General features: G+C 52.5%; 4 protein-coding genes across 4 annotated transcripts; 3 read left to right on the top strand and 1 right to left on the bottom strand.

Moving 5' to 3' along the window:
- Window positions 1-8,004: 8,004 nt before the first annotated feature.
- Window positions 8,005-9,621, top strand: IUM83_10627 (uncharacterized protein; the record flags this gene model as incomplete). The annotated part of the gene is made up of 3 exons (XM_067935140.1): window positions 8,005-8,231; window positions 8,509-9,111; window positions 9,183-9,621. The coding sequence occupies 3 exons, from the start codon at window positions 8,005-8,007 to the stop codon at window positions 9,619-9,621; spliced, it is 1,269 nt and encodes a 422-aa protein (XP_067791503.1).
- A 239-nt stretch (window positions 9,622-9,860) lies between these two features.
- On the top strand, window positions 9,861-18,827 carry IUM83_10626 (uncharacterized protein; the record flags this gene model as incomplete). The annotated part of the gene is made up of 3 exons (XM_067935139.1): window positions 9,861-10,220; window positions 10,272-11,066; window positions 18,591-18,827. The coding sequence occupies 3 exons, from the start codon at window positions 9,861-9,863 to the stop codon at window positions 18,825-18,827; spliced, it is 1,392 nt and encodes a 463-aa protein (XP_067791534.1).
- Window positions 18,828-19,064: 237 nt separating this feature from the next.
- IUM83_10625 (reverse transcriptase) lies at window positions 19,065-19,808 on the bottom strand (the record flags this gene model as incomplete). Its single annotated transcript, XM_067935138.1, has 1 exon — window positions 19,065-19,808. The coding sequence occupies one exon, from the start codon at window positions 19,806-19,808 to the stop codon at window positions 19,065-19,067; it is 744 nt and encodes a 247-aa protein (XP_067791535.1).
- A 37,760-nt stretch (window positions 19,809-57,568) lies between these two features.
- IUM83_10624 (CCR4-NOT transcription complex subunit 1) lies at window positions 57,569-58,804 on the top strand (the record flags this gene model as incomplete). Its single annotated transcript, XM_067935137.1, has 1 exon — window positions 57,569-58,804. One exon carries the CDS (start codon window positions 57,569-57,571, stop codon window positions 58,802-58,804), a length of 1,236 nt encoding a protein of 411 aa, XP_067791595.1.
- Window positions 58,805-60,948: the final 2,144 nt, after the last annotated feature.

Raw genomic sequence — 60,948 nt, 5'->3', positions numbered from 1 at the left:
CCATATCGACCTCGATCAGTTCTGTTTGTCGCACCGTTGCTGAGCCACGGGCGACAGGGGCTTGGCGTGCGCACAGCCGTCGACCGCATGAGTCGGATGATAGCGTCTTCCAGTGTCTTGGGGATCACCTCTCCCGAGGTCGTCGGAGGAACGGCACGCGCTGGCGCGGCGGCGTGCTGCATGAAGCGCGGCGGTCGGTTCATGGGCATGCGCTTAGGCGACTCAAGGCTGTTGTCGGAGTGCACGCTCGACTGGTATCGAGGTGGGGTTGACGGCGTCGTCGCCGGCGCCGGCGCCGGGTCCGTCACGGACGGTGTGCCTTCGCGTTCGACAGATCTCGCTAGAAGGGTCAAGGGTTCCAGCACGTCACGGATCGTGCGCGTCCATGCCTCAAAATTCCAGTCGTACGCCTTCTCCATCTCAAACGCGCCTAGTACGAAGCCGGATTCGCGTAACATCTCGAAAAGCGTCGGCGCTGCACGCATGACACTCGTGGGGCTGTCGAAGTCTGGCACCAGGAATGGGCCCGTGAACTCGCTCGTCAGCTTAGGCTTAATAAAGCTCAGGATCCGGACTCACGCCAGCGGCCGAAACGGTCCTGTGCGGGCCAACACGTGGCGCATCTCCGCGGCGGTGTACTGGCGTCCCCCGTCCTTGCCTTGCGGCTTGGACAGCGATTCGTCTTCCGAGTCCGGCGCACAAAACTTCTTCTTCTTCTTGGGCGACTTGCGTTTGGCGACGGCCTTGTGGGTGGGGGTTGTAGGTCTTCAGCCTTCTAGGCTTCGGACCGGTAGGACCACGACTTGCGTCGTGGCCCTTGGTGGCCCCCTCATGGGGAGCCACATCGGGAACGGCAAACAGTTCTTCGTAGCCCTCTTGATTGTCGCTGGCCCCTTGGCCTGTCGTGAAGGTTCCCTCCGAGCTCCACGACGCGTCCGGTCTCTCTTTGTGCTCACTTGCTGTCAGCGACCTTCCAACCGACGGAGCACCTGCCTCAGATGCCTGCTTGATCGTTACCCCGTCATTCGAAGTAGTACTCCCGGGTCGCGGCACCATTGTGGAGTAGTGCCCTCATAGAAAACCGTAATTTACTGTAAGTTCGTCCTCGCACAAACACCCAGCACGTCCTATCTAGGGCGTGTCGGGCTATTTCCCGGGCCTTTGAGTTGCGTATCTTCGGGGGGGGGGGGGGGGGGGGTATTGAGTGACGGGATCCGAATGACGGTGTTGTACATAGCCGGGTGCCGAATCCGGCGCCAGATCAGCCCTGATACCGCGGAAGGATCAGACTCAGGCGTCATGTCGCACCCCCGCTCCGTGTACCTTCTCGTCGGAGCCACCCGCGTCACACTCCATCCATCGTGTCGTCTTGCCTCATCGGCGGCAACTTCCGCGTTTCCCCGGGGCACTCTTCCACAATATCGCGCCTAATGGACGTTCACGTTTTTTGTTTGTTGATGGCGATGCCCGGCATCGCCACGACGGCCACTACTGTAGCACACAGGAGCCGCGCATCCCCTGGCAATGTGACCGATCCTTCCGCAACGGGAACATCGCACATTACTTCCGTGCTGCGGGTGACCAGCAGCCGTTGCGTTCGAGAGGTCCATTGGTTCCGGACCTCCCGTCCTCGCCACCTGGCGCGGTTGAGGCCTCGGCGCATTTGCATGCAGTTTAGCCTGCCGCAGGCTAAACGCTTCTTGCATTGCGAGAGTAATCGCAGCTTCGAGAGTACTCGGGTACTCTCGGAAGAGATAGATCTTCACAGGCCCATCGCTAAGTCCCTTCATGAACGTCACGACCTTAGCCGCCTCGTCAATTGGATTAGTCACGATATTTGAGACCAAGTATCGTGCGCGCTGCGCGTAAGCATGGACGTCATGCTTACCCTGCTGAAGGTCGAGGAACGCCGCCCTCGACCGGAACTCGTTTTGCGGGGGCTCAAACGCTTGTTTGAGCTCCTATTTGAACACTTCGTACGTGCTGAAGCACGTAGGATCGGAGAGTCGGCGTCCATACGCCCAACTCCTTGCGTGTCCGCCAAGGCAGGACATGGCGAACGCAACCTATTACAACGGGTCGACAATGCGTCGAGCCGCTATGGCTGTGTCGAGCTCGACAAGCCATCGGAGGAGAGGCTCGCCCTCTCTTCCTACATAATTGCTTACGCTCAAGTTTAATGATCGAGCACGCGGTGTCGCCCCTGACGACGCCGTCACTGAGGAAGCAGCATCACGCTGCTCCTTCATGATGAACCCCAGCGCAACACCATGTTTCTCTGTCGGCGATAGCGTACGCAGCATCGTAGCTATCGCAGTCTATCCAATGACTGTTGACAGTCGTTGAAGGATGTCCCACTCTGGGTCAGACATGTGGGGGCAGTCAGCACGTTCAGCATGCGTTGCAGGCGTATTGGAGCTCTCGATGGGCACCTCCGTGCTCATGTGGTTCTCGGCTCCGCGATCGTACACCTCGTACGAACGTCAAGCAGTCGGTCGTTGGACGGACTACTACCAGGTGTATTGGGTCTAACTTGACTCGCTACTTTAGCTTACACGTTGCGCAACGTGTATGAGGAAGCGTAAGTACTTAGTAATTACTCGAGTTAATTATACTTGAATACACAAGTATAATATAAATCAAATAAAGACTCCAAGTGACTTAGATTAGGTAAAATGAGAACTGTATTGTTTGTAAATTGATCTTCCTCCTAAATCTGCTAAAACTGTTTTATCATAGATGAAAGGGGTTGGCAGCGGCTGGCTGTCAGAGCCCCGCCAATATGCACGTCTCTAATTGGTAGAAAGATGCTGCTTTCTACCAATAGGATCTTTGGGTATGTGTGGACCACTCATTGTGGTGGCCCACTTCAATGTATCCATTGGTGTGACTTACACCAAGGTGAGGAAGTATCTAAAACTTTTAACAGATATTTTATCTGTTAAAATCACAAGTGGGTACAAGCCACTTGTGCGTGTAACCCCGTTACAAAACGTGTCCTCTTTGAAGGTGACGTCTCGGCTGTATATATTTGGGTTTTCTGTCGTGTTGAGAATACGGTAGACCTTTTTGTTTTGAGGTTGGCCAACTAACATGCATAGTTTTGCACGAGCCTCGACCTTGTTGCGTTGAGGTTCCGGTATGAGTGCGAAAGACGCACACCCAAAAACTCTGATGTATTGGAGAGAAGGCTTTTTGCCGTGCCAGAGTTCGTAGGCCCTGACGCCAGACGGAAGGACGCTACTAGTCGTTACATTGATCAGATGCGTGACGTACTGGCAGCACTCCCCCCAGAGTTGGCGAGGGAAGTCGCCGTCAATTAGGAGAGATCGGACGCATTCGAGGATAGTGCGCATTCGACGTTCCGCGACACCATTTTGCTAGGGCGCATATGCGTGCGTGAATTGAGCATGTGTACCGTAGCGATCAAAGATGAGCTGACCCAGTTTCTCATATATTTTTTTCCATTGTCACTCCGAAGTCGTGCAACGTCAGGATCATGCATGTTGAGCTGTGTTTCCAATGTACCAACCTCGGTGTTGAAGCGGTTCGTTGTTGCCTTGCGGAACTTCTCGTAGCACTCATTCAAATCGGACTTCCGCCGTACTACGCAGAGGCGCATAAAGTGCGAGTAGTCATCAATTAAAGTAATGAAGCACTGGGTGTCACTAAGACTAGGGTACGGCAAGGGTCCATTGATGTCAGCATGAACCTTTTCAAGAGGAGCTTTACAGCAATCAACGTTGGTATTGAAAGGAACCCTATGGGCTTTAGCAAAGATGCACGATGGGCAGATATGTTTGGGGATCGCAGATGCTTCGGAGAACGCCAGTTCTGGGGCCGCTAGGGTCCTAGACATGGTCTGCATCACACGAAAGTTAGGGTGACCGAGCCGTTTGTGCCATAATAAGACAGTAGGATCTATATCTGATTGAGATACAAGGACATTGGCGGGTTTATCTTCCGCAGAGGCCGGTGCCACTAGCGCGCTGGGAGGTAGCTGCTGTGGTATTTTGGCCTGGAGTTGAAACAGGTCCATGTTGGCGGCGAGCTCGAAGTGAAGCTTGAAGTCGTTGTTCACGAAGAACGTGCACCTCGTGCGACTGAAAACCAGTCGAATGCCAGTTTTCAACACCGGAGCGATGGAGATTAGATTGAACTTCATATCAGGCACAAAGAGCACATCGCGGAACTCGAGATGATGAAGAGTGCCAGTGGTGTCCTTAACCGCAAGGATGACGTCGCCAATGCCGCGAATGGCCAGCTGCTGCTTGCCTCCCACCATGATAGCTCCAGCATACAGCCTAATTTTGCTTGAACCAGGGCTCTTGACAAGCAGCATGGCGCGTGCAACCAGAGTCGACGGTCCGGGTAGGATCATGCGGGTCAGTGCTTGCATCAGAGAGGCCGATGTCGGGCTTGAAGATAGTCGCATAGGCAATGAGCCCCACTTCGTGTCCTCTCGAGTTGAATTTGCACTGGAGGTCTCGAAAGTGGTTTGGGTTGCCAAAACGATCGCAGATGTCCGGGCCCTTAAACCCATTATTGTTGCGGGCGGGTGGGCGCTGACGATCATCGGAGCGTTGAGTACGCTGTTGCTTGGCCGGAAAGGGATTGTGGTCACCCCTAAGCTTGAAGTCGATGATGGCGAAGTTCGCCGGCAGCACCGTGCCTTCTTTGACCGTCCCAGTTCACCGATGCTTGTGCAGTACACGGCAGTCGCGGATGGCATGGTTGGCACGCTGACAGTAGGTGCAGCCTTGAGCACGTCGAAGCGGGTCGTCACTTCCATGGGGCGCGTTCGCGATGCCCTAGAGGGCCATTTCGCCCGGCTGTTGAAGTGCTCTCGGGAGTGCCTTTCTCAATCACGTATTTACGCTTGGCGTAGTCGTCCAGCACCTTACGCTCAATGTTGGTCTTGAGGTCATTGTAAGGGATGAACTTCTTGCTGCCTATCCCGATGGCGAGGTCAGGCTTCCACGACCTGGGCATTGCATAGTAGAGATAGAACGATCTTTGCTCGTCGGTCGTCACGATGCCAGTCGCTTCAGCAGCTGCCTTCAGCGCATGCTCAAAGGTCAGGAAGAACTTTGCGCAGGCTTGAAGAGGGACAACCGGGGAAGACGTCGAGAGGAGGAAGGATGAAAAGTGAGTTTAGTTAAAGAAGAAAGAGAGCTGAACGGGGGCTTTGGAGATCGATGCCCCTGGACGCGTGGCAGCTCTAGGAGCCACCAATTGCAATGTATGTATTCCTAGATTTTTGTACCCACATTCGTAAAAAGTCGATTCGCAGTTCGATGAACAGTCGCTTGGAGCTGTTTTTCGGATGTCATCTAGTAACATTGGTGCAACATTCTCCTACTCCAGGGATGTCATCCAGTAACATAGGTGCAACACCAGCCATCTCTGGAATACAGGGCGGTTAAACATCAACAACGCATAGAGTCGTCCAGAGATCTACGACTACTTCAGCATTCGACAACTCCTGGCCCATGAGGGACGTGCTATTCTCGTCGCTGCAGCGAGAGTGCGCCAATGAGGTCGCAATTGATGCAGATTCAGATCCCGCCATTTCCCCACTTTACTACGACGCACAGGCGTACTCTAATTTGAATTTGAATATTTGCGGTTATGTCGGCCGCCAACACCCAGTCCCGCGCACAGCTGCAGCACTGCATACGAGATCACCTCTCCGGTGATCCCGCGGCGGCGGCCCTAATAAATGAATGTTCACTACACTCGTGCCCTACTCCCTGCTCCTATTTCTTAACCGTTTGTGAGTGTTTACATCCGTCGTCGCATCCGTCAGGCTAGTATGTGTTCCTTAGTCATCGTGGTATTGCCCCATGGGTCTGTTAGCGGTCTGACACCAGTATCTCTTGTGTTTCACCATCTGCACACCATATCTAGAGGCCCCAGGCGTACTCTAAGACTTCTATCGTTCTCTCCAAGTCTGTCACCGGTGAGAAAATATCGCTATGTGGTGTGGCCGGTGAAACCTGAATCGCCCAGGTGTACGGTGGCCAGCCCGGAGAAGTGGGTAAATGCTCTTCTCAGGAAGGTAAACCCTTGAACACCCTTAAGCCTTAAACGCAGGTTACGGGGGGCCGCGGACGAGGGTGGCGTGTCACCTTGTGAGTTCCCAGTCGGTGTCGTGTATCTTCGGGGAGCCTGGATAGGTCACCGGGTGACTTGTTCGATGGTTTGGAGGCCTTGACCAGTCAGGCGTAACGTTCACTGACTTGAACGCACTATCCAAATGGTCGGTAGGTCGAAGCAGTGGAGGAACCAGGGTTGCTACCACAAGTTAGAACCCCAGATATACACCCTTCCAGATAACCAATACAAATACAGAGTTATACACACAAAAATAGCCGCCACTTATTCTTAGACCCTCGGGCGGTGGGTCGTACGCCAGTCAACTATCAACGTTCAAGGCACTGGTCAGCCTAAAACGCTTCTTCCTTCACGCGCACCACGCTCCGAAGAGAGATATACACACAAATCAAATGCACTTCGTTCCTTGTACGCAGTCGATCAACTATTCCCGGGGGTGACTGCTAACTAGCCACCCGAGATAACCTTGTGAGCATAAAATGGGTAACCACTCTTACCTACACGCAGTGGGCCCAACTGGGATATGGAATACGCGGATCACTTCAGCGCCGGAGCACCAGCTCCCCACGTAATTGGACTTGAGTATGTGGGGAGCTCCGCGCTGACCTTGTCCTTGGTGATCAGTGGACCCGATTCCTGGCTGGCACTTGCTTCCACTTGCGCAGTAGGGGGTAAAACGAACTCTCGGTTTGTTTTCCGCTAGACTATCGCTAGGGGTATGTAAAGGTATCTTTCTTTGGTGTTCTTCTATGTTCATCGTCGTGCGTCTGGCGAAAAGCTTGATTTGGTTATACTTGGGGTAGCTCGTCTTGACTTGAATATACCAGCCGTTTTTGCCTTGACTTCATTATATCCGTCTTGGCTTGATTATACTGGCCAGCTGTTGACGTCGACACTTCCGGGCTGGATTTTGCACAGCTTCAAAGTACGTATCATTGTCTGTGACTGGCTTCTCGGGGGCTTCGTACACCACTGTGGGCAAGGTTTCACGAGTCCGCGCATACTTGATACTGAGCTTCATAGTCAGTCATCCTTCAACCCAAGTGTATCCGAAATCTGCGTTCAGGGATAGCCTGCACTCAGGGGCTTTGCCTCGCCTGAGGCTCTGCGGTCAAAGGTAGGATGACTCCACTCGGTAGCGTGACGCTTGTCTGGGCTTGTCTCGGGTGGCCAGCGGTCTGGGCACTGTGCACTTGTCTTCACGGGAATCTCTGGGCTCCGGGTGCACGAAATCTGTGTGCGTTCAAAACCTAGGCGAGGCGGGACACCATACACGATGCGTTCGTGCAGGCGTTTTTGACGTTCCTCTTTGTGTCAACCCGCTTAAGGACGGGGGCGGCTTGGACGGAGATCCGTGCTCAGGGTTTCTCGTCTCAACGCGGTCTCCCAAGCCTAAAGGGCCCATCCTAGGCTTCTTCGCATTTCGTTCCGCGGTACACAGCTGAATTCCGGCTCAGAGCTTGTCGCACGGTGCACAGCCGGGTCTGAGGACAATCCCAGCCAATCAGAATGGCGGCTTTAGCTACGTCACCGACCAGGTCAGTAAGCAATTGGTGGCATTCGGGAAAAATCCTTTTCAGCCTCGTGTCAACCTCCCTTCCAGTCATAGTATGTCATAGAGAAATTTCCCTTCGAACTGGCACATCATGGCTGGACCCAAGACCAACGGGGCTGACCTTGGACGCGGTTCGGTTGAACGTGAACTTCCACACTCGCATAAGCTTCTCTGTCTTTTCGCAGCTGGTCAACAGCTGTCAACCAAGCCATGCTCCAGCTGCAAATCAAGTTTTCAAGTTCCATATCATAGCGAAATCTTCTTCAAACACGCGACACCGGCGCTCAGGCACCACCAAAGCAGTATCTCGGCTACTCAAGCGGCGTGACACCATGGCACCAGCGGAAAAGGGCGCGCGCAAGGCGCAAAAACAATCGGATGACGCGCAGGTGCGCGACGATCAGTCACGGGGCGCGAAAGACGCGTCCGGGTCGCGCATCGCGACGGAGGAGGGGCCTGCCTCGGATGACGAGCACCTGGAGAGCAAGCACGGGGGCGACGACGAAGAGAAGGGTCGCGGCAGTGGTAGTGGCGGTGGCGCGGGCGACGGCGGGTTCAGGTATTGGCGCCGAATCGAAAGGCGATAGCAGAAGCTCCGGCGAGCATCTCGAAGAGACCAAAGGCCTGAGCGCGGACGCCCCGGCCTCAGGTGTAGGCAGCAAGGGACTTGACTCGCATTCGCTAATTCATCCAGGGTGGCGAGAGCGTGGCCTGGTGTCCAACGCGGAGTACGCTGGGATCTCCGCGTCAAGGCTCGTCCCTGCGTCCAGTTTCTCATTTGTTGATGGATGTCAGCGGCCAGCGAATTGGCTCGTGCCGCCGTGTTAAGCTGACAGCGATCCGCTCCAGCTTGTCGGCGTCCCCGCGTCGGAAATGGCGTGCCGCAATGGGGCTCACCTGCGTGACGGCTATGGTGGCTTGGATGCGTTGCAGATTCTCGAACGCTTCTCGGACCAAGACTTGAATGAACTTGAGTCCATCCTCGGTGCAGGCGTGTGCTCAAGTATTCCCCAGCCCGTTGATCAGCCGCCGGGCGACAGTAACCTTGCGCTCGTGTTGGGATCACTCACGATGCAACGACGATTCGCGTTGGTCCTAACTGCATTCGCGCCCTGGCACCTCGCGGAAAACGCGATGAACACGCTCTCCGTTTTAAAGCGGATGCTCGTCCAGTATCGACACCTCAAGGCTATTATCGAGTCCAGCGCGACTACTTCCGTCCGGGATGTGTTAAACCTGCGAACAGACAACGATGCGCTGCGCCGGGAATGGGCTGCGATGGAGGCCTTCTGGCAGTCTGAGGTCGGGCGCGTCGAGAGCGAGGAGCAGAGCGCGGAACTTCGGGCCAAGCGGAATCTGGTTGCGCAGGAAGAATACCACCAGCATCGACTGAACGCGCATGCGGACGAGATAGCTGATCTGAAGGAGCAACTTGCAACGTCTGAGGATCTCTGCGAAGTTTTGCGGCGGGAGTTGCGCGAGAAGACTTGGGATGTTTGGTCCTTCTCAGATTTCTTGGATCGGGAGTCCAGCATTATCGTCTCTGGGAACAGGAAGCGCCTACAAGAGCTGTTCGCACACTTCACGGCCGGCGGTCGACCTCTCCTGTGGCATGGATTACGAACATCCACATGCTGGCAGCCGACCAGCCGCAATGTGTTCGCGGCGATCACCAGGCTGAGCGAAAGAAGGCCAATGATGGCGACTCCGCATCCAAGCCCAAGTATCCACCCAAAGTCTGTGACCTCACTGGGGAGTCTAAAGAGGCCAAGAAGAGCAAGCCAAGTTCATCGCGATCCAAAACCAAGAAAAAGCCGGCGTATAAGAACAGCAAACGCGCAATCGAGAACATGTCTTGGGAGGAGTTCAGGGCCAGTCTGCAGTTACGGGCAAGCACGAACACTCCTAACGCTCAGTTGGCTCGACCTGCGTCGAGCGGAGTTGTCTGAAGATGCAGCACGCGCGGCTCTGCATGGGCCACAAGTCTGGAAGAAGCTTCGGGAAGCTGGTTTCAAGTACGAAGACGCGTCGGAGCTCGTGCGAGGTGATCACTTGGTTCACCCTCTCATTCCTCGTGAACCTTTGATCGAGATGCTGGTCAGTATGATCCGCAGCGACGAATTGGACACCGTGGACCAGCCGCGTTCCTTAAATGTACTACCTCTGCGCTGAGATTCTGCTTGAGAGCATGTTCGATCGGGAGGAGGACTTCGAACCGTGGCTTCCGCTAGAGGAGGACTCCACCCAAGACGAGACTGAGCTCATGTCCTCCAGTAGTAGTAGCAGCAGCGGAGACTCGGCGTTCGAGCCTGAAGTTGCAAGCGCCACGTCCGAACTTCCTGCTTCCAAGAGTGCGTCAAAGAACGCATCCAAGAGCATTTCGGCCGGGGTCAAGCGCAAGCTGGAACTGCTTGAGTCCGAGTCTGAGAGAAAGGGCACATCTTCCACGCTTCGACGCTCACCTCGAACCAAGAGAGCTAAGACGGCCAAGGCAAAGTCCGAGTCCAAGCCCGCTCCGGCAGCCAAGGAATCCAGCACGGCGTCCAAGGTCCTTGGGCAACTGATTGAGTCACCGCGGACGTCCACGCCGTTGGCTTAGATCGCGTTCGAAGATCTGACGTTGGCGCAACTGAGCGTGATTGAAGATCCGGACCCGGCGCTGACTTCGTCGCACCGTTACTTCGGGATCAAGATGTGCTTCTACCCCCGGAAGAGTAAACCGCAGACCGTGGGGTTGCCAAACTACGCGCCGCAGAAGAGCGAGACTCAATTCCTGAACCTCCGCTGGAGCGCAGAGTTGTACACGGCGATTTTCCCACTGAACAAGTACAGCACGATCGTCAAGGCCAAGCTCCCGTGGAACCGCATGTTCGCTGAGCGCACCAAGGTCTTCTATTTCCACTCTGCATCCAAGCTCAGCGCAGCGGTAATGGCTGGCCTCTCGCGTTACGTGGATCTCATGGAGGCGAACTGCCAGGCTTGGTGGGACTTGCTGCACTGGATCATGATCGACGTCGAACAAGATGGCGAGTCCAAGGATCTCTACGATAAGCGTCGAGTCCGGACGGACTCCCTGATCCGCAAGTACGAGACCGAGGTCAAGCGCCTTCGACGCATCCCCAAGTTTCCTGAGAGTCTGTTCCAAGAACCGGGATTTTGGCCGCAGCCTCAGCGTGCCTGTTACTGGATCTGGGAAGATCCTCGCGTCGTCGACTGCAAGGGTCGCCCCAAGCTGCTGACCAAGCAACTGGAAGGGCTGGACGAGCGTGAGCCTGCCCGCACCATGTGGACAACTGCCGCCAACGAGGTCGAGCGTACCATGCATGTTCCTGACGAGCTTCGCAAGAAGTCCATTCCGCTCCCCAAGCGCGCGCGCAACTGGTTGTCCCGAACCGTGCGGACAACTCGACCGAAGTCGACGAAGACGAAGACGCCGATGACGATGAGGAGAGCGAGGAGGAGGTCGAAGAAAAGGGAGAAGGTGAGGAAGAGGAGAGTGACGAGGAACTGGCCGCGTGAGCTGTTGGACACACTCACACGTCGCCAATTTTGGACGCAGCTTCAACATTCCTTTTCTGCACGTAGCGTAATGAAGCATTTTTGAATCACTTGCATCCAATCTCTTTCTCCAACGCTCAGTCTTTATTTCTTTAGTGCACTCAGTCCTCATCCTTGGTTCACATTCTCCATTCGACAGTCATTTCTGAGTCTTGCCGTCGAAGTCATAATTATGCAAAGCACGCTGAGCTCTCCGTTGACGTCTCCATGTCACAACTCAACTTCATCATTTCCACAACAATCTCAGACTCCACTCACAATCTCCATTCTCATTCGTACTGAAGCACCTCCAGAACTTAATCTGCGGTCAGCGACCACTCGCCTTGTTTCAGGGTTTCATTAGTGGCAGGGGTATTTTCAGGCATTTTGACATAGTCCTCGATCTGCAGTCAGGTGTGCGCGTTCAACGAACGCTACACACTTGGATGGTCATCGCTTGCTTGTATGGCCTGGAAGCGAGCTCGCGCTCTAGTTCCCTGGTTAAACGCATACAGGAGAGCACCGCAGTTCAATTGCGTGACTGGTAGCCATTCCAACTCTTCGTATCCTTTCCACTTGACGAGGTATTCAAGAATGCGTCGAGAGGTTCGGGTGCGTTTGACCCAGCGCAAGTCCAAGATCTTCACCACTTCGTATTCTCCACTCACAGTGCCACGCTCTCAGCTGTCCTCGGGGAGCAGAGCGGTATCGAAGTCATCATCTTCCGCAACCTCAACTTCTCCCGATTCGGAGACTTGCTTGTCAGCAGACAGCGAGCAACCCCGACCTATCGCCCTCAAGCTAATCGCCAACAGGAGCGCTCAGCCCAGACTGTCATTCGCAGTGTCAGGGCGTAGGTCGCCGAATCGGACCAGAGCGACTGGGATGAACACGCCGAACGCTTGATGTTCGCGCTCAACACGGCTTTCGACGCAACTCGGCTCGACACGACATTTTTCCTGGTTCATGGCTGGGATGCCTAACGGACGCTGTTCGCGATGCTCGGACGCAAGCCAACTAGTGTACCGGAACGCAGCGCGTATGAGTGGCGTCGCAAGATGCAGCGAGACTACAGCTACGCTCAAGCCTGCCCAGAGGACTTGCAGAAGAAAGCGAAACGGCTACGTTCGAAAGCTCAAACCCAGAAATGGCAGGATCTGTCTGAACCCATCAAGGCCGGGTTCGAAGTTGGCAACGCTGTATGGCTCTACATACCCAAGGTTCAACCTGGTTTGAGTCGGAAGTTGGCTCACCAGGGGTATGGCCCATTCAGAATCGAGGAAGTACATGACGGGTTCAGAGTCAAGTTGAAGATCAAGGACACTGGCTATCGCGTGGACCCTTGGGTGCACGTGGGCCACTTGAAACCTCGAGCGGTGTTTCCTGAACGCCCGACTGAGAATACTTCACTCATGAACCTGGGGTCCTGGTCGTGGCGCAACATTGAACTTTCACCAAATTGCCTGAACACTCGCTCCTCCTATGCTTCGGCCACGCCTTGAGCGGTTGTTGAACTCATGGGCTTTGCACATTACAAATCCTGAAAACATATCCTGAAATAATAGCAAGAAGGTATTTCCACGTTCAGACTTCGGGAGATGCGTGACAAAGTCCATGGACACCACCTCAAACGGACGGCTCGGCTCGATATTCCCAGGTGAGGGGCCTGCATTCAGAGGCCGTCCCTTGGCCGACGCGCAATCAGTGCACTCCTTCACGAAGATTTCCTTCTTCTCTTGAACGTGCTCGCGTTATCACAGTCAGAACCGTGGCAGCTGGGGTCAACGGTGCCGAGTCGAAATCTGAAGGCACTCCATCTCAATCGGCATTCAGAGTCGGAGCAGCGGGCTTGACTGTGGGTTCGCAACTGGCAGGTTTCATCACCTTTTCAGGGATCTTGGACACCAACTGCAGATGCAGTCGTTCAACAGCATCCTCAACCTGCCAGGTCTTGCCAAGCGCCAATGTCTTCGTGGTGAGATAATCGGTAGCCTGATTGAACAAGCACTTCACATGCACCAGTTGCACAGTCTTGAACTTGGTCCTGAGCACTTCATACTCGGCGAGCCGGCGTTGCAGGTTTGGCTGATTGCAGTTTATCAGGCCTTGGGCCTGCTGTATCACAATCCTTCAGTCACCAACTGCAACCAAATCCTGGACTCCACGTTCTCAAGCCATTTTCAGGCCGTTAGGTAGGACATGGTACTCAGCGTCATTCACAGTCACATCCTCGAGGATGAAACCTCGCGCGTCCAAGACCTCCCCTCCTGGTAGTTGCCATAAAACACAACCGCAACTTCCGACGCGGGTCGAAGTCTTGGCCGCACCGTCAAAGCTGAGGACCAGTCCTTGGTAGTCTCACTCGAGCATCTCGATGCTGAACGCTGGTGGCTTCTTGACGCGTCCCTTGGCTGGGATCAGCTCTCGACGACTGCGTCTAGGTGCTCGCGGGAAGTAATACCCGCTCCCAATATGGCAGCGAGGCCATCTTCGTCGTGGTGAACCCGACGAATCTCCAGCGACCACCTTGACAACTCCAGTACCTACTTCAAGCTTCGTCCTTCAGTGGAGCTCGAATTCAACAACCACTTCAAGACCGAGTAGCGAGTATAAATCACCACCGGGAACTCTGAACGTAACTCAATGGTCTATGGTCTGAACAACTCAAAGACTCTCAGGATCGCCAGAAATTCCTTCTCCGCAATGTGATAGCGTAGCTCAAACTCGTTCAGAATGTGGCTGGTGAATCGCACATGCTGAATCACACCGTCATACATTTTGCCAAGGACTGCACACGCGGCCCAAGGATTGACATGAGGTATAGTGATGAACTGCCTTCCGCGATCAGGATGGCGCAGCATGGGAATTGAGACGGTCTTGAGCTTCAGGATCTCGAACGCTTCTTTCGCTCGCTCAAAGTCTCGTCCTGCATGCACTTGATCCTCGGTCAGCTCATAGAGTGATGCGGCCACCACTGGGGGGTCTTCGATGAACTTGTTGTAGTAGTTCAAGCTCCCCAGGAAACCCTGAACTCCTTTGATCGTGGACGGGAACGGCAGGTCTTGAACGGACTTGGCAATCTTGGGCATGGATCGGATCCCTTCTGCGCTGATCTCATGCGAAAGGTACGGAATGGTCAACTTGCCAAACTCGCTCTTCGGGAGACTCACAGAGATGTTCAAATATCTCAACCGAAACAAGCGTGTATTCAAGTCTTCGCAGAGTTGGCCCCACGTCGGCGCCCCAAGCGTGATGCCGTCAATGTACGAGTTGCGTCCGAGTACCGGGCCCATCTGAGGATGTGCAGGGATGTTACGCTTGAACACGGTCATCTCGTCAGTCAATGCTTGAACTGCAGCTGAGCGCTCCACCTCGTCCCCATGACTTTGGCCTTGATCGTCGGAATCATGCAGGCCTTGCCCACCAGTGCGATCGGGCTTGGGGGTGTCCAGCTATAAGAATTCCAACACGTCACGATCAACAAGAACTTCCTCTTGAGGCGGCAAGCGCAAAAATCCCCACAAGTAGTTATTGATCACTGCCTGGTAGACGAGCGGTGCATTCGTGAGTCCGAAAGGCATTCGGATCCATTGGAAGTGCCCAAACGGACAAATGAACGCTGAAATCAGTTTGGCGCGTTCAACCATCAACACCGCTCAAAAGCCACTGGACATGTCCAAGGTCATATACCACATCGCCGACTCGAACCCAATTAGGAGATCATCAATCAGGGGAAGCGGGTATCGCGATAGCGTGATAAACTCGTTAACTACTCGGTAGTCGATGCACATCCTGATATCAATTCCATTTTTCTTGAGCACGACAACGATCGGTGAAGCCCACTCTGACTCAGAGTGCCCAATCAGGCTCGTTTCCAGGAGTTTCTTGAGTAACTCGTAAACCTTGACCAACAAATGTGGGCAATCTGCCTGGCGCGCGGAGCCACTGGTAGCACCTTTCTGACACCCAAGTCACAAACGACTCCACGAGCAGGGGCGGGAGCTGCATTTCCATCTCCCAAGAAAATCCGTCGGTGGTACTTTAAGATCTTCTTCAACTGAGCCTCCATTTCTGGGGTCGTGACACCTGGCTCGCCGTCATCTGCTTCTTCAATCTTACACTCAAGGCTCAAGTCTTGAATCTCCGGCAACATTGTGAGTTGATCGCGCCATCGAGCTATCAACCCGCTGCCTTCTCGGATGTATACATGCGGTTCCAGGTCCAACTCCTCCACTGAGACTCGCATGACTCGTCCGTACTCTGCCTCCAATTGCTGCACCGGCGTGTTCGGGAAACCTTGGGCAGGCGAGCTTGAAAGTGCATTAGTATCCCCAGTCGCGCTCAAAGTTTATTCATCTTCAGCGACTGCAGGGGCTACATGAGCACTCCCCACAGTGACTACACTTTGAGCGCGGATCACTTCCATGACCGGATCAGTCTGCACTTCTGCGTCCCTAGTCCTTGGACCAGGATCGGCAGGTGCCCACACCTCTGGTACCACCTCGCTAAACGTGACCTTCAGCCCCTTCGGCATCTTGTTCACTTGCACCGTTCGAACCTGAGCAGTGCCGGGAGTTGGTCGTAGCATGATCTTGGATGGCCACGTATAACTCGGCGTCTGCACGCAGGGCGGCCCTTGGTCATACAACAATTGAACCAGCCGGTCGGCTCGCATCTGGGCTCGGGCAGACAGTGTATTCTCATAAATGAGTTGTTGCCACTCTTGAGACTGCCTTTTGCCTGGACGCACGAAACGGCCAGCACGTGGAAAGAAGCCGTACTCCACAATCCGAGCGACAACGGCACGTGTGTCAATCCAAACCAGCTTATCGGAAATATTCACCACTTTGACTGCGGTCGGCCAAGATCTGGCCGAGTAGATGATCGTGGTCACCCACCGATCGCCACGTCTTGCCCAGATCACTTCACGCTGGGGATTGGACTGCCCATAGTCGATGCAAATGATCGCACTCTGCCCTGGTCGCAAGTAAAGACTCTCGTTTGGCCTCACAGGCAGATCCAAGCCCACACGGGTGCGGTCAGGTCCACCATACATCAAGATCGTTTCCTCATCCGGAAGCTGACCTAAACCTTCTCGAATCGAAAGTCGCACTCCAGCACTGAACATAAAGTTCATCCCAAGCAACACATCCACTCCTTCACCAATATTCGCAACCCAGAGCCTGAAAACGTAGACCACTATTGGACCAAGCGTGATCTTGACCTCGGCATGTGCTGATATATATGTCGGAACACCTCCCAGTCCTGAAACCTTCATCTTTTTGTGCGTCTGTAATTTGAGCTTCAACTTACGCGCAACGTCAAAACTCAGCATACTAATAGATGCGCCAGAGTCTACAAGGATCTTGGTCCGACAGTCATTCACAGCACCATGCACTACGGCAACCTCATGCGCTTCATCTGGTTCATGATCTTCCCACCATCCATAACGTTCGCCTGGGTGTAGGCGAAACTCCACCCGGGAGTCCGCGCCAGAGGTATCCTGCTGCACATTGTCTGAATGCACAGGGTTTGAGCGCAAGTTGGTTGAATCAGGGGATGATTCTTGAAACACATTCATGCATTGTTGGTTGTGTTGGTCTTTTCTTCTTCTTCTCGGCCCTGGGCCGACGCACACTAAGGCACATAACTCTGGGGTCTTCTTCAGCCCGACGCGTGCTGGAACCCCTTCCAGCGGGCTTAGTAGTTTAACGACTTCTCCCCAGAGTCACCTTCACCTGTCTGGACGGCGTCCAGGGTCTGGTCCTTGAGTGCACCATGGCGTGTGAGCTTCTTCATGGCTTGAAACGCCCTCCAATCTTCACACGAAATCCCACGATGAAACTATCTGCAACCTGGACACGGGTTCGCCGGGTAAGCTTCAGTCGGATGTCCTTGGTGATGGCATTGATCGCAGATCAGATCCGCCCAGCAATTTGTCCAGTTCTCGCATGTCCTTTGCCATGGCGCGTTACCTGAACGCGGTGACATGGGCGTTGATCTCGGGCTGGGTCTGGACGTGGGTCAACTTTCTGAGTTGGGGGACGCCATCCGTCAGCTTCCAGGACGCGGTAGACTTCCTTGACTACATCTTCAGTCTTGAACACAGGTTGCTGTTCAGCACGCGGAGCCTTGGTTGCGCGATTCTCACGTCCCTGGGCCAACGCAACCTGAGCAGCGGGGGTCACTGGTCTTCCTTCATCATCAAGTTCTTCAAACCGGACGTGTCGCTCAGTTTCCAAGTCTGAATCAGGCTCCGCTTCTTGAACGACTAACGCACGGCCAGATCTGCGAGGCTTGAAGCGTCCTTGAGGGTCATTATCAGCGCGGAAGTCGCAGCTCCTCGGCGGAGGCGTATCGTAACCTTCTTCGCGCCAGATGTCCTCAAGTCGCCTGAGTGCATGCTCAACTTCGCTGATGCTCTTGAACTTCTGGTCTTGCAGCGCGGTCTTCAGCTGAGTGTCCTTCAGCTTTTTGTTGAAGCGACGAAGGTGTCGCTCTCGATGCTTGAACGACTTCTGGAATTCGATCCCGGCCTTGACTGCAGCTGCATTCAACCTGTAGAAGAACTTGCGCGGAGTTTCGCTCGAGCGCACTTTCATTGTGTAGTATCGCTCAGCGTAGGATTCAGTCGTGAAACGGCGCGACAGCTTCTTCCAGTTGTGGCGCACAGACTTCGGGAGCTGGACATACCTGTCTCGCAGCGAAGAAGACACGCGTCCACGGAGCTGACGGATCTTCATTTGTCCGGCCAGGTACCTTGGGCAGCCATGTCGATGAACTTCTCCCACCAGCCAACTCGGTTCTACACAGACGCATCTTCGTTGAACTTCTCGACCGCATTATAGTTAATATACGGCCGATACGTCCACACCGTTGTGCCTTCCTTGGTTGGTCAGGTCCAGGTCGAAGTCGTCGCTTGAGTCGCTGCTGAAGCCACTTGATCTCGAGTCGCCATCGCTGGAGTTCGAAGAGCTTGGGTCAGAGCCGTCGGGGTCAGATGACGGCGGGTCTGCGTCCTCCTTCTTCCCTTTTCGAGAAGAGGATCTTCTGGGCACAGTTGTTTTAGCCGCACCTTTCTTGGCCGCTGTCTCCGACTTGGCTATGGCGCTCTTCGAGGCCACCACAATCCTCGTCCCCGAGGAACTTCAGTCTTGTTGTGACGTCTCCTGCTTCATCGTGCTCTTACCCACGGTCGCCTTGAGCTGGGCAGCACCGACTTCGGGCATGTTCTTCATGTGTGCATAGCCGGGACCGGTGACCACGACATCATTTTCACTGGATTCTTGGTTGCATAATCAGGGGCCGCACGACCATTCGCCTTTACTTGAGTTGCAGGCTGGGGGGTGGCGGTTGCACGAACACCTTGAATCTGGGTCAGTGTTGCACGAAGTTCGCGATTCTGGTCAACCAGAAATTTCTACCGGTTCAGTGCCGCTTCTGCTTCCGCCTTCCGCTCTGCATGCTCACGGTCTCGTTCCAGGTTCATGGCTTGGATAGTCTGCTGGACGGCTTCCAGGCGCGCGTTCACTTCGCGGGCCGCTTCCTCGGCGCGACGGGCGCGGTCAGCGTCGACGCGGCGGTGCTCAGCTCCCGCCGCACTCAAGTGCTCTTGTAGGCGTCGGTCACGCTCCGCCTGATCCCGTTCTCGTTGCTGCGCAAGGAGCTGAGCGATTCGACTTGCTGCTGCATCGCGCTGGACAGCTTCTCCGATTCTTGCCTCCACGTCTTCAGTCTCCACCGGGCCGCTGTGAGGCTTGCACGCAAGTCGCGACTCGGCTTCGCGGACACGCTGCTCCACTTCGAAAAGCTTCCGATGTTTCGTCGCCAAAATGTGCTCGGCTAGAGCCTTCTGCTATTGGGCAGAGGCCATCTGCTCCTTCATCGCGCGGACTTGCTCGTTCGCACTCTGGAGTTCGCGTTGAACCTCGAGTCGCATGTCCAGCTGAGCCTGGTTCAGACGAGCTCGGAACGCGGCTTGCTGCTCTTGAAGCTTGCGCATGACATTCAAGGCCACTTGCGCAGCCCCGGACGATGCTGACGAAGACCGCGATCCTGATCGCAGAGACACGCCGGTCCGGCTGAACCTGTTCCTGGACGAGTACTCACGACGCGAGCTCACGGACGAGCGCTGGCAGCCGTCCGAAGTCAAGCCTGACTTGCTGTGCGCAGGCTCCAACCTCTCAGGCTTCATCTCGCTTCTCGACTTGGACACCCGACACTTGGACGCCGTCCGACTGCTCCGAGCATCAGTGCTCTCGACCGCGGCCATGTCCACGTCTTCTTGATTCGGCAGGGCTCGGCGGCTAGCGGGGATGAACGTCCTGGTCACAGACATCCCTGCATCGGGAGTCGCGACCAGGGCCCCGCCAGCTTGAACGCTCATGACCAAGTGGCCAGGCACCGAGCCCATGTGCGCCGAAGCACTGTGTCCAAGCGACATCAGCGAAAGCGCCGACGAGCTGTCCCTTGACGTCTGCGCCTGGTGCGAGGAGCTGTACGCGGAGAAGTTCGAAGTTCCCGACGGACCGATCACGCTTGGGACGGAGTCGGAAACACCGCTGGACGACGCATTCAAGATTGAAACTTGAACACTCATGGCTTGCGCGTTGAGACAAGCGTCCGACGAGGCAATCCAGGAATGATCCGACGGAGTTGAGATGCTGAGCGGACGAGCAGGTCGGTGATGCGGGCGCTTGGGGCCAGGCTCGTTTTCCGGCGGCCCTCGCGGGCTGCGGAGCTCCAAGATCCCGGCCATCCTGCACTGCGACACGAACGCTTGTCCAAGCAGCTCGAGCGCATAGTCCTCCATCAATAGATCACCCTTTGCAGCTTGAGCACCGTTGTCTTTGCTTTCTTCTTGCTTGAACACGGGTCCCGCACTCAAGTCTTGGACAACCTTGAATGGCACGCCAGCTGCGAGTTGTTTCCACTCGATAAGCTCGACGGTCAGTAGTTGCTGGACTTCCTCGACAACTGTTCGCACATGCACAGCGTTGATCTTGGACGCGTGCGTCATGAACCATTCTGGAACAGCGTTGATGAACTCAAAACCAGCTTCGAAGAGGAGAGTCTCCAACACGGCTGCGCATTCTCTCGAAGACATTATGCTTGGAGGGATGGCGACAGCGGTCAGATCTTGGGCGACGCTCAGCACTCTGCGCTCAGGACGCAGCTCGGCAATCCAAGCGGCATCGCGATTCTCCAGAGTTGCTCGGCGTCGTAAGTAGTCCGAGGTTGTCATCGCAGCCTCCATCCAGGATGAAAAGTCGGGCCTCGGCGTCGGCCAAGCATACTCCACTGAAGACGGAACGACGCGTCCAGAACACATCTGCTCCCAGCGGTACACCTGGCGCGCCACAAAGTTCTTCACCGCTGTCTCGTCAAGCTGAGTCTTGTCACCACTTGCGCTCGTACTTGGAACCACGTCCGAGCTTCGAGCTGTCGGAAGTGGAGTGGCACCTCGCGGCAACACTTCGGGTCCGGGGACTTGACTCTGCGGCGAAGACGGAGCTGGGGGTTGAACTCCGCGGCGGGCGTGAAAAGTGCATCCGCCCCTCCACGCGGTGAACGCACTTCAGCACCCGAGTCTTCGACCTCGATGACCTCGATCTTGACCGGCGTGTCTTCAGCCGTCTCCACTTCTTGTTCCGGCTGCGGAGAGTCCGAAACTCGATCCTCAGCCGGGGCTCACCCACATCGGCGCCTCTCTCAGACGCCTGCGCAGACTCAGTCACCTGATTCTGCTCCGGGACGCGTTCAGCCTTGGACTCCGAACGCAAGTCTCCTTCACCGGCCACCTTCGTCGACGCTTGGTCGTCTTGAGCAGCAGGTTCAGTCGACTTGGCCATCGCTTCGGCCGCCTTCGCATCCCGCTCTGCCTTCCGCCTTGCACGCGCTTCCCGGTTGATAACATCCAGGTCCTTGTACTCCGCGGCCGGCAGTCCTTGCGCGCGGCGCGACTGACGCGTCGCCTCACCACGACCTCCGTCACCACGCCCTCCTTCATTCTTGTTTCGTCCACCCGCCAAAGAAATCGGTAAGTAAACGAAGCCCAACTAATCAATTCCTACAAATATAAAACAACTCGGTGAAATCCGAGGACCCCAAATCCGGGCACGCGCACCAGCTGTGGTGTGGCCGGTGAAACCTGAATCGCCCAGGTGTACGGTGGCCAGCCCGGAGAAGTGGGTAAATGCTCTTCTCAGGAAGGTAAACCCTTGAACACCCTTAAGCCTTAAACGCAGGTTACGGGGGGCCGCGGACGAGGGTGGCGTGTCACCTTGTGAGTTCCCAGTCGGTGTCGTGTATCTTCGGGGAGCCTGGATAGGTCACCGGGTGACTTGTTCGATGGTTTGGAGGCCTTGACCAGTCAGGCGTAACGTTCACTGACTTGAACGCACTATCCAAATGGTCGGTAGGTCGAAGCAGTGGAGGAACCAGGGTTGCTACCACAAGTTAGAACCCCAGATATACACCCTTCCAGATAACCAATACAAATACAGAGTTATACACACAAAAATAGCCGCCACTTATTCTTAGACCCTCGGGCGGTGGGTCGTACGCCAGTCAACTATCAACGTTCAAGGCACTGGTCAGCCTAAAACGCTTCTTCCTTCACGCGCACCACGCTCCGAAGAGAGATATACACACAAATCAAATGCACTTCGTTCCTTGTACGCAGTCGATCAACTATTCCCGGGGGTGACTGCTAACTAGCCACCCGAGATAACCTTGTGAGCATAAAATGGGTAACCACTCTTACCTACACGCAGTGGGCCCAACTGGGATATGGAATACGCGGATCACTTCAGCGCCGGAGCACCAGCTCCCCACGTAATTGGACTTGAGTATGTGGGGAGCTCCGCGCTGACCTTGTCCTTGGTGATCAGTGGACCCGATTCCTGGCTGGCACTTGCTTCCACTTGCGCAGTAGGGGGTAAAACGAACTCTCGGTTTGTTTTCCGCTAGACTATCGCTAGGGGTATGTAAAGGTATCTTTCTTTGGTGTTCTTCTATGTTCATCGTCGTGCGTCTGGCGAAAAGCTTGATTTGGTTATACTTGGGGTAGCTCGTCTTGACTTGAATATACCAGCCGTTTTTGCCTTGACTTCATTATATCCGTCTTGGCTTGATTATACTGGCCAGCTGTTGACGTCGACACTTCCGGGCTGGATTTTGCACAGCTTCAAAGTACGTATCATTGTCTGTGACTGGCTTCTCGGGGGCTTCGTACACCACTGTGGGCAAGGTTTCACGAGTCCGCGCATACTTGATACTGAGCTTCATAGTCAGTCATCCTTCAACCCAAGTGTATCCGAAATCTGCGTTCAGGGATAGCCTGCACTCAGGGGCTTTGCCTCGCCTGAGGCTCTGCGGTCAAAGGTAGGATGACTCCACTCGGTAGCGTGACGCTTGTCTGGGCTTGTCTCGGGTGGCCAGCGGTCTGGGCACTGTGCACTTGTCTTCACGGGAATCTCTGGGCTCCGGGTGCACGAAATCTGTGTGCGTTCAAAACCTAGGCGAGGCGGGACACCATACACGATGCGTTCGTGCAGGCGTTTTTGACGTCCCTCTTTGTGTCAACCCGCTTAAGGACGGGGGCGGCTTGGACGGAGATCCGTGCTCAGGGTTTCTCGTCTCAACGCGGTCTCCCAAGCCTAAAGGGCCCATCCTAGGCTTCTTCGCATTTCGTTCCGCGGAACACAGCTGAATTCCGGCTCAGAGCTTGTCGCACGGTGCACAGCCGGGTCTGAGGACAATCCCAGCCAATCAGAATGGCGGCTTTAGCTACGTCACCGACCAGGTCAGTAAGCAATTGGTGGCATTCGGGAAAAAATCCTTTTCAACCTCGTGTCAGCTATCTGTTCAGTTGTAACAGCTCCCTATCATTTCTGCGGTCGCTTCTACCATTTATAAAGTGCAAGGGGGGACACTGGAATCTATGGTTGTCGTCGAATGGAAGTCGTCGGTCGGAATCATCAATAAGCCCCAGGAAACATACCTGCTGGTTTCTCGCGTCGTCTCTCGTTCGGCTTTCTCGACTTTATCTCCCGTTACTCCTACCCTTGCTCAGCGGTCCAAGCCTCCAACATCGGCATTGCCAGAAGAAAACAGTTATGCGCTCTATCCGCTGCCGTTTTGCAATATTTTAATACCAAATAATTTATTCCGTTCGGAAGATATACAGCCCATGTTTTCAGTCGGAGGGGGTGAAACGACACTCAAATCTAGTAGGAGCGCTCAAGCTAAATCGACCCCCTGGCATTTGAGAGCCATGAACAGCCCGCAGAGTCAGCCCAATGGTCCTGGTTGGTGCTATGATTTCCTGCTCGACGTTGGGTCGGTCTTATGCAGGCTTTAATGACCGATAGATCTGAGTTTGGCAGCAGTAGTTCACTTTGACACATAGGATTTGTAGCGGATTTGCAGACGATGATACCCGTCTCACAAGCTAAACATGTTTGGTGATGTTTCACCATGTTTCGAATTTCTTACTTGATTTCAGTATACATCATTCCCTAACCCCTTTTGAAAACATGGGCTGTATCAACGGCCTATTCCTTTTCAGTCTATATGTCGTTTGTTTCAACCTTCGAACTGCGCCTCCCCCCCGCGCCCACCACTCGGGTCCCCGAATTATGCTTTTTGATGTTTTTACAATTTACTGTTTTGCATAGTGGGACTGATAACTGACACCCGGTTTAAGACATCGACTTGGCCAAATTGTGTGAAAGGCACAATACTTACAGTTGATATTGAAGCACAGCAGTGATCGTTTCGTGGATACGATGACCAGAACCCCTAAAATTTTGGAGCCACAAGTAGCCAACTGTTTTTTTCATAGGATCGTACTTATTCCGGACACTAACCTGCTGAGGTGGTATTTGTAGCAAGATTCAAATCTATTGTGCTTTCTGAAATAATCTCCTGCAGTTGCATTTTACATCAGTTTCCTGCGACACCGATTACATACAATCATTTGAATCCCACGTTAGATACATGTAGGTGTTTGCTGTCACTGTGGTTTCGAATGTGTGAATTGCTAGGACGTAGCGGCTAGTCACATGCGCGCTTGCTGTACCAGAAGCGATATTTTCTTGCCATTGAGTTTTCAGGAGACAAATTATATAGCAAAATTACATGACACCATGTCACTTGTGTTGCTAAATTCAATAGCAGAACAACCATCATGTGCGCGGTATTAACGCATACGACAACATGGGCAGAATGACAGCCGAAGGCACAGCACGTCTTCAACACCATGAAGTACCAACAACAAGCAGTCGTTAGATATTACCTAGTACCAATAAGTGCCAACAACAACAACTAATTTCGACCGCAACCGCGGTGATAGCAACGCCAATTATACGAATCTGAAGAACAGGTCGCTGCAGACAGCAATTCTCGTGATAGTTGAGTTAATCACGCCACGAAACGCGACTTCGCCTTTGTGTTCAGCGGCTGCAGCGCGTCCGGCGTGTTGTAGAGGCCAGCAGCATGGGGTCGAAGCCCTTGCCAAAGGTGCTTCAGTTAACTAGGCCGATGCCCGAATTCATGTAGCCAAAGACTCGATAACAGACGTCAATCAGAAGGTTTCTCGCGGCGAATGCAGAACACTGGATGGACAACAATCCCGATAGGGAAGTACGGTACTATTGGGCGTGGGCAATCGCCGAACCGCATCTTCGCACGTTACCCTACAGGTCACCAGCTGGTTTGGCAAGGGCTGTAGCTTTCCATGCAGGTACAGAAGATCGCACTCCTGCGTCTAACTAACACAACACCCTACGGCTGCTGGAGTTAAATGGAACGCCTCAGCTAGTCACCACAACGACTAGAATACACGCGCCTTCTCGACTTTTCGGTGATCAGACGTAAGCGCCGCCGCATAACGTCGGGATCTGTGAACACGCTCATATGACCACGGAGAAGCGAGTTTGTCCAATCAGATTTCGCGTGATCTACTTCTTAGGATACAACATATGCATTTGCTGGTGGCTGCTTCTGGTTCACTTGAGGAGCCAGCGGTGGCTTTGATGCATCGCAAGCATGAGCTTCCTGATTACATAACAGCTACCTTCAATCTGTAAACAAGCTGTTAAGGTTTTGGATGGGACAGGAATAGTAGAGAGAATACAACAGCGGAGGGCCGCGTGAAGGTGCCGAACGAAGAGATCTGGGAGGAGGAAGGATGTCCAGAGGTGCTTGTGTAGTACTTAAGTAGCGGCCAATAGACGGAGTGGGGACTGATGCCACTAAATGCGTGGTCTACATTGTATGGGACAGCTCTGCAATCAGCGAGTCCCAAGTTTTCCTGCAAAGCATCAGCACGTCGAAGATGCTCGACTTTAACACAAGCTCGTGTGGTAATTCTTGGTTGACAGTGATCGCGTGAAATTTGTCAACAGCGATGGCGTGAATACATGTAACCACGAGTCGACAAGCATGCATGCGTAAACCCCACTGCATCACTCAATGCAAGCATAGGTACACAGGTACACATGTTCTTACAATGTATGGCGAAGTCCCACACCAATCTAAACATACTATAGTATTCAGTTGTCTTGTGGTACTGCTAGCCCAGCTGCTTTTGGCGCTCCAGTTTGCCAGGTCCTTTTAGCTCAATTGGCCCACGTGTGTACCGACGTGATCGCCTCAGTCCCAAAAACTCAGTCGGAACATAACGTCAAAGCAAGTCAACCCGATTCTGCGATGCCTTTGCTAGCCAGTAGGTCCTCCTCGACAATCGAGCAATGGACATATCAAGTACAAGCTGAACGGAGCCTCAAGAAGCGTGCCAGTTACGCTAAGGCTACGTTTGGCAGGAATAAGGCGAGTGTGAAGCAGCTTCGCAGTGAGCGAGACTACCTCGAAAAACTGATGAAGGATCGATTGAAGGCACTCTCCAATACAAGTGGGTTGGTGAACAAGAACGATCACCCCGTATCCGGCGAGAACTCAACAGGTGAATTGGTCCGTCGCCTCGTTTTCGAGAGCGAACTTCTCAGCAGTGACAATCTCGAGCTTCGCCGCAAGCTCCAGAAATATGAACACTTTTTGGCTCGAGCATCGCAGGCCCTGCACAGCCGCAGCGACGATTCGGAGCGCCAGTCGAGCCCTCGCGCAATCCACGAAGCTAGCAGCAGCACTCGGTGGGTTTCTCATTCGCGACTGGATGAGCCCCGGCGCGTGTTCTTCCCGGGCGATGAGCCGTCTTTTTACTTCGAGCCTCTTACGCGAGATGAAGTGGATGCGATCATCATGAACTGGGAGGCCATTGTGGCAGTCAATTCGGCTTACGTGAACGTAACTGGTACTCTATTCGGGTGGACAGTTTATCAAGCTCCTCTAGTTCAAAGTGCGCTCGACGACGCCCTTATCGTTCACCGGAAATATACGACCCGTCTAAGCTGCTCTGTAGCTGAAGCAAGTGAGAGAGTATCTACGTCAGACATTCACGGTCGGCCATTACTAGCTACACCAAGAGGCTGGACCAACGACCAGCGCCACCATGTCTCCACACAAGTGCTACAGGAGTTCGATACGGGCGTCTTCGTGATGGTTACGAACGTTCCAAGTCCAGTACATGTTCGCTATCTCCATCTTGACCAGCGCCAGTCTTACGTCGACGAAGAAGGGAAACATGCCGTACGTTTTGGAGCCATTGCAGCTGATTCAGCCGCAAATTATCGATGCCATGGGGTCGAGAAGTCTCACAGCAACGTTGAATGGGCCCGGGAAGGTGGTGTCTGTATCACGTTGACGGAGGTGGACGAATCTACCGTTGATGTTGCTTTCAGTCGGTGGGCCACATGCCATAATGAGCTGCATGCGGAACAGCTCTCCATCCAGTGGGCTCAGTTTGCGTGTCAATGGGCGCAAAGTATAACTTCGTCCAACCTACTCAAAGTTTAGTGCGAACCTCAAGCGATTTAAACTGATAAACAGTACCGACTTCCCTTTATCCCATACTGCTTGTTATGGCATAAGCGAAGACATTTTTACACGACCACTTGTTGTTGCATGCAGTCTCTCCTCACGCACCAATTACGCTCAAGGGCAACCCCCCTCGATGGTGGCTAGCAGAAAGCCCTCTGTTGGGCGGCCTCGCATACCTAGTGGGAAAGGGAGAACGCCGTTAAAGCACTCCGTGATATCGTATCCGGCCCATGAGAAGCTCAAAGTACGTGACCACCTCTCCATGTACAGCAACATCCGCGCCACCATCCATAAATTCTACCCTATACTATCGGAGGAAGAATACCAAAGTCGCCGGACGCTCATCCGCTAGCATCGAGCTGCTGTGCGCCGAGCGAGGCAGAGCAGACACTCCAAGCTTGATGGTATGCACGCGCTTATCTGTCGGAACGAGTACGCCTGTGGCTATCGGCTCTCACCAGCTGCAGTACTTGCACTGCATCCTTGTTCATCGTGTCCTCACCGTCCTTCCAGCCCTTCATTCAAACGCGTGTACGAGGCTCGAGTCGCAAGCTCTGCATAACTTATACCTAAAAATCGAGGCGAATCTCTCGCTAGATTTCGTTTCACCTCACTTCGGTCACGTCACGCCCAGTCACTCTATCGATCACCATGGCCTCGCTGACATCACACTCGCCAACAACTTGCTGCGGACAATTTCGACCTTGATTTTCAAGACACAGAACAGGTCAGTCGTTCAGCTCGAACAGGATTGACGAGAACGCCAACGTCTGCGGATGGTGCACTACAGTCGCAAAAAGAAAGCGAGTGTAGCGGATATGGTCCACGAACGACAGCGACTAGAGGAGACTAGAGTCGCTGCGCTGGACGCGGCGGTTGAGCCATCGGAGGTGGCAAAGCAGAGTCCAATTGAGGACGTCATTCGGCAACTCAACAGCGCGTGCTCGTACCTGGCGAGACATAACTTGGCGCTGTGCCAAGAACAGGAGCGGCGTCACGCGTACCTCAGGGACGTCCAGCGCGAGTATAAAAAATATCTAGTTAATTCATTGTTCACGAGTAGCCACCCTCGACGACATTGGATGAGGAGACGGGTTGGCGCGTGTACTTCCGAAACAACGAGCCGTCCTTCCGCTTCTACCCGTTCTCAATGCGTGAGTACGACGATGCTGTGCGAAAGAATGGCGCCACGGCAATGGAGGGCCATCCGTGCGTTGCTAGCGTGGGGAAGATATATAGGTGGATGGTCGACGAATGTGAACAACATATTGCTGACGTCGGACACGGACCTTTGGCCTGTTGTGGTTTCGCCGAGAAGTTGGGAGCGTGATCAGCGGGGTACCCGCTGATCATGGGTAAAACCCACTGCCAAGTGGTGCAGACATTCGACACGGACATCCAGGTGACGGTCTGCAACATTCCTGGCGACGTGCACCTTCGGTGTCTAGCTGTGATGAGGTGCGCGCGGTAAACCATTCCTGACGGCAAGCGCATGGACACGTACTCGATGTTGATCACAGATTCAGCCGCCAATTCGCGAAGGCGCGAGGCAGAAGACTCGCCACATGACGTACACTGGCGTCTCGAAGGCGGGTGCTTCGCTACATTAACATCAGTCGACGACATGTCAGTCGACACTGTGTACGATCACTGGGCGGGCTGTATTAGCGAGGCGCATGGCTACGAGTTGTATATCGATTGGACACAGAATGTGGTGGAAATGGAGCAACAAGTGTCGCCCACCAGGATACTTCGCGTTTAATTCTAGGCGCTCTAGAATGAAAAACAACAATCAACGTCTGTCTTACCATCCTGGCTCGAGTAACTTCGACGTTGTGACCATTTGCGACTACATCCAAGCAAATTGGACCACTGCGGAAAGTTGTTCGGTTCACTCTCGCAGCTCGCCCATTGATCGAACGCCACATCAATACAATTGTCATCCACCTCAGTAAGTTTCAGTGAGGATCAGCCATGGTGTTCAACGGCGTGATAGCGATTATTTTCTTCTGAACTGGTGACGGCGATGATACAAGTGACAGACCGCTTGCTGTTCGCCTCAGTCGTCGGAATTCGTTGAACAAATTGGATCTGCCGGATGAGCGTTTGACCTGGTATGTTGCACCCTATCACGTGAGAATCTGTATCAATGTCCTTCAGCATTTGAATGCTAACAGCGTGACGTTGGTTGTCCCTCCAGTTCGGAGGAGTAATGGCAAGAGGCCAGGTGTAGATATCTGAATTTGCTACCATCGTGTCCGCAGCAACAAGCGAGCACTGCATCCAACTTGTAAGTCGAACATCCGTGAACGCCGACGCGCTATCCACTATGTTCTTTGGTGGAGCCAACGACTAACTCTCCAGCCAAAGCCATGGCACTAATGATGCTCCTTTATCACAAAATTTCAGACCGCACTTGACCACATCGTCGAACTCAGCGCTTTGTGAAGGGGTGGGAGTAGAACGAAGGCGTGTGGTTGGGAAAGCAGACACGCCAGCCGGAAGTGCGACCTTCAGTATTTTTCGTCAAGCGCAACACCTTGCTCGCTTCGTGGACGCTCTGTGGACCAGTCTTAACTGCCGAGAGCAGTACGATGATCTCCACCGCCTCGCATGCCAGAGAAACGAAGTGCTCCAATTGCTGAACTATTGGTTGTAGCTGAAGGTTATCGGTCCGAAGTACGTCGTTCTCGAGGGTAAGTTGCGTACCGCGCGGTTCAGTGCGGCCGCGTCAAATTCACCACTCATGGTGCTCTTCGCCATTATGTCATTCAGAGCACGCAGTCGCCTCTGACTTCAGCCTCCAAGGCTTCTTGCTCACTACACAGCTGCGTCAACTCTTGCTTCTTGCGCTCGCGCAACCGCAGCGAGTTGTTGATTCGTTTCTGGTGGCACCACTCACGCTATACTTGGACCCTCCACTCCTCCGTCGTCTCCGCAGCCCAGTCATGGAGCAACACGAGCGATTGAACGTCGTAATACCATGTAGTTGCGATAGGACCCGAGGGCTCAGAAAAAAATTGTAGGGGAGGACGAGGTCCACTCACTCGCTGTAATTTTCTCACGAGAAGCACTGTTGTGCGCATTGTTTTCGGTGCAATATTGTATAATCTTATAATGCAGGGTAACCAATCCCGTGAATTCAGTTGAACATGCAGCATTGACTTCTAAAACTACTGAGCTTCCAGTTTTTTATACGCTGACTGCGCGATCCAGTTGCTGTGCCATAGCACCAACAGAGACCCAGTTACCACAATATGGTTATGTGATCGCCAAACTGGCTTGGGTGGACTAGCCGGGTGTTGTCATTCCCGCCGTGATCACAGACATCAACCGTACAGAAAGTTGGAACTGATTCGCGTCAAGAAGACCGCATCAATTCGAGTGGGGTGCGCTTAGCTATGGCCACGGTCATGGTGAATATCGAGGAACTCGTTGTGCTGCAAAGTTGGACTGCAGCGACGACGGTCAACTGATCCAAGGAGGAACTGCATGAGGTAGCACGACAGATACGAATACAGACGCTGGTCCGATTCCGAGCGCGCAAGAACCAGGAACTGGCTAAATTACGGCAAGACCGCGGTCGATTGGAGGCCAAGTATGGAAATCGTAGTGAGAAGTGGCAAGCCATTATGATCCTTTCACGACGAAATAATCGGCGCAGCCTGCCAACTCGCGCTCGAGAGCGACTGCTTCAGGGCGCAGATTCTCAAGTTGCAACAGAAACTTCGGCAGTTCGAGCGCTTTGTATCGATTCTGGGTGGAGATCTCGACCTCATTCTCCCCATTCCCTTCCCAGATTGCAGCGCGTTGAGTGTTCGAGACGCGAGTAAAACCCCGCAATGGGTTGCGCATGCTCTTCGTAACGAGCCAGGGTGGTGCGTGTATTTTCCTCGCCATAAGCCGTCATTCTACTTCCACCCGTTCTTCCGGACAGAGTTCGACTCCAGCTTGACAGTCTGCGACATAATGCTGGCTGTTAATTTGCCGTCCTCTTTAATCCAAGGAACTTTGTTCGGCTAGACTGTGCGCCACGCGTCGCTACTACACCGAGAAGACAACTCGTGCTTTGCTCACGCAAGGCTCACGACGCGCGTATGCTGCTAGCTCGATGACGCGTGCGTTTTACGTCTGAGGGGATGATGAGCACACCTAAATTTACCAGTACTGAGGTCATGAATGCGTCTACAGCGAGATCTAATCCATATGCAAGAGATGCAGGAGTTAACTACGTCATGGTTTGCAATATTCCTGGACAAGTGCACACGCGATTCTTTCAAGTTAGATTCAAATGGGAGGCGTTCGATCACGTACTCAATAGTCGTTGTCGACTCTGAGGCCAACCAGCATGACGTTATAAGCCAGCCCTTTTTGAAGAAAATGGAATTTATGATTTACGGTCTTAACAGTGGATGACCATAAAGCATCACCACTTTGCGAGCTGGATCATTATCAACATTACTTAAAAGCCTACAGCCACATTTCGAAAGCAAAAACTATGATGGCTGCCTCTCGCGTCGATATCACTCTGTGTATCTTTGTTGTATTTGCCAAATACCCACCCCACTACTCACCAAAATCATGTGCGTTTGACCTATTTGGTCTTTAGCTTTATATGAACTACAAGTGATAAAAAAAGCTCCAGCGCACTGATTGATATATAGTCCTACAAGAGATTTCCATCACATCGCAAGCAGTTTTGACGATGTAACAAGCTGTTCCCAGCGTAATCCCTCGTAACCTCACTCCACTAGCAGGTGGTGCGCGTCAAGCTCGTTCTTACAACCACTGCAATTGTTGTACGTGGCTTCCAGTGTCGAATCATCAATTTGTTTGAGCGTCATGTATGATGCTCCCTCGCATATCCAGAGCACCTTGTCTCGCGAACCCTCAGCCTCACGACTTCGCTTATTGGGCTTCGAGTCGGGGACGACCATCGCAAAGGTTAAAGTGCGTCTCGCAGCTTCATTTGCTGTGCTTCGGTGGTTACCAAGTCAGGTGCCGTAAATGGCGTCCACTGGATTGCGAGGGAGAGTTTGAGACGATAATGGCAGTGTCGTCATTCATTTCCTGGAGCTTTAGCGACGTGCAGGTAGCTCTGCGTACTCGTGCATAGAGCTCTGGAGTGTCAGCACAGACCACGACTCCTGGTTCCAGCATGCTCATCGTGGCACCCGCCGCTCCGGCAACATACCGGGTCCTCTTAGCAAACTTTACGCGCATCTCCATCCACTTCAAATTGTCATGGAAAACTAACGAAGCCCTCTCGACGCTCCAGCCTAAGTGTGTCCCCACTTCCGTAAATCCCCCGTAGCCTATCAATTCCCCTTCGTCATCCAACTCTCACACGTATACACAATTGTATCGCACTTGGTCTTCGAGAACGGGTAGTAGCGGAACGATGACTCTCCATTGGCGAAGTTCATGCGCCATCCCGTCCCACCGAGGATGTTTTGCGCACTCTCCTGGACGAGGCGATCACTCTCGGCGTAAACTATTGTCTAACCTGCATCAGCATCTTGCAACAGAATTTTCTTTTGCTATCGATATTGCACCATCTCTTCCCGATGCACGCGTTGCTTGTACTTCTTCCTGTCCTCGACGACTTCGTCCGCCAGTTTCCACTCACGGTGTGGATTTTTCGATTCTTTCTTGGGCACCACCGCGACAATCGTGATTGCCAGGACGGTTGCTTGAATAATGAACTCCTTCGGGGACAGGAGCGTACATGCAACGAATCGGAATGTTGACGGGGCTCTGTCACAAGCATCGCTTTCCTGCCCACTTCCTCAGCCGCAGCTCATCATGACCGTCACGCACAAGTGATTTCATCTTACCAATCGAGGCAATAACCCGGGGGTCACGCACCATAGCGCCACTTGCGTATAATACTCCTACCCAATTCAAACCATCGCGGTCACAGCTCAAATGAAGGCCACTCCCGGTTGAAGCGACAGCGATCTAGTTACGTAAAGCATTACAAGTTATATTACCTGCTGGGATCGAAAAGGCGAACAGACGAAAGGGCGACGGGTCTGGGCGAATAGACCTCACCGTAGCTTTTCAAAAGGCAAAACGGCGCCACTACCCGATCCAATTACAGCATTTGTTGTCGTTGTCGTGACTACCCCAGGCGTTCCATATACCGTAATGAGGTAATTCCAGCAGCCATTGGGTGCCAGATCGCAGGAGTGCGATCTGTCTGCATGAAAGGTACGGACCTCGCCAAACAAGCTGGCGACTTGTATGGTAACGTGCGAAGATGCGTCGGCTGGTGGTCGATAGGTACAACGATTGCCCATGCACAATAGTGAAAGGGTTGCTTTCGATCTTGGTTTTAATGTGGTTCGTTGGGGAAGGATTGGTTTACTGTGGGTGGCATTTTTGTTGTTGTTGATCTTCTTCGTCTTTTCTGGGAGTTATTTGCATTTGCTGGTCCATATAAAGTGGCTGCTTCTCGTGAACAGGGTTCACTTGAGGGGCCAGCGGTGGCTTTGATGCATCGCAAGCATGAGCTTCCTGATTACATAACAGCTACCTTCAATCTGTAAACAAGCTGTTAAGGTTTTGGATGAGACAGGAATAGTAGAGAGAATACAACAGCGGAGGGCCGCGTGAAGGTGCCGAACGAAGAGATCTGGGAGGAGGAAGGATGTCCAGAGGTGCTTGTGTAGTACTTAAGTAGCGGCCAATAGACGGAGTGGGGACTGATGCCACTAAATGCGTGGTCTACATTGTATGGGACAGCTCTGCAATCAGCGAGTCCCAAGTTTTCCTGCAAAGCATCAGCACGTCGAAGATGCTCGACTTTAACACAAGCTCGTGTGGTAATTCTTGGTTGACAGTGATCGCGTGAAATTTGTCAACAGCGATGGCGTGAATACATGTAACCACGAGTCGACAAGCATGCATGCGTAAACCCCAGCGCACCACTCAATGCAAGCATAGGTACAGCAGTACACGTGTTCTTACAATGTATGGCGAAGTCCCACACCAATCTAAACATACTATAGTATTCAGTTGTCTTGTGGTACTGCTAGCCCAGCTGCTTTTGGCGCTCCAGTTTGCCAGGTCCTTTTAGCTCAATTGGCCCACGTGTGTACCGACGTGATCGCCTCAGTCCCAAAAACTCAGTCGGAACATAACGTCAAAGCAAGTCAACCCGATTCTGCGGTGCCTTTGCTAGCCAGTAGGTCCTCCTCGACAATCGAGCAATGGACATATCAAGTACAAGCTGAACGGAGCCTCAAGAAGCGTGCCAGTTACACTAAGGCTACGTTTGGCAGGAATAAGGCGAGTGTGAAGCAGCTTCGCAGTGAGCGAGACTACCTCGAAAAACTGATGAAGGATCGATTGAAGGCACTCTCCAATACAAGTGGGTTGGTGAACAAGAACGATCACCCCGTATCCGGCGAGAACTCAACAGGTGAATTGGTCCGTCGCCTCGTTTTCGAGAGCGAACTTCTCAGCAGTGACAATCTCGAGCTTCGCCGCAAGCTCCAGAAATATGAACACTTTTTGGCTCGAGCATCGCAGGCCCTGCACAGCCGCAGCGACGATTCGGAGCGCCAGTCGAGCCCTCGCGCAATCCACGAAGCTAGCAGCAGCACTCGGTGGGTTTCTCATTCGCGACTGGATGAGCCCCGGCGCGTGTTCTTCCCGGGCGATGAGCCGTCTTTTTACTTCGAGCCTCTTACGCGAGATGAAGTGGATGCGATCATCATGAACTGGGAGGCCATTGTGGCAGTCAATTCGGCTTACGTGAACGTAACTGGTACTCTATTCGGGTGGACAGTTTATCAAGCTCCTCTAGTTCAAAGTGCGCTCGACGACGCCCTTATCGTTCACCGGAAATATACGACCCGTCTAAGCTGCTCTGTAGCTGAAGCAAGTGAGAGAGTATCTACGTCAGACATTCACGGTCGGCCATTACTAGCTACACCAAGAGGCTGGACCAACGACCAGCGCCACCATGTCTCCACACAAGTGCTACAGGAGTTCGATACGGGCGTCTTCGTGATGGTTACGAACGTTCCAAGTCCAGTACATGTTCGCTATCTCCATCTTGACCAGCGCCAGTCTTACGTCGACGAAGAAGGGAAACATGCCGTACGTTTTGGAGCCATTGCAGCTGATTCAGCCGCAAATTATCGATGCCATGGGGTCGAGAAGTCTCACAGCAACGTTGAATGGGCCCGGGAAGGTGGTGTCTGTATCACGTTGACGGAGGTGGACGAATCTACCGTTGATGTTGCTTTCAGTCGGTGGGCCACATGCCATAATGAGCTGCATGCGGAACAGCTCTCCATCCAGTGGGCTCAGTTTGCGTGTCAATGGGCGCAAAGTATAACTTCGTCCAACCTACTCAAAGTTTAGTGCGAACCTCAAGCGATTTAAACTGATAAACAGTACCGACTTCCCTTTATCCCATACTGCTTGTTATGGCATAAGCGAAGACATTTTTACACGACCACTTGTTGTTGCATGCAGTCTCTCCTCACGCACCAATTACGCTCAAGGGCAACCCCCCTCGATGGTGGCTAGCAGAAAGCCCTCTGTTGGGCGGCCTCGCATACCTAGTGGGAAAGGGAGAACGCCGTTAAAGCACTCCGTGATATCGTATCCGGCCCATGAGAAGCTCAAAGTACGTGACCACCTCTCCATGTACAGCAACATCCGCGCCACCATCCATAAATTCTACCCTATACTATCGGAGGAAGAATACCAAAGTCGGCGGATGCTCATCCGCTAGCATCGAGCTGCTATGCGCCGAGCGAGGCAGAGCAGACACTCCAAGCTTGATGGTATGCACGCGCTTATCTGTCGGAACGAGTACGCCTGTGGCTATCGGCTCTCACCAGCTGCAGTACTTGCACTGCATCCTTGTTCATCGTGTCCTCACCGTCCTTCCAGCCCTTCATTCAAACGCGTGTACGAGGCTCGAGTCGCAAGCTCTGCATAACTTATACCTAAAAATCGAGGCGAATCTCTCGCTAGATTTCGTTTCACCTCACTTCGGTCACGTCACGCCCAGTCACTCTATCGATCACCATGGCCTCGCTGACATCACACTCGCCAACAACTTGCTGCGGACAATTTCGACCTTGATTTTCAAGACACAGAACAGGTCAGTCGTTCAGCTCGAACAGGATTGACGAGAACGCCAACGTCTGCGGATGGTGCACTACAGTCGCAAAAGAAAGCGAGTGTAGCGGATATGGTCCACGAACGACAGCGACTAGAGGAGACTAGAGTCGCTGCGCTGGACGCGGCGGTTGAGCCATCGGAGGTGGCAAAGCAGAGTCCAATTGAGGACGTCATTCGGCAACTCAACAGCGCGTGCTCGTACCTGGCGAGACATAACTTGGCGCTGTGCCAAGAACAGGAGCGGCGTCACGCGTACCTCAGGGACGTCCAGCGCGAGTATAAAAAATATCTAGTTAATTCATTGTTCACGAGTAGCCACCCTCGACGACATTGGATGAGGAGACGGGTTGGCGCGTGTACTCGAAACAACGAGCCGTCCTTCCGCTTCTACCCGTTCTCAATGCGTGAGTACGACGATGCTGTGCGAAAGAATGGCGCCACGGCAATGGAGGGCCATCCGTGCGTTGCTAGCGTGGGGAAGATATATAGGTGGATGGTCGACGAATGTGAACAACATATTGCTGACGTCGGACACGGACCTTTGGCCTGTTGTGGTTTCGCCGAGAAGTTGGGAGCGTGATCAGCGGGGTACCCGCTGATCATGGGTAAAACTCCACTGCCAAGTGGTGCAGACATTCGACACGGACATCCAGGTGACGGTCTGCAACATTCCTGGCGACGTGCACCTTCGGTGTCTAGCTGTGATGAGGTGCGCGCGGTAAACCATTCCTGACGGCAAGCGCATGGACACGTACTCGATGTTGATCACAGATTCAGCCGCCAATTCGCGAAGGCGCGAGGCAGAAGACTCGCCACATGACGTACACTGGCGTCTCGAAGGCGGGTGCTTCGCTACATTAACATCAGTCGACGACATGTCAGTCGACACTGTGTACGATCACTGGGCGGGCTGTATTAGCGAGGCGCATGGCTACGAGTTGTATATCGATTGGACACAGAATGTGGTGGAAATGGAGCAACAAGTGTCGCCCACCAGGATACTTCGCGTTTAATTCTAGGCGCTCTAGAATGAAAAACAACAATCAACGTCTGTCTTACCATCCTGGCTCGAGTAACTTCGACGTTGTGACCATTTGCGACTACATCCAAGCAAATTGGACCACTGCGGAAAGTTGTTCGGTTCACTCTCGCAGCTCGCCCATTGATCGAACGCCACATCAATACAATTGTCATCCACCTCAGTAAGTTTCAGTGAGGATCAGCCATGGTGTTCAACGGCGTGATAGCGATTATTTTCTTCTGAACTGGTGACGGCGATGATACAAGTGACAGACCGCTTGCTGTTCGCCTCAGTCGTCGGAATTCGTTGAACAAATTGGATCTGCCGGATGAGCGTTTGACCTGGTGTCGCGTTGGGCCCGAAGAGTGTTTGTCGTTGAAGTGGGTGCGAGTGTTGGTCCTGTCGAGAAGCGCGGTAGTTGTGATCGATGTGCGGGGTAGACGGTTTATTTAATACTGAATTGCTACTGCTAGCCTAACATGCATGCCTCGCTGTGCTCCTACGCGAGCACAGGGCTCTCTTTGCGTATTTCTGGGGTTTTCCTTGACTATGTGCTACCCTGCGTCTTTTTGTTTTGTTTTCATTTCTTTTCTACTAAATGTATGTTCCATGTTTCTTTTTCATGTTTTTCCTACAAAATGCATGTTCACTGTGACGGCTGACCCTCTCGGGTAGCTGCCACAGGAACTTCAAGCCTCTGGCCGCGAGCAAGCAAGCCAGAGCCTTTGCGCCGCATCGCTCTGGCTTGCTTGCTCAGCAGGCCAGAGGTGGGCCTGACATCTCCCCCTGGTTGACTTCGCGTTGGCGGAGTCGATACTCATCCAGGAGTTGACGCCAATGCGAAACGTGCTTGATCTGCGCTTCGCTTTCCCAGGTTGCCTCATGCTCCGGCAACCCATGCCACTTCACGAGCCATTGACGTTTGCGACGTCTAGTTCGTTTCTTGAGCAGCTTCTCCACAATGTAGAGTTCTTCTCCAGTGTCCTCGTCCAAGATTAGAGGTACAGCCTTCGGAATCGGTCGATTCGGAAAATCCTCACGATTCGTTTGGTAATGGGTCAGTAACTCCACGTTGAATGTCGGATTAAGACGTTTCATCGTGCGCGGAAGTATCAACTTCGCCACGTTGTCGTTCACCATACGTTCAATCACGAACGGTCCAACCTTCTTAGCCGCTAATTTCGCTTTCTTCAATTCCGTGTTCTTGTTTACGGTTTTCAGCGGTAAGTTCTTCGTGTCGAGCAGCACTAAGTCACCTCTTTTAAAGACAACTTGTCTGCGCTTGCGATCGTAGTACTCCTTTTGTCTTGCTTGAGCTTCTTCCAAATTCTTCTGAGCACGTTCTACGATCTCCTGTCGCTCCTTCGCAAAGTTCTTCGCGAACTCCGCGAGCGTCACATCATTCTCCGATTGCAGCAGGTCTTTCATCTCCTCTGCCACAATGTTTGACACCTTACGTCCTGTGTCAAGTTCGAATGGCGCGAACTTCGTAGACGCGTTGACGAGGGTCGAATGCGCATATTCGATAGTCCCTAGGTGCTTAACCCAATCGTCACCGTGATACGAGATCATATATCTCAATGCATCTTCGAGCACGAGGTTCTGGCGCTCCGTCTGGCCATCTGCCTGAGCTCGGTGCGCAGTTGTCATGCTGAGTTTGATACCCATCAACTTCATCAATGACTTCCAAAAGTCCGAGATGAACTTCGAGTCGCGATCACTGATGATGACCTTCGGCAATCCGTGATGCCGAACAACTGCATCAAAGAACACTTTAGCCGTGTCCTTCGCGTCAGCTGTCGAATACGTTGGTGCATACTTCGCTCGCTTGGGCAACTTGTCCACTGCAACTAGTATTGCATCAAACCCTTCCGACACTGGCAAACCCGTGATGAAATCCATTGACACCACTTCCCAGCATTCCTTTGGCACTGGTATCGGCATCAGTAGTCCTTTCTTCTTCTGGCTACTGGACTTCCATCGTGCACAAGTCTCACATGTGCGAACGTATTCCCTTACGTCGCGGTCCATAGTCGGCCAGTAGTACCATTGCGCTGCTTTCAGGTACGTACGTCGACTTCCAGGATGCACGGACGTCTTTCCATCATGAAATTCGATCATGACATTTGTGCGAAGCTCTTTTACCTTCGGCACACAAAGTCGGTAGACAGTTTCGCCTTTCGTCTGTTTGAAAAACAGAAGCCCATTGTGCTTGACGAACTTCTCCTTTCCTGCTCCATTAGACCACTGTTGCTTGAAAGCAGGGTCTGATTCGTATCCTTCCTGAAACACTCTCTTCGTCTCAGGGGCCAAGTGCGGACTTACAAAATGATAGTCGACGCTGTTGACTTGCTGCTGTGCTACGCCAATCGGGCGACCCTCCCCCCGTAAGTCGACATCGTCGAGTAACAGGTGAGTATCATCCGTTGACATGTTGCGCAACACTGCAGACTTAATACGATGGTCATGAACTGGTGCGGCATTCTTCGCGCATTCGTCGTCGCAGTCATGAACCGTATACGTCACATCCGGAAGAGGTGCTTCTTTCTCCTCTTCGTCTTCCAGTCCATCCGGTGGAGGCCGTGAGAGCGCATCCGCTACGACGTTCATCTTACCTCGCACATGATGCAAAGTAAACGTGTATTGCGAAAAGTGCGTCAAAAAGCGAGCCATCTTTGGTGACACTCGTGGGTGATGCAACATCCACGAACACGCTGCGTTATCCGTGTAGACGTCGAATGGGCGTCCATGCAGATAGTGTCTCCACTTCTCCGTAGCCACTTTGATAGCTAGTAGCTCCTTCTCATGCGTAGGCCATCCACGCTCATGTTTACCCAACTTCTTCGAATAGAAGGCAATCGGATGATCTGCTCCATCATACTTCTGTGACAGAACTCCACCAATACAATGTCCTGACGCGTCCGTCGTCACGATAAACGGTCGCTCAAAGTCCGGCAACTTCAGCGTAGGCGCTTGCTGAAGTGCGAGCTTAGGATGCAAATACGCGTCCTCCACAGGCTTCGTCCAATTCCATGGGGCATCTCCCTTCGTCAAATCCCTCAACGGACGAGCAATCTCGGCAAAATCACAGATAAATCTGCGATAATATCCTGCCAAACCCAAGAAACTCAACAACTCCTTTCGATTCGTCGGAGTCGGATACTTGGCTATCGCTTCCGTTTTACGCGGATCAACACTTACTCCTGCCTGCGAGACAACATGTCCTAGGAAAGCCACTTCGGACTGACCATACGAACACTTTGCCATGTGCGCAAAAAGCTTCTCGCGACGCAGTACCATACAAACTGCACGCAGATGCTCCACATGCTCCTCCATACTCTTCGAGAAGACGCAGATGTCATCGAGATACACGACGACAAATTCGTACTTGTCGAACAGCTTGTGCATGAGCCTGGACCATGTCCCTGGCATTCCAGCCACTCCCATGGGCGCTACACACCACTGATACGTTTCCTTGTGTGTTCGAAACGCAGTGTACGGACGACTTGACTTCACCACCAGCATTTAATGATATCCCTGTGCAAGGTCGATCAACGTGTAGATGACACAACCTACCATCTTATCGAACAACTCCTCGATTAATGGCAACGGGATCTTGGCAATGACAGTCGCGTTGTTGAGATAGCGGTAGTCGAACACCCAACGCAACGGAATCTTCAAATTGCCGCTACGCAACCATTCAGCCCTTTTCGGCATTTGACCTGTGACTGGGTCCTTCTTCGGGATAGCGAAAATGTTCGAAACCCACGGCGAGTTCGACACTTCAATCCATCCGTTCTTCAACTTGTCTTTGACAAATTCTTCGAAAGCATCCTGTTCCATCTTCGACATGCGGAACGGTGCACGAGAGCTTGGCTGAGCCCCCTTCTTCAACGTCACTTCAAAGTTGACTTCACGCATCGGAGGCAATCCGTCTGGTAATTGCTCCGGAAACACATCCTTGAACTCCTTACCGACTACGTTGAAGATCGGTTCTGGAATTCCTTCCACTTCGGGCACAAGTTGTATCTTCACCCGAAACACCTGCTCATACTCGCCTTCCTTCAAGTTGTGCGAGAACGACGGTGCATCGACGTCGATGAATTGCATCCGGTCAGGTATGACAACCTCCTCCTTTTGCCAATCCACTTGAGGGTTGTAGTCCTTAAACCACGGTTTCCCCAAAATGACGTCGTGCGACTCCGGCAACTTCCATTCCACGAACTCGATCGCTGGAAAGAAGTACCCATCCATGCTCACTGGCGCTTCCACGTGTTTGACATCCGTCGCCGGTGTCAACGTGCCATCAAAGCGCTGAGCTTGAATTCGTCTTGACAGAAACACATTACTAGCCAAACCTGGCATAATCATGTTCGTGCTTGCACCCGTGTCCAACAGAATTCGGACATCTCTGCCATTGATGCGACCCTTCCTGATGAAAAGGTTACTCGTACGTTCGGACTTCACTGCGTTCACCTTCAAGGTCTCCGTTGTACTTGTTGGTTGCGATCCTTGCTGAACCAACTTCACTGGCTGCTTCTCATGCAACTCAGCTTCCTGCTCTGGCGGCGATCCGCACACACCAGACTCCAATTCCGGTTGCATCGCATGCAAACTCGGTTCTTCAACTGGCTGTAGTCCACACGAGCCAGCATCTTCCGTCATTTCTGACGCTGCAGTGACAGTCTCTTCCACTTGCACACGTGCCTTGTCCATGAATGCCTGTAACTCATCCGCTTGTTCCTGGATGTCAGCCACACTCATAGTCACGCGATCCATGACGACAGTATCCACCTGTTCGTCATCCTCGAGGACCATGTTCATCCTCGGCTTACGCCCTTGATTACTGCCCGAGTTGTTGTACTTCGGCGCATTCCGCTTAGCCATTTGCGTCTGCTGCGGCTGTATCGGACATTGACGAGCCCGATGGGCGTTACTCCCGCACCGGAAACACAGGTTTCGGCGCATACATTCCTCCTTCGACGGTACCCTTACGTTGTCGATCTCCATCGGCACTGGTCCATCGTTGTTGCTCTTCGATCGTCTGTTGTCGTACGATCGGTACCTCGGTCTGTCGCGTGCTCCATCCGAGCGTCCACGATGCGCGTGAGACCGGTCATAGTCGAGCGCTACGGTAATAGCGTCGGTCAACGTTGCACTCCTGCGATACTGGACTTCCTCCCGAATACTTGACGGCAGACCACGCAAAAAATACATGATCTTGTCCAGTTCGCTCATCTCCTTGACTTGAGTAATCAAGTGCCTGAACTTGCTGATATAATCGGGCAAGTCTCGACACTGACGCTCCTTCAAGTCATTCATCTGGTCCCGAAGACGTTCTTGCAGATCCGGAGGCACGAACTCTTCCTCCAGCTTCAAAAAGAAGTCTTCCACACTCTTCACATCGTCCTTCTTGACGATGTACCACTGCGCGGCTCCATACTTCAGCGTTCCCGCTAACACAGCCAAAATGCGTCCACTCAACTTACTATCCTTCCAGTCTATGCCCTTAGCTAAAAAGTACTGCTCCACCTGCTCCCGGTATAGTTGGAACGATTCCTTGAGCGTCCCCCCGTAGCTGGGCATTTTTATCCCATCCAGCTTTATTTGCGACAGCTGCCTTGACTTGCGCAGCTCGTCGATCAATTCTGTCTGCTTCTCCATGGCCGCCAACATACTATGCATTAGTTGGGCCGGATCCGCCATCTTGAACACGCGAAAACTTCGTACTTTGTGTGTTCACCCTTGAAACTTGATACCGGTGGGAGCAATCTACTTTTAGGGGCACTGACTAAAAGAAAGTAAAAGAGAAAACCTGCTAAAGAAAATAGCCTACGCTACTTCCTAAAATTGGCCGAGTTATGCGCTTTGGGAGGTCTTGGACTTCTTCGATGCCTTTGAAGAGGTCGATGACACGTGAGAGGTCGATGACGCGTGAGAGGTCGAGCGGTGACGGTTGTCGTCCTGGTCTTCGCTTCGCCAAATTTTGCTGTGCCGGGCTACCAAGAACAAAAACTGACTAACCGGCTTCGAGACTTATAGTGCTCGATTTATATGCGGTGCAGTCTTTTGAGAACAGTAGCTACTTGGGCAAATGGGCTGTCACCGGGGCCAGATGCAAAACAAATTTGCACCACGGCTGCCCTCCAGTTATTTCCCACGGTCAGCGTACAATAATAGGTTGCTCTATTAATGTACCAAAGTCTCCCCAACAGCTGGGTTGGTCACGCTGACGTGACACTTACACCTCAAGCTGAAAAAGCCTCCCCTTGAGTGCCGTGCAGCAGCGAGCCTTCCCCCCGCAAGTGCTACCAGATGTCGCGTTGGGCCCGAAGAGTGTTTGTCGTTGAAGTGGGTGCGAGTGTTGGTCCTGTCGAGAAGCGCGGTAGTTGTGATCGATGTGCGGGGTAGACGGTTTATTTAATACTGAATTGCTACTGCTAGCCTAACATGCATGCCTCGCTGTGCTCCTACGCGAGCACAGGGCTCTCTTTGCGTATTTCTGGGGTTTTCCTTGACTATGTGCTACCCTGCGTCTTTTTGTTTTGTTTTCATTTCTTTTCTACTAAATGTATGTTCCATGTTTCTTTTTCATGTTTTTCCTACAAAATGCATGTTCACTGTGACGGCTGACCCTCTCGGGTAGCTGCCACAGGAACTTCAAGCCTCTGACCGCGAGCAAGCAAGCCAGAGCCTTTGCGCCGCATCGCTCTGGCTTGCTTGCTCAGCAGGCCAGAGGTGGGCCTGACACCTGGTATGTTGCACACTATCACGTGAGAATCTGTATCAATGTCCTTCAGCATTTGAGTGCTAACAGCGTGACGTTGGTTGTCCCTCCAGTTCGGAGGAGTAATGGCAAGAGGCCAGGTGTAGATATCTGAATTTGCTACCATCGTGTGCGCAGCAACAAGCGAGCACTGCATCCAACTTGTAAGTCGAACATGCGTGAACGCCGACGCGCTATCCACTATGTCTTTGGTGGAGCCAACGACTAACTCTCCAGCCAAAGCCATGTCACTAATGATGCTCCTTTATCACAAAATTTCAGACCGCACTTGATCACATCGTCGAACTCAGCGCTTTGTGAAGGGGTGGGAGTAGAACGAAGGCGTGTGGTTGGGAAAGTAGACACGCCAGCCGGAAGTGCGACCTTCAGTATTTTTCGTCAAGCGCAACACCTTGCTCGCTTCGTGGACGCTCTGTGGACCAGTCTTAACTGCCGAGAGCAGTACGATGATCTCCACCGCCTCGCATGCCAGAGAAACGAAGTGCTCCAATTGCTGAACTATTGGTTGTAGCTGAAGGTTATCGGTCCGAAGTACGTCGTTCTCGAGGGTAAGTTGCGTACCGCGCGGTTCAGTGCGGCCGCGTCAAATTCACCACTCATGGTGCTCTTCGCCATTATGTCATTCAGAGCACGCAGTCGCCTCTGACTTCAGCCTCCAAGGCTTCTTGCTCACTACACAGCTGCGTCAACTCTTGCTTCTTGCGCTCGCGCAACCGCAGCGAGTTGTTGATTCGTTTCTGGTGGCACCACTCACGCTATACTTGGACCCTCCACTCCTCCGTCGTCTCCGCAGCCCAGTCATGGAGCAACACGAGCGATTGAACGTCGTAATACCATGTAGTTGCGATAGGACCCGAGGGCTCAGAAAAAAATTGTAGGGGAGGACGAGGTCCACTCACTCGCTGTAATTTTCTCACGAGAAGCACTGTTGTGCGCATTGTTTTCGGTGCAATATTGTATAATCTTATAATGCAGGGTAACCAATCCCGTGAATTCAGTTGAACATGCAGCATTGACTTCTAAAACTACTGAGCTTCCAGTTTTTTATACGCTGACTGCGCGATCCAGTTGCTGTGCCATAGCACCAACAGAGACCCAGTCACCACAATATGGATGAATAACATCATCTCTCTGACCTCACTGATCTTTTGTATGGCGTTTTTTCGTGAATATTGACCAATGATTTGCATTGATTCTGTTTCTACCAATCCACTCGAGACATAGCTCGTATTTTTTACCAATAAAAGCTCAGTATCAGTCAGAGGTCGGAACCACCTTAACTCCGACGTATCGGGTCGGAAGCAAGCCTCAGATATGTATATCTGTATAGAGAAGGCCGCCCAGCCACATATCATTTAGATATTACCTCCCTCTCCGACCCATTACGATGAGCCTCAACGATCTCAAGCCCACCAACACCAAGCGCGCGCGCTCGACCGCTCTAAAGGCGTTCGAGCGCTTCCTCTCGAGCGAAGGGACCAGCCTCGAGCACGTTGGCGCCATGATCTTTGCCGAACCGAGCCGCGCAAGCGCCATCATCCTGACGATAATGGACAAGTTTGGCGTTTATCTTGCTTTCCACGCTGGCTCGAAGGGGCAATATCTGTCACGGCACTCCGTGGCACAGTACTACCGACAGGTGAAGTGCTGGCTGCTCGATGAATATCCCGTCCCAGGTGGTGCTGTTGCAAGGCAGCTGCTAAGTATGGGTCGCACTCTATAGCAGCACTGTATTAAGCGCGAAAGCGGTGGTTTCGTGAAGAAGGCGGTTGCATGCACCAAGACCGACTTGCAAAAGATGGTGGGATACCTGTATTCAACAGCTAGCTGCGCAGAGGACTACCAAGATGCTGCATTGCTATGCTTGCTCTGGTACCTGTTTGGCCGCGCTTCGGACTTGACCTTCGTCCGCAAACAGCAGCTCTCCATCGGTGCTGGAGGGGATTTCTTCATTCGCTTCATTCGGATGAAGACGTCTGATGAGCAAGCGCTGTCGCTTTTCCCCGACGCTGACTTCCGGTCGTGTCCGTTGCTGGCTCTTGCGCTTGCGCTGGCATCTCAGGAAGCTCCATCGACTGCGCTGTTGAGCCATCTTCCAGCGCTAACGGCCCACGTGCCAGTTGAGCTGACTGCCTCTGTCCCCCTCCTGGAGATGCTCGAGGGCTGCGACGACCAAACTCCTTCAAGTGCACCAGCTCAGTCGAATTCATCCAGGGCACCATCACCTCTTGGGATCCACGCTCAAGTTAATCGTCTCCTCGATCGAGTTGCGGGTCCAGCTGGAGTGGAAGAACCGCTGAGCTCGCACTCCTTTCGCCGAGGAGGTGCTCAGCATGCAAACGCTTGCTCGGACTTGACAGCGCAGTGGATCTTCGACCGCGGAGCCTGGAACATGACTACGACAAACAAGGCATTTGCATACGTCTTCAATACACCGAAGGAGGACCACCAAGTTGCGAAGGTGCTCAGTGGTATGGCACCAAAGCAAACCTCTGTGCTGCCGTCACTGGAAGCCTTCGACTCGACTACGCAAGATCAAATCCATGAAGTCAGCCATAAAATATTCAGTGCAAGCCACTCACTGGGAAATCCGGCCTTCAACATCAGCGCTGCTGTGCGAGAAGTGCTGACTGCGACGCTGATCCTTCACTATCCGTCGCTGTTGAAGATTAACCCACGCGGTAAAGTAGTCGCGAAGATTGAGCACTGCGCCGAGGAATCCGGAGTGACGACGGCCAACCTGCTCACTTGGTCACAGCAGCTCGCAAGATCATCAAACCAAGCAAACGGAGTCACTGAAGACATGACCGAAGGAAGTAAAGGAGCGAAAGCTGCATTCGATCATCAAACGGCCTTGATTGAACGATTAATCGAGCTGAATCGACAACTGGAAGCACGCGTAAACTCGTTAGAATCTGCAAGCGACAGTAAAAAAGACGATATAATCGCACGACGAGGTGAGCAAGGATCGAAGCGACTGAGAGAAGAAGAATCAAACGTACCCCAGAAGCGCAGACGCCGTTCGAAGCTGCAACCGCTAACCGACACCTGGTTTGCGTGGTATGCAGGAGATCCGCGCGGCTGGAGATGCAACGACAAGCACAAAAAATCAGACGCCAAGCAGCTTGTGGCCTTCTTGAAGCTCTTTATCGAAGATGGATACGTGCTCGACGAATCGTCACCCAGCTACAAGGACGATGTTCGTCAGCTTGGGGAGTTAGCATCAGGCAAGGTCATGGCGTTCTTGTGGTTGCGAAACGTACCCTCATCAGGATCCTGCGCTGTGTTGAAAGCGCTTCGGCAGCTGCATCGCGAAGGAAGCCTGAACGTTCTCATCGGAGACTATCGGAAGCGCCTTGCCATCGGAAGAGTTGTAGATCCTGCACCAGCACACCATCAAAACACACTCAAACAAGTCCCATAGTCCAACACAATAGCACAGTCATTGTTCCTCGTGTTAGTTGTTCTTGCTTCCGTTGATGCCGCTTGCGTGGAGGTCTGCATCGTTAATTCAATCGTAGAAATTTTACCGATGGGTGGAATCGAACCACCTTCATCCCTTTCGGGGGCTCTTCCATTGAGCTACATCGGTGGGGGTTAGACAACAACATCGCAGGATACTTTACACTGGAGTGCTCGACGGGGAATTAACGACCACAGTTCTTCGTGGAAGCGACAACCCTCTTAGGTGCACCGATGCGCGGCACAACCCCCTCAATTCACCCTCCCGGGTGGTCAATCGAGCACTGAGTGCGCAGGGCAAACGGCGCAGTCAAACTTACGCGTGCACCACTCATTTGTTAGGTTATTTACGCGCGTAATTACCTGCTGTCATCCTATTTACGAAAACCTTCCCAAATTAGTTCGATATAAAGTTCTGTGATATGGTCGGATTCTGGTCGGAGTTGCATTCACGGTCGGAGACGTGATGATATGGTTACAGGTAGTACTACCACTTCCGACACCTCCTAGAAAAAATATCCTTAATAATACGTTATCAGCTTAAACAGGGATGCTTAGCGCGCGTCCACCACTCGCCGCAGACTGGCTTCTGAGCGCTGTGGCCCCCTTCCGAGGGAGCAATGGGACGCTGGCTGACGATCGAGAACAAGCGCGAGCTGATTGACAAGAGCGCAGCGGAGCCTGGCATGACCCATTCAGAGCTAGCGCGGTGGTCCAAGCGAGCATTCCGCTTGCGCAAAGCCCCAGCCCGCAACACAGTATCTGACATACTAAAGAACGCAAGCACTATCAAGAAACCAGAGTACGGTGAGGGCAAACGGCGTAAGCCGCTAAAGGTAAAGGCGCCTGCTTTAGAAAAGAATTTAGAGGAGTGGGTGGGTAGCGTAGAAGCGAGGGGGCTGTGTCTTAACCGCAAAGCTATCACTAGGAACGCCGAGCAGATTCGAGAAGATGTAGGCGGGCCTGCGCTCGATGTCGGACTCTCCGTTGGCTGGCTGACCGGGTTTCACAAGCGGCACAAGCTACGCTACAGATCGCGACACGGCGAGGCTGGCTCTGCTGACGCCGACGTAGTGAGAGAAGGACACCATGCCATCCAGGAGATCACCGACTGCTACGACGCCCACGACACCTAAGCGACATATCTGCCGGCCAATACTACCACCTATCTGCAGCCTCTGGACGCCGGTATTATTGCGTCCTTCAAGGCACGCTTTAGGTCGTTACAGATTGACCACGGGATCGAAAGGTTTGAGGCTGATGCAAATGTTAATGGGCAGTCTGCATACAAAATAGACCAGCTTCAGGCGATGCAATGGAGCTCGCTGTTGTGGTCGTCTACGGAGGCCAAGACGGTGGCGCACTGTTGGCAAAAGACTGGTCTTGCGACTCCCCTTCGTGGAAACGACGAGCCGGACGAAGACGGCGAGGACGAGGGCGTTGAAGAGGGCGATGCCGACGGCGAGATTGTCGATCTGATGCTCAAAGTGGCGTCAATTAGTCTGTAGTGGCTAAATCCTGCAATAATTTTTCATGTACATGAAAAATACACAACAGCTGGTGTCGGAGGTGGTAGTACTACCTGTATGTGATCGCCAAACTGGCTTGGATGGACTAGCCGGGTGTTGTCATTCCCGCCGTGATCACAGACATCAACCGTACAGAAAGTTGAAAGTGACTCGCGTCAAGAAGACCGCATCAATTCGAGTGGGGTGCGCTTAGCTATGGCCACGGTCATGGTGAATATCGAGGAACTCGTTGTGCTGCAAAGTTGGACTGCAGCGACGACGGTCAACTGATCCAAGGAGGAACTGCATGAGGTAGCACGACAGATACGAGTACAGACGCTGGTCCGATTCCGAGCGCGCAAGAACCAGGAACTGGCTACATTACGGCAAGACCGCGGTCGATTGGAGGCCAAGTATGGAAATCGTAGTGAGAAGTGGCAAGCCATTATGATCCTTTCACGACGAAATAATCGGCGCAGCCTGCCAACTCGCGCTCGAGAGCGACTGCTTCAGGGCGCAGATTCTCAAGTTGCAACAGAAACTTCGGCAGTTCGAGCGCTTTGTATCGATTCTGGGTGGAGATCTCGACCCCATTCTCCCCATTCCCTTCCCAGATTGCAGCGCGTTGAGTGTTCGAGACGCGAGTAAAACCCCGCAATGGGTTGCGCATGCTCTTCGGAACGAGCCAGGGTGGTGCGTGTATTTTCCTCGCCATGAGCCGTCATTCTACTTCCACCCGTTCTTCCGGGCAGAGTTCGACTCCAGCTTGACAGTCTGCGACATAATGCTGGCTGTTAATTTGCCGTCCTCTTTAATCCAAGGAACTTTGTTCGGCTAGACTGTGCGCCACGCGTCGCTACTACATCGAGAAGACAACTCGTTCTTTGCTCACGCAAGGCTCACGACGCGCGTATGCTGCTAGCTCGAAGACGCGTGCGTTTTACGTCTGAGGGGATGATGAGCACACCTAAATTTACCAGTACTGAGGTCATGAATGCGTCTACAGCGAGATCTAATCCATATGCAAGAGATGCAGGAGTTAACTACGTCATGGTTTGCAATATTCCTGGACAAGTGCACACGCGATGCTTTCAAGTTAGATTCAAATGGGAGGCGTTCGATCACGTACTCAATAGTCGTTGTCGACTCTGAGGCCAACCAGCATGACGTTATAAGCCAGCCCTTTTTGAAGAAAATGGAATTTATGATTTACGGTCTTAACAGTGGATGACCATAAAGCATCACCACTTTGCGAGCTGGATCATTATCAACATTACTTAAAAGCCTACAGCCACATTTCGAAAGCAAAAACTATGATGGCTGCCTCTCGCGTCGATATCACTCTGTGTATCTTTGTTGTATTTGCCAAATACCCACCCCACTACTCACCAAAATCATGTGCGTTTGACCTATTTGGTCTTTAGCTTTATATGAACTACAAGTGATAAAAAAAGCTCCAGCGCACTGATTGATATATAGTCCTACAAGAGATTTCCATCACATCGCAAGCAGTTTTGACGATGTAACAAGCTGTTCCCAGCGTAATCCCTCGTAACCTCACTCCACTAGCAGGTGGTGCGCGTCAAGCTCGTTCTTACAACCACTGCAATTGTTGTACGTGGCTTCCAGTGTCGAATCATCAATTTGTTTGAGCGTCATGTATGATGCTCCCTCGCATATCCAGAGCACCTTGTCTCGCGAACCCTCAGCCTCACGACTTCGCTTATTGGGCTTCGAGTCGGGGACGACCATCGCAAAGGTTAAAGTGCGTCTCGCAGCTTCATTTGCTGTGCTTCGGTGGTTACCAAGTCAGGTGCCGTAAATGGCGTCCACTGGATTGCGAGGGAGAGTTTGAGACGATAATGGCAGTGTCGTCATTCATTTCCTGGAGCTTTAGCGACGTGCAGGTAGCTCTGCGTACTCGTGCATAGAGCTCTGGAGTGTCAGCACAGACCACGACTCCTGGTTCCAGCATGCTCATCGTGGCACCCGCCGCTCCGGCAACATACCGGGTCCTCTTAGCAAACTTTACGCGCATCTCCATCCACTTCAAATTGTCATGGAAAACTAACGAAGCCCTCTCGACGCTCCAGCCTAAGTGTGTCCCCACTTCCGTAAATCCCCCGTAGCCTATCAATTCCCCTTCGTCATCCAACTCTCACACGTATACACAATTGTATCGCACTTGGTCTTCGAGAACGGGTAGTAGCGGAACGATGACTCTCCATTGGCGAAGTTCATGCGCCATCCCGTCCCACCGAGGATGTTTTGCGCACTCTCCTGGACGAGGCGATCACTCTCGGCGTAAACTATTGTCTAACCTGCATCAGCATCTTGCAACAGAATTTTCTTTTGCTATCGATATTGCACCATCTCTTCCCGATGCACGCGTTGCTTGTACTTCTTCCTGTCCTCGACGACTTCGTCCGCCAGTTTCCACTCACGGTGTGGATTTTTCGATTCTTTCTTGGGCACCACCGCGACAATCGTGATTACCAGGACGGTTGCTTGAATAATGAACTCCTTCGGGGACAGGAGCGTACATGCAACGAATCGGAATGTTGACGGGGCTCTGTCACAAGCATCGCTTTCCTGCCCACTTCCTCAGCCGCAGCTCATCATGACCGTCACGCACAAGTAATTTCATCTTACCAATCGAGGCAATAACCCGGGGGTCACGCACCATAGCGCCACTTGCGTATAATACTCCTACCCGATTCAAACCATCGCGGTCACAGCTCAAATGAAGGCCACTCCCGGTTGAAGCTACAGCGATCTAGTTACGTAAAGCATTACAAGTTATATTACCTGCTGGGATCGAAAAGGCGAACAGACGAAAGGGCGACGGGTCTGGGCGAATAGACCTCACCGTAGCTTTTCAAAAGGCAAAACGGCGCCACTACCCGATCCAATTACAGCATTTGTTGTCGTTGTCGTGACTACCCCAGGCGTTCCATATACCGTAATGAGGTAATTCCAGCAGCCATTGGGTGCCAGATCGCAGGAGTGCGATCTGTCTGCATGAAAGGTACGGACCTCGCCAAACAAGCTGGCGACTTGTATGGTAACGTGCGAAGATGCGTCGGCTGGTGGTCGATAGGTACAACGATTGCCCATGCACAATAGTGAAAGGGTTGCTTTCGATCTTGGTTTTAATGTGGTTCGTTGGGGAAGGATTGGTTTACTGTGGGTGGCATTTTTGTTGTTGTTGATCTTCTTCGTCTTTTCTGGGAGTTATTTGCATTTGCTGGTCCATATAAAGTGGCTGCTTCTCGTGAACAGGGTTCACTTGAGGGGCCAGCGGTGGCTTTGATGCATCGCAAGCATGAGCTTCCTGATTACATAACAGCTACCTTCAATCTGTAAACAAGCTGTTAAGGTTTTGGATGAGACAGGAATAGTAGAGAGAATACAACAGCGGAGGGCCGCGTGAAGGTGCCGAACGAAGAGATCTGGGAGGAGGAAGGATGTCCAGAGGTGCTTGTGTATTACTTAAGTAGCGGCCAATAGACGGAGTGGGGACTGATGCCACTAAATGCGTGGTCTACATTGTATGGGACAGCTCTGCCATCAGCGAGTCCCAAGTTTTCCTGCAAAGCATCAGCACGTCGAAGATGCTCGACTTTAACACAAGCTCGTGTGGTAATTCTTGGTTGACAGTGATCGCGTGAAATTTGTCAACAGCGATGGCGTGAATACATGTAACCACGAGTCGACAAGCATGCATGCGTAAACCCCAGCGCACCACTCAATGCAAGCATAGGTACACCAGTACACGTGTTCTTACAATGTATGGCGAAGTCCCACACCAATCTAAACATACTATAGTATTCAGTTGTCTTGTGGTACTGCTAGCCCAGCTGCTTTTGGCGCTCCAGTTTGCCAGGTCCTTTTAGCTCAATTGGCCCACGTGTGTGCCGACGTGATCGCCTCAGTCCCAAAAACTCAGTCGGAACATAACGTCAAAGCAAGTCAACCCGATTCTGCGATGCCTTTGCTAGCCAGTAGGTCCTCCTCGACAATCGAGCAATGGACATATCAAGTACAAGCTGAACGGAGCCTCAAGAAGCGTGCCAGTTACACTAAGGCTACGTTTGGCAGGAATAAGGCGAGTGTGAAGCAGCTTCGCAGTGAGCGAGACTACCTCGAAAAACTGATGAAGGATCGATTGAAGGCACTCTCCAATACAAGTGGGTTGGTGAACAAGAACGATCACCCCGTATCCGGCGAGAACTCAACAGGTGAATTGGTCCGTCGCCTCGTTTTCGAGAGCGAACTTCTCAGCAGTGACAATCTCGAGCTTCGCCGCAAGCTCCAGAAATATGAACACTTTTTGGCTCGAGCATCGCAGGCCCTGCAAAGCCGCAGCGACGATTCGGAGCGCCAGTCGAGCCCTCGCGCAATCCACGAAGCTAGCAGCAGCACTCGGTGGGTTTCTCATTCGCGACTGGATGAGCCCCGGCGCGTGTTCTTCCCGGGCGATGAGCCATCTTTTTACTTCGAGCCTCTTACGCGAGATGAAGTGGATGCGATCATCATGAACTGGGAGGCCATTGTGGCAGTCAATTCGGCTTACGTGAACGTAACTGGTACTCTATTCGGGTGGACAGTTTATCAAGCTCCTCTAGTTCAAAGTGCGCTCGACGACGCCCTTATCGTTCACCGAAAATATACGACCCGTCTAAGCTGCTCTGTAGCTGAAGCAAGTGAGAGAGTATCTACGTCAGACATTCACGGTCGGCCACTACTAGCTACACCAAGAAGCTGGACCAACGACCAGCGCCACCATGTCTCCACACAAGTGCTACAGGAGTTCGATACGGGCGTCTTCGTGATGGTTACGAACGTTCCAAGTCCAGTACATGTTCGCTATCTCCATCTTGACCAGCGCCAGTCTTACGTCGACGAAGAAGGGAAACATGCCGTACGTTTTGGAGCCATTGCAGCTGATTCAGCCGCAAATTATCGATGCCATGGGGTCGAGAAGTCTCACAGCAACGTTGAATGGGCCCGGGAAGGTGGTGTCTGTATCACGTTGACGGAGGTGGACGAATCTACCGTTGATGTTGCTTTCAGTCGGTGGGCCACATGCCATAATGAGCTGCATGCGGAACAGCTCTCCATCCAGTGGGCTCAGTTTGCGTGTCAATGGGCGCAAAGTATAACTTCGTCCAACCTACTCAAAGTTTAGTGCGAACCTCAAGCGATTTAAACTGATAAACAGTACCGACTTCCCTTTATCCCATACTGCTTGTTATGGCATAAGCGAAGACATTTTTACACGACCACTTGTTGTTGCATGCAGTCTCTCCTCACGCACCAATTACGCTCAAGGGCAACCCCCCTCGATGGTGGCTAGCAGAAAGCCCTCTGTTGGGCGGCCTCGCATACCTAGTGGGAAAGGGAGAACGCCGTTAAAGCACTCCGTGATATCGTATCCGGCCCATGAGAAGCTCAAAGTACGTGACCACCTCTCCATGTACAGCAACATACAAGCCCCTTACTCGTAGTGTTCGTATTGGAGTTCTGAACAACACAGCAGAGTCATCCTCGGATGCCAGGTGATGGAGGCGTTGAAGGAGTGCCGGGTTCAGAGGCCGGTAGAACGACGTAAATGAGCGTAGGACGATCAAGGTGGTTTATAAGTCGTTAATTTCTTTTTTTTTTTACAACTAAGTGATTACATGTCTTCTTTACAGCAAACAAAAATCCCGCGCCACCATCCACAAGTTCTACCCTACAATACCCTAGTAAAAATACCAAAGTCGGCGAACGCTCATCCAGAGCTAGAAGCGTGAGCGCGCTCGCATCGAGGTGCTATGATCCGAGCGAGGTGAAACAGACAAACGAAAAACCCGAACGACAGGAGTAGGTACTGTATTGCCTCTGTTCACTGAAAAGCTGCTCGTGATCCAGGTACAATTCTTAGTCGCAGGATCAGCGTCGCGGTTATCTCCGTGTCCCCAACCACATCTTAGAACTTGAACACGTGCTTACTATCGATCAGCTCAAACTTGGATCGCTTGGTCAGGCACATGTGGCGGAAGACGTCTTTTCCCGAATTGCTACGCACGATCACGTAGAATCTTCATTGAATGTCTGCAGCGTCTGGATGGAGATCTCCGTATCCATCCCTTGATCCCTCGACGTGGGGATGACCGGACACTTACTGTTGCCATCTTCTCTGCGCATATCATGCAGCATCGTGTCAATGGAGCGTTCTATACGTTTGGAACAGCGCACATGGTCAATCATCCATTCCTCTCCCTGAATTATTGCACCGTGCTAGATGTTCCAGCCAAGAAACGTTCCGACACAATGTGTGTCCGACTCTTCAGCAGACGAATTGAAGTCGTGTCGACTGAGAATCACATTGAACTCTTGCTCCGAGAATGGATGGAAGAACAAGAGCGGCTCTCCTCCTGGAAAATCGACTCGACGACCAGCCTTCTCGTTGACGACTTGCCGCTCGGAATTTACGCAGCGTACTGTGACTGTATTGGACTCTTCCGCGGCTTCGATATCGAGATCTTGGCCCATGTATTTGGAAGCAGCGCTTTGGATTAGTTGCATGTAGTTGCGGTGGCGTGTGAGCTCGAGTCGAAGCGCCACGTTTTCGTCTCGCAGCACTTCCCGTTCCAGAACTAGTCGAAGCATTTCCCGCTGAAACAGCAGGAATTCCGTGTGAATTCCTGTTCGATGCAGTTCACCGAGGCGGTGTTCGAGCTGCTGGTGCTCCTTAAGCATACTTTTTTTCTCCACCGCGCTCTTATTGCGGAATCGAGTCATGTGGTTGCAGTGGTGCTGCAGCTTCCGCATCACCTTGAGCTCTGGGGACCACCTTCGTACAGTGCTGCGAGACCGCACTGGGTCCATTCCGGGAAGCAATAGATGTACGTCGACAGAATCTATCGCGCGTGTTGGTCAGGTGATACTGTGGGGATAACGCTAGAAAGGATTAGTGAGTGATACACTGCATCCTGCCTCCTTAGTTCACGTTGTTTATCTGACTCCGAGTGCTCAAAGTCAAGCGTAATCGTAGCAGCTGGGCGAATCAGCGTACCAGCATCCAATATGGCACGCATGGTATGGACATCCATGCGCCGTGGCACGTTGCAGTTGCCTCGCGAAACTCAAAGCTTTCTTAGTCGTGAAAACGAGAAGGTATACACGCATTGCCTCCTTCATAAGTGTCCACGGCATCGTTCGCGTTTGTCGAGGTAATGCCAAAGCCCGAACTCCAGGCCAGCTACCGATGTTAGGAGACAAAATAGAGTTTGTGCCCCACTGTGCCCAAACAGCTGACGAGTGACAAACCAGAGGAATTTCCATAAGTGAGTGTGAAAATGGCAAACTACTGCTCAGTGAGTAGAGGAATGGTATTACAGTAGTACTGGAACGGTACTATCATATTCCTGATCATCAAATGTGCATCGCTGCTGTACATCATCACTCTGCTCCATGCAGGAGTAGTGTAGCTGGCACCTAGCATCCAGCCTAGCCCCCACGTCCTAATTAACGTAGTGATGCACAGTACGTAACCACTGCGAAGACATGTTTGTGACTTCTAATATACACGTTTGCAAACGTGCTCCATCCTATTGTAGTGTTTTGCGAATTCGTTACTCGGATTACTGCTTCTTAGCCGAGTCCGTGCTGCACCAAAGGCACCCACGTCAACGAGACCAGTAGTGATAATCGTGAAGGACAAACCCACAGCCCAGCCTGCCAAGCATTGCGAGGGCTTCACGATGGTTCTATAAGAACACTCATATACCACAAAGTATATTATAGCAATCCGTTTGCAAAAGCTGTTATCTACTACTGTACACACCCTAAACTGAAACTGTCTACAAATTCTCTAACGATTGTGTGAGTAGTGACGATAATCTGTTATCGATATCTTGCGTGTACTAAGCTGGCCGTCTGCACAAACTGTTAGTTTTTGTCTTATTTCTCTTTACGATCCAGTATCACATGCGTGGCCCCTTATGTATCGGTGATTCTAAAGCCTTCTCTCGCAGAGAGCTTGCTGCGATGTGGCTGGGTTCCCACGATCGGACTATCGTGTCAGAAGCCTCTCTTCTCGTCCAGTTAACCGACAGCAGCGAACATTCTGGCGAGCTCTAGGCACGCGTCAGGCAAGGACGGAAGCGTAAAGTGGCGAGTTTTAGGTGCTCAGCAGTTGTGTAGTTAGTATGTGGTTCGGGTTTCACTAAGCCTTACTATTTCTGGTGTACTACACTACTGATATCGGATTGACTTGAAATTTGTATGTCAGTCTATTTCTGAGGTTAGTCTAATACACATCAGTAGTGCTAGACAATTACCGGTACGTATCACAATCGTTTTGACAAATTTCAGTTAAAATCACCGATTTATGGAAAATCCCCCTCAGGGTGTTACTAACGCAGCAGCTCAACAGCAGGCGACGGATCTGGCCGCAGTGCTGACAAACCGCCATTCTTAATAAGTCACAGTCCAGCACAACTATGGTCGCTTCTGAAGACGGCACGAAGACTGACGAGAAGAAGGCCTGGGTCGTGCTCCACGAGTGGGCCGACTCAACGACGCAGTCCTGGACCAAGCAAGCCAAGGCTGAGGTGAGACGGAAGACCCGGTGCCAGGACATGGCGCGGCAGCGAGTAGTGAAGAAGGGCGAGCTACTGCAGATGCGGCTTGAGCGACAGCTCCTGGAGCAGCAGGTCAAGCGCCAGCTAGCTGCCTTGAACCGCTCCAGTGTAGTTCAAGACAACTCTACGTCAAGCGAACGCAAACTCGGTGATGCAGTGCACCGCCTTGTCCTCGAGAGCGACACATTGCGCACCGAGAACACGGAGCTCCACGATAAGCTTCAACAGCACGAGCACTTCCAGTCTCTGGCCAACGAAAGTGCGCTAGATGCCAGCATGGGATCAGAACACGAGTGCAGCTCTAATGGTGAGACGATTGACGAAGCCAGCAAAAAGTTACGAAGGAGGCCAACCCTAGTCAGTTCTGAGGACGGGTGGAGGGTGAGATTTCCAAATGGAGAGCCATCCTTCCACTTTCATCCGTTCACACTGCCTGAATACCAAGACGCGGTGGCATCCTCCACGGATCAAGTTGATCAGAGTATTCCTGTAACTGGGCGGCTGTTTGGGTGGACTGTGCATCGCGCCCCTCTCCTGCGAAATGCTGGTGACGACTCACTTCACGGCCGTATCAAGCTCGTTGCTCGCGTAGCTTGCTCACTGGACAATGCTATCGCGATGACCGCAACGGGAAGTCTCAATTCTTGGCCTCTTGTATTCGTGCCGTTGAACTGGAGCCGCGCCCAGCGGTCCAAGGTGAACACCCAAGTGCTTCAGTCTTTCGACGCGAACTCTCACGTCATGGTCCACAACATTCCTGACCGCGTCCACACTCGCTATTTTGTGCTAGTCCAGCTTCGCACGGGAGTCGAATTGAACGGAAAGCGCTGGTTCGGATCGATCCTTGCGATCAAAGACTCACAAGCCAACGTCAGAAGCCGAGCCGCTGAAGAACCGCAGCCGAATGTCAAGTGGATCAACCAAGGAGGCATAGGCATGAAGTTCTCTGAGGTAGATGAAACTACAATCGAAGTCACCTGCGAAAACTGGGGCCAGTTTGATTGCGAACTGCACGCTCAGCAGGGGTTCACGCACTGGATCGAGTTCGTGTGTGGCTGGTCGCGGTGGATTATGCAGTCGAAGTTGCTCGAGTAAGGGAGCTGAAAGCGCTTTTGTACAGTATTCAGAGCGGTCCTAAGATGCAGTGAGCGTTTCTGAAAATTATCGTTCTTGTTGTTGATGATGATCCAACGAGCATGCTCATGTAGTAGAGTGTCGGTTGGTTGACGTGCGAGTCGCACGTCAACCGCGATGCCCTCACGAGGGCATCTTGGTGCACAACCTGGAACAGATGAGTTGGTCGCGCAGGGAGAAGAGCGGTTTGACGTTCACAAGGTGATAGTGGTGATCGAGAGGTGGCGCGTGCTGCAGCCGACACGTTGGCCGAGGTGGCAGGGTTCGTCTCGTTCGAAAGGAGGGTTCGGAAGCTTGGTGAACGGCGTGCCTCCAGATCGTGGCTCTCGATATAACGAAATATACTAATACATGCATCGTTTTCTCATTTGTAGCTTAGCAATTACTACTATAGTTCTCCTTATATACTTCCTTACTGGCGGGGTCCGCATTCGTCGAAAAGCTGGGCCCCGAAAAGGTGGATCCCTCTCAAACTTTTTCAGTATGACGTGATGAATTTGAAGGAGTTTCATCGATGAGCTGGACGATTTTTTTTCTTTATCAAATCACAATTGAGGGTGAGGTTGGCAGCCACTTTGCTTTTGGACGCTTGAGTCGCTACGGTAAGTCTGATACTATAATAGCACGAGCGCCTATGGAACTGTTAAAGTGTGATGGATTGCATACGTTGTAGGACCAAGCAGTCGAGGCTCCTATTCGTGACGTCAATGTTGTCGAGTGCGATGAAGGGGGGTTCAGTCGAAGCTGCACTGCTCAAATAATTTGCGGCAAGGATCACAAAGTCGATGACGTGGTCGTGTTCAGGGGGGAGGATGTGGTCGGAGACAATGGGGAGCTAGAGTGGATTGTAATAGCCTATGTAATTCGCTCGGACACTCAGTTGTGCCACGTTGGCTACCTTCCTCGTCGGCGCTTGAGTGTAAAAGCTTTCTAAGAAAACAAGATGGCTACTGTTGTTGAGGAATTGAGGAAATCCGGCAACCTTCGCTCGATGGTCCAGACCGCCAGCTCTTCCTCGAGCTCTGGGTTTGCGCGACACCGTCCCTTGTTCAGCGATTGCACGCGGGGATTCACCCGCACTGCAGCTTCGAGCTCATTTATGTCTTTATCCATCGTCGCATTCGACCAGACAGAACACGATGGCGACTTGCAGTCTCCTTGATGTTTGTGAAGCTGGACCGCTTTGGCGATGTACCACGGGAGCACAATTTCTCGACGAATACGGTAGTTCTTGATTGCGCCCATGAATTTAGATTTGATCAATATCCTGAGTGTAGGGAAGTTATCGGGATGTCGGGACCGTTGGGGTATGGCCTCTTCCACATCTTCTGCCCCTCCACATCCAAGCTGAACGCAATGCGGTGACTGGTAGTCAGTAGCAGTATCACCTTGAGCACACGGGCAGGGGACCTGGTCCCAGCAATGTCGTCCCGCACTGTCGTGTCGGACGCGAAGAGTGTTGGTCGTTCAAGTTGAAGTGAGTGCAGGTCCTGTTATGAAGCGAGGTAGTCGGTGTCAATGTTCAGGGTAGACGGTTGATTTAATAATTAATTGCTACTGCTAGCCTAACGTGCATGCCTCGCTGTGCTCCTACGCGAGCCCAGGGCGATCTGTGTGTATTTCCGGTTGTTTTCTTGACTATGTGCCACCCTGCGTCTTTTTGTTTTCTTTTCATTTTTTTTCCTAGTTCACTGTTTCCGTTTATCGAATTTTACCTACTAAATGCATGTTCGCTGTGACGGCTAACCCTCTCGGGTAGCTGCCACAGGAACGGCAAGCCTCTGGCCGCTCGCAAGCAATCCCGAGTCTTTGCGCCGCATCACTCTGGCTTGCTCACTCAGCACGCCAGCGGTTGGCCTGATATCTCCCCCCGGTTGATCTCGCGATGGCGGAGTCGATACTCATCCAGGGGTTGACGCTTTCCCAAGTTGGCTCATGCTCCGGCAACGCATGCCACATCACAAACTATTGACGTTTGCGACATCTCGTTCGTTTCTTGAGCAGTTTCTCTAGAATGTAGAGTTCTTCTGCGGTGTTCTCGTCCAAGATCAGATGTACAGCCTTCGGAATCGATTGATTCAGGAAATCCTCACGACTCGTAGGTA

Source organism: Phytophthora cinnamomi (assembly GCF_018691715.1).
Source record: "Phytophthora cinnamomi strain GKB4 chromosome Unknown Contig39, whole genome shotgun sequence".
Lineage (NCBI taxonomy): Eukaryota > Oomycota > Peronosporomycetes > Peronosporales > Peronosporaceae > Phytophthora > Phytophthora cinnamomi.
This window is presented reverse-complemented; position numbering and strand designations above follow the sequence as displayed.